General features: G+C 48.0%; 4 protein-coding genes across 6 annotated transcripts in view; all 4 read left to right on the top strand.

Moving 5' to 3' along the window:
- The first annotated feature begins 301 nt into the window (after positions 1–301).
- Positions 302–6,348, top strand: LOC121444186 (keratin, type II cytoskeletal 3-like). Its single transcript, XM_041645983.1, is given in 11 exon segments — positions 302–768; positions 770–818; positions 1,796–1,892; positions 1,895–2,000; positions 2,842–2,902; positions 3,214–3,306; positions 3,526–3,528; positions 3,582–3,746; positions 4,135–4,260; positions 4,527–4,747; positions 6,321–6,348. Coding segments are annotated over 11 exon segments (1,416 nt in total).
- A 16,096-nt stretch (positions 6,349–22,444) lies between these two features.
- On the top strand, positions 22,445–29,944 carry LOC121444223 (keratin, type II cytoskeletal 2 oral-like). 3 transcript variants are annotated; one of them, XM_041646002.1, is made up of 10 exons: positions 22,445–22,981; positions 23,885–24,105; positions 25,209–25,269; positions 25,641–25,736; positions 26,190–26,354; positions 26,458–26,583; positions 27,160–27,380; positions 29,141–29,175; positions 29,598–29,618; positions 29,679–29,944. In XM_041646002.1, the coding sequence occupies exons 1-10, from the start codon at positions 22,445–22,447 to the stop codon at positions 29,942–29,944; spliced, it is 1,749 nt and encodes a 582-aa protein (XP_041501936.1). The 3 variants fall into 3 exon arrangements, with proteins under 3 accessions (XP_041501936.1, XP_041501937.1, XP_041501935.1); XM_041646003.1 differs by having other exon boundaries at positions 22,445–22,694; positions 22,770–22,981; positions 29,598–29,944; XM_041646001.1 differs by having other exon boundaries at positions 29,598–29,944.
- An 18,441-nt stretch (positions 29,945–48,385) lies between these two features.
- On the top strand, positions 48,386–59,012 carry Krt77 (keratin 77). Its single transcript, XM_041646045.1, has 9 exons — positions 48,386–48,931; positions 52,437–52,651; positions 53,580–53,640; positions 54,004–54,099; positions 54,939–55,103; positions 56,345–56,470; positions 56,581–56,801; positions 57,147–57,181; positions 57,555–59,012. Exons 1-9 carry the CDS (start codon positions 48,386–48,388, stop codon positions 57,833–57,835), a joined length of 1,746 nt encoding a protein of 581 aa, XP_041501979.1. The 3' UTR covers positions 57,836–59,012.
- A 7,445-nt stretch (positions 59,013–66,457) lies between these two features.
- The window catches only part of Krt1 (keratin 1), a 5,141-nt gene continuing 1,855 nt past the window's right edge, over positions 66,458–69,743 (top strand). Inside the window, exons 1-6 of the mRNA XM_041645999.1 lie at positions 66,458–67,042; positions 67,954–68,168; positions 68,486–68,546; positions 68,933–69,028; positions 69,176–69,340; positions 69,470–69,595. Coding sequence (XP_041501933.1) covers positions 66,458–67,042; positions 67,954–68,168; positions 68,486–68,546; positions 68,933–69,028; positions 69,176–69,340; positions 69,470–69,595 — 1,248 coding nt within the window. The remainder of the gene's footprint in view (positions 67,043–67,953; positions 68,169–68,485; positions 68,547–68,932; positions 69,029–69,175; positions 69,341–69,469; positions 69,596–69,743) is intronic.

Consider the following 69,743-nt stretch of genomic DNA (forward strand, 5'->3'; position numbering starts at 1 on the left):
CACGACATTCACTTAGCTTCAAGGCTGCTTTGTGGCTGGAAACACAAGCTTTTAGGATGAATTATCTGTGCATGGGGGTGGAGCCCTGCCAGGAAAGCCTGCTACTTGGACATTCACTTAGCTTCAAGGTGTGCTTTGTGGCTGGGAACACAAGCTTTTGGGATGAATTTTCTGTCCCTTCCTTGGTCAGATGCATATAAAGGGACTCACTCTCTCCAGACCTTTATTCCTCTGCTTTCTTCTGCCCAATCTTAGTGTCCCTGATTGCTCTGCATATTTGTCTGTCACCAGCTTCCTCACCATGATCAGGCAAGTCTATAAGACACCTTATGGTGGGAGCCAGGGCTTCTCCTGCTGGTCAGCTGTGGAATTTGGCAGCACCAGGAAGAACTATATAGCTTGCTCTGGGGCAGCCAGTGTAAAGGCTTATGGGACTCAGAGTGGAGGATCTGCTTTTGGGAGCAGAATGTTATTCGGCATGGGTAGTGGCAGGCCAGTCTCTGTCAGTGTGGCAGCTGGTGGCTCTCAGACTGGTAGCTTCGGTGGCCTTCTGGGAAGCTATGACACTGGCTCTGGGGATGGCTTTGGTGGTGGCAGAGGAATGGGAGGTGGCATCGGGAGACCTGGTGACTTTGGACTGGCTGGTGTTTTTGGTAGACCTAGAATCTTTGGCCCTGGGATAATTCAGGAAGTGACCATCAACAAGAGCCTCCTGCAGCCCCTCAATGTGGAGACCAACACCCAGACTGTGAAAATGAAGGTCAAAGAGTGAACTCATCAAGGCCCTCAACGAGAAGCTCGCCTGCTTCCTTGACAAGGTAATGCAATTCTGACTCCCATTCCTAGAGACTTTGAGATTTTTATTTAGACACGGTTTAAATGTGTCTGCATGGACCAGGCTCGAGGGTGAGGGCCTAGGCAGAGCCTAGGAAGGAAGATAGGAGGGAAGATATTCAGGACTGACGCTTTTGCTGCTTTAGTCAGGTAGGATGTGCACAGGTGTGGCAAGACCCAAACAACACCCTGTGCTGCTTGTCTGAACTTCTGCTCAAGTCTCCCTCCCGGAGCCTTGTGTAGGTCTGGGTCTGCCGAACCCAAGTCTAGGGCATCATTGGCCAAGAAGGCTCTGACCTGGAACCAAAGCACTGGGAATTTAAATCACCCTTTGAGGCTTTTCATGATGTCCTTTCTCTCCGAATTGCTGTGCCCACCAAGTGTCTGATGTCCAGGAAGATTTAGAGAGTTCGAAGTTGACCCCTAGTCTCGGGAGGCTGCGGGAAGTTTGTGCACCTCGACTCAACCTAGCATAGAAGGTTGTGACCCACTTTGTGGCTCACTCTAGCCTGGTATAGCTTACTTGGGGCCGTTTCCGCTCTAAGCTGAAGAGAAGTGACATTGTGCTGATGGATATGTCAACTAGGGGATGTTCTTAGTGGCTTGTAGCCTGGAGGGCTGCGGTGGCCCTGGATTCTGTGATAAAAACACTGCTGCAGAGTGGTTTTGCAGAGTGCACTGTATTTTGGGGAGTCAGGATCATGTTAAAGTTCCCAGAAAATCAAGGGGTTCCCTTTACATGTCCTTATCTTGTGTGTGGGGACTCTTCCTCTGTGATTTTTCAAACTGTGTTTTACTCAATGCCCTGGGTGATGACCTACCTGGCCACAGTTTGTACAGCTGTAGGAAGAGCCCAGCTTCACATCTGCCTTGGAGCAGGCGGACCTGGAACCTGTACTAACTAATGAAGGTCTCCACGGCTCTGCAGCGCTGCCTATCATTGCTGCCCTCTGTCCTGTAGGCACGTTTCGTGGAACGACAGAACAAGACCCTGGAGGCCACATGGAAGCAGCTCCAGCAGCAGGGCCCCAGTTCCCTCCCAAGCCTTGACTCTCGCTTCTTAGCAGCTCTCTGCAAGGTGACTTGGATGACATCACTTTGGAGAGAGGCCACCTGGATGCAGAGCTGTGGAATCTGCAGGGCACAGTGGCAGACTACACAAAGAAGTGAGTGACAAGTGGAGCAAGAAGATAGCAGGGGCCACCCCTCCCAGAGTCTTGGTACTGCCCGAGTTCTTTCCGACTGCTGTGCAGCAATGTCTTCCTTTCATGTGCACGGGGGGCGGGGGGTGTCATGAGGTCGCTGGCACCTTCTTTCTCCAAGCATAGACAGAGTCTAGACAGAGAACTCGTTGCAAGAGAGATAGGCTTATTAGAGAGGAAGCACTTCCTCACGAGCCAGGTTGAGGAGGCTCCTAGTTCTAGGATGTGAAAGATTCTGAGGAAGCTCGAGGGATGGCAATTTGTAGACCTGGAGGTTTGGAATGGAGGCTTTCCTGGAATGCAGAACTTTCAGAGCTAAAACCAGGACAGTTTTTCCGGGCAGACTGGTGTGACTGGGTCCCTTCACTAACTCAGAGGCAGTGAAGAGGAGGCCCTCACCCGAAAGGTCAGGCTGGTGGGGACAGAGAGCGGTGGTGTTGGAGATGGCTCTGCCATAAAACACTTGCCATGCCAACATGAGGGCTGGAGCTTGGATCCCCAGAAGCCACATAAAAGCCAGTGACATGTGTCTATAATACCAGTGATCTTGTGGTGACATGGGAGGTGGAGACAGGTGGACCCCTGGAAACCTGTGGGTCAGCTTACCTGGGATACACAACTGCAAACCAAAAGAGAATCTGTGTCATACAAGGTATAGAGGGTCAAAAGATGGGTCAAGGCTGTTCTCTGACCTCCATGTGTGCTGTGGCTTCCACCACGTATTATAATATGTATACCCCCCCCCAAACAAACCAAAACCATCCCAAACAAAATAAACCCAGCAAGTCCACTTTTATGTTTACAGATATGAGAAAGAAATCAATAAAAGAAAAGCTGCTGAGAATGACTCCGCGGCTCTGAAGAAGGTAGGGACGACAGAGCACTTCCTGGTTTATTCACACAGGGTCCCAGCTGGAAGGCAAGGTCCATTGCTCTCCTGTCAGGCTCAGCAGCCAGGAGCTTCTTCTGAAGGCCCTTAGGAACCAGTCCACTGGTCCTGAACTCTTGACTGTCCTCATCCCATTCCTGTGAGATAGGAGGCACCCTTTATGTGGAGCCCGCTTATGAATGAGAACCGTCTGTGTTGGCACAGCCAGGTCTCCCCACCCTCTCCAAGCCCAATTGTTGCAATCTCAGTTTGGGGGTAATAAGGCCTTTGTGTTCCTGTTTTTCTCAGAGTGTGGAATCTGCCCACATGACCGAGATGAAGCTTCAGGCCAATGTGGATACTCTAAGAAAAGAAATCAGTTTTCTGAGGAATCTCTTTGAGGTGAGGATGCAGGAGAGAGAGAGAGAGGTGATGCTTTCAGATGTGAACCTGGTACTTTTGGTGCTCGGCCTGGGAGACTGTGGATGAGCCTAGAGGTGAAGCCCCTTGTAGCTGCTCAGCAGGATGGACTGCAGACTGTGGCTCTCTGAATGTCTGGGGCAGGCTGGGCCACACATGCATTCTGAGCTAAGGGTCAGGGAATGGGATTGTTGTTAGGAGGCAGTTGTCGTGGCCCTGAGGCCCCGAAACTGAATGAGCCCCTTCTGTGTTGGCAGGACTTATCCCAGTTCCAGGACCATGCCAATGACACATCTATGGTCCTCTCCATGGACAACAACCACAGCCTGGACTTGCGTAGCATCATTTCTGGGATCCGTATCCAGTTTGAAGAGATTGCCCAGAGGGACAAGGTAGAGGCTGAGCTGCTGTACCAGACCAAGGTGGGTATCAGTTACCTCTCATGGGCTTCACTAGGAGTCAAGGAAGCTCTGGCCTGTGAGACAGCTGTGGAGGGGTCCCTAGATAAATCTGTATTTGTCTGTCTTCTGGAGTTTGATGGTTGCTTGTTGCACAAAGTTTAACACTGTCTCCTCCCAGGCTCTATGGGACCATTTCTAGTTTACTCACGGAAGAATCATCTAATACAATAGCCAAGATGTCTTCTTCTTTGCCGCCTTCGGGATGCCTCTGCTTGGTTCATTAAAATTTTATTGAATATTATTTTAATAAAAGCTTACTGGCACCTCTAAGTTTGGTGGGTGGCATGGGGTATAGAAACTGGTTAGGCACAGATGTGTTTAGCGTTCCTTCTTCCCTTCTGCTGCCTAGTTGGGGGAGCTCCAGAGCACAGCTGGCAGGCGTCAAGAGGAATTGAGGAGCATCAACGACCAGATGGAAGACTTCAGTAGGATCATCCAGAGGCTTCAGGCAGAGGTGGAGAATGCCAAAAAGCAGGTGGGATGGTTTGGATGCTATTGCCTGGAAAGTCCCTCCAAGAAGGGACTTTCGAAGATAGATGGCTCTCTGGGAAGCTCAAAGACTAAGTTCATCTAAAAGGTTGGCTAACAGTGAGAAAATGTTTCCATGGATAGAGAAGATAAAGATAACCAGGGGAAGGGTATCCTTCCCCAACTTTAATATGGGCTAGTCCATTCTAAGTTGCAGAGAGCCTGGAACTACCCTATTGGGCTCATTCTACCCACTCCCCTCACTGACCCCAGAACGAAAAGCTGGTGACATCCATCACAGAAACTGAGCAGCATGGGGAGACAGCCCTCAGGGATGCCAACACCAAGCTTCAAGACTCACAGGTTGCCCTGAAGAAGGGCAAAGATGACCTTGTCAGGCTGCGGAGAGACTAGCAGAAACTGTTGGATGTCACGATAACCTTGGATACAGAGATCGCTGCCTACCGCCAGCTGCTGAAGGGTGCTGAGTACAGGTGAGCTTCTAATATTCCTGATCTGTGTCATAGCCTGAGGACTACACAAGTAACCAAGTGAGTAGCAGCAGAGGCCTGCCACAAAGAACTCATCCCTTGGCCCTTGTCTCTCCAGTCCACTCCCTCCATGGTAGCCCAGGGGTATATGCAACCAGAGTACACAGCTTTTTTTGCTGCGACACACAGCTGTGTGGATGAAGCTGCCCGGGGCCATTGAGTTCAGTTATAGTAACTAGCTATCACCTTGACCATGGCCTTGCTGCAGACTACTTTGTGATGGACCCATCTTTTTGCTTTCTCAAACAGAATGTCCGGAGGGTACCAGAGTGCTGTCAGCATCTGTGAGTAGCCCAAGTTATCACAAGAAAGCCTGGTTCTAAAACATCTGTACTAATACATGAAGTAGAAACTAACTTAGAACAGTTCCTGTCTTGTTAGGGTTACTACTGCTATGATAAGACACCATGACTAAAGAGAGTTGAGGAGGGAAGGGTTGATCTGGCTTACCCACATCCACAGTCCATCACGGAAGGAAACCAGGGCAGGAACTCAAGCCTGGCAGGAACCTGAGGCAGCAGCTGATGCAGAGGCCATGGAAAGGAGCTGTTTACTGGCTTGCTCCCCATAGCTTGCTCAGCCTGCTTTCTTATAGAACTAAGGACCACCAGGTCAGGGATGGCCGCACCCACCATGGGCTGGGCCCTTCCTCATGAGTCACTGATTAAGAACACGCCCCACGGGCTTGCTTGCAGCCTGATCTTGTGGAGGCTATTTCTCAGTTGAGACTCCCTCCTCTCAGATGACTCTAGCTCGTGTCAAGTTGACTTTTATAAAACTGTCCTGCCTAGTTGCTATGGAAGTTACAGGGACATTCTGGGGATGGAAGGCCAGTGGACTAGTTCTTCTCTTTGTTCTGGGCTCCTCCTATATATAGTTATGATTTTTTTTTTAGTATTTATGTATTTTATGTGTGTCTGTGAGTGCACATGCCTGATTGAGAGTCAGAGAACAGCTTGTGGGAGTCATGTCTTCTGCATCACGAGGTGTCTCAGGCTGTCAGGCTCGCCAGGAAGACCCCTTTCTTCCTGAGCCATCTTATAGCCTTCAGGCCACTTTCAAATGGCCAGTGGGGAAAATTTCTGATGCTGGGTGACCTTCACAGGTGTCATTAAGGATTGACTATATTGGGCTGGGGATGTGGCTCAGAGGTAGAACCCAGCATGGACGCGGCCCTGGGTTAATCCCGAGCAGCACAAAAGAAGAGAGCTGATGGCAGGGTGTGATGATATACATGCCTTCAAGCCCAGCACTTGAGAGGCAGAGAGTTCAAGGCCAGCCAGGGCTACGTAGTGAGATCCTGACTCAAAAAACAGACAGACAGACAGACAGAACAGACAGACAGTAGAGTTGATGGCATATACAAGGAATCATTTTGTTATTTGAATTGACTTGATGTGTGGTGTCTCCCAGTTAATGTTCATGATCACTGCCGATCTTCCTGGGTCTGGTGGCTCATGTATAACTCAGTGGAGTGGATGCCAGGGTGCTGACTGCTGTCCTGTTTTCCCCACAGCTGCAGTCAACAGCAACAGCAGCAGTAGTGCCTTGGCCTTGTCAAGTGGTGGTTACGGAAGTGTCTTTGGTATTGGACAAGGCACAGGAAGTGATGTTCACCTGGCAAGCAGTAATGGCAGTAGATTTGGCAGTGTGTTTGGTAGCAGTGGTTTTAATGGTGGCAGCAGCTTTGGCCACGCCTCCAGGGGTAGTCGTGGAGTCTGTGGTGGAGGACTCAGCTCAGGCAGCAATGGAGGTGGCAGTGTCGATCTCTCTCAGCCCTCCAGGCTCTACTCCAAATAAAGAGCTTGCCAGCAGTGCGGCCACCCCAGAGCACCTCTCTTCATCTGCTCCCCCCACAAATCAGCATCCCCCAGCAGTCCACCCTCTTTCCTGGAAGGCTGGAAGCCCTGGCTCTTCCATTAGATCCTGGTGGAAGCCCATGTGAAGATTACAAATGTCCCTCTCCCTGGTGCCATTCTGTGCCTGTGATTGTTCTGCTGTGACCGCATCTGCCGTCCTCTGATTCCCTACAGTATCTTCCCCACCTTGGTGGAAGTGATGGATATTATACACAGTCCCCGGCGCAGCCGTTCTGTTGTCAATAAAGAACATTGTGACTTACACCAGCTCTGTGAGCATTCTCTGCACCCTGTTCCCCAGGAACCTATTCACTGAGTGTAACCAAATGGACAGGCTGGCTAATTTATCCTTGGAGCATGTGGGGAGGGCTTGTGGGCCTCTCTTGCTTCTAGGAGGGAGGCTGGAGCACCTAGACATCCAGTTTCTCCTGGTGCTTTCAACTGTGGGAACTAGCAAGGCCTTGGAAACAGAGTGTTTCTTCGTAGGGTGCTGATCCTCACTGAATCTGACATCCTAAAAGTTTGTCCCCCAAAAAGGTGCACAGAGAAAATTGCTAGAACCCCAGGGCTGCAGATGTCTTCAGCTGAAAGCTCCATCATGCACACAGCACATTGGCACACTCTGGGATAAAGGTTTTTTGTTTGTTTGTTTGTTTGTTTGTTTGTTTTTCCAAGACAGGATTTCTCTGTGACTTTGGTTGTCCTGGAACTCGCTCTGTAGACTAGGCTGGCCTCAAACTCACAGAGATTCACCTGCCTCCAGGATTAAAGGCCTGCAAAACCACCACCTGGTGATAAAGGGTTTCTTGACTGGGAAAGGTCTCTCTTAGGAGAACATGCTGGAGGTTCAGAGAAGTCCTGTGGTGAAGGAAGCATGGTGAAAGATTCTCTTCAGCTCAGGAATCCCACAGCCCCTTCCTGGAAGGGACTTAGGAGAAGGGTTCCAAAGTCCTGACTCTTTTTCTTAAATGGAGGGGTGGAACAACTCCCTTAGGCTCTTGGGGTATCTTGAGTCCGGGCTCCTACTTCCCCACACTGTCTCTGAGTGAGATTTCACTGGTTCCATCTGGCCATGGCCTGCTGCCTGGGCACCGAGAGCACACACAAACAATGGACAGAAACCTTTACTTAAGACGGGCCAGGGGACTGATATTTCCTCCTTAGGCTGAAGGAGAGAGCTTCTCAGAAATGGAAAGTTGTAGTCAAACAAAGGAAACCTGCAGATAAGGGCTGGAGAGAGTCAACTTCGGTGCCACAACAGCGACCTTCTAGAAAGGCTCACACCTCGTTTTGAGTCGGGACAGGTGAGACATCTCAGTGTCTGACGTAGAAAAGCGGGCTGGCCCTGTGGGATCATGCCAGACTGATGACGGCTGCTTCATCCAGGACAAGGTCGTCATCAGTAGATCCCTTGCTTCCTACAGCTAATACTCATACAGTGTTTGTTATGTCAGACGCCGGGGAAATTCTAGGGACGAGTTGGTAAGCAATAGTGAAATATAGCCCTCTCTGATTTTAAGTAGTTTAAGAACAAAAACATAGACAGCCACAAGTGAGATAATTTTAGGTTGTGGTTAATATGTGGAGAAAAGGTGCTAGGTTCCAGCTGAAGAAATGACAGGACTGATAATGGATTGAATGGGAGAGCAGTGAGCTGTCGCCAGGCAAGGGTGGGAGGTTGGGATGGGTATGAAGAGATCTCCTGGACAAACAGGCTGAGCTGTTCATGAGACGTCTAGATGAGGTGTCTGACGGTAGCTGGAGATGGGTGTTCTGAGGGAGCCCCACCAGATCAGAGAGGCTCCTTGGTATTTGGATGACAAGGGTAGTTTTGAAAACCCTAGGGACTTATGGCTCATCCAGAAGGAAAAAAAGGGGGCTCGGGTGAGATATACCAAGCCTGATACTGAGAGTCAGATTGAAGAGGACCATCAGCCAGGTTACAAAGTGGTCCAGGTTTTCTAAAATGAGATGTTAGGGGGAGCTAAAGAGGCTCCAGGAAAAACTCAGAGCAGGCCTAGCCCTCCTCGGGGTACTGTCCACAGTGAGTCTCATCCCGGGAGAGTGGCTGCTGCCCGTTGCTGCTCCTCACTGGACTCTAGCCTATGCCCCTGCCCTCACTGGACTCTAGCCTATGCCCCTGCCTTGCTCATCTTAGGAAGCCCTGTGGCACCTGTACCACCTGGAACTGTGACCGGGCAAGGGTCTGGGGATTAAAAAACACACAGAGACACGGGTCACTCTTGAATGCCAATTTTATTATGTTCGAGGGCAGCTTATATAGTCCTCTCCTTGACTAATGGCCACACCCTAGCTCTCGGGATTTTTCAGCTGTAAGTCCTCCAGAAACCACTTCCTTGTTATCAGGAATTCATGAGGGTCTCGTGCTCAGAGAAGTTGCAAGCATAGGAAAACAAGTTGTTTACTCCAGCAGAGTAAAGGGGTGATAGAAAATTCAGGGTCTGAGGGTCTGCAGTCCCCAACAAAGCCCCACTTTCTAGGTAGACCTCTAGGGGTGGCATAGGAAGCCCATGAGGAGTTTATGGCAGATAGGGCTATTTCTTAGAGTTGTCATTGTCCCAGGGGAGCAGAGCAGGAAGATGTACCAAGACCAAAGGAGTAAGCACTATGATTAACTGTATAGTCTCTACCTAGCCCTGCCTATCTCTAATCTAGGCTGATGGCACTTGCAGGGGCCTGCCAGACTCTGCTCAACGCTTGCATGGTTACCGCTCTATGCTGGCTGTCCATGGGCTCTTTGGTGCTGGACTTCAGCTTGCTCTCTTGTGCTTGATCAGCCTTTTCATTCTTCAAGTAGGTCGTCCCAAAGCACACTTTTGCGGTAGGGGGAGTTTACAGCATCTGGGAAGTATGGATAACTTGATGCTTGAACTCTTATTAGGGACTTGGAGCCACTGGACAGTGGTCACAAATCTCTTTGGCTCTCTGGGATTCCTGAGCTCTCTGTTTTGTACCCCGCCTCTCATCCTTATCTGTGGAGTGGCATATCCTCTTGTGGTGACAAGAGAGATCAGTTTCTACCCAGGACTCCCTCTGTCTGCCAGCTTCCCCTCACCACTCCTCCCTGACACCGAGGTGTTTGTAGACTCCTGCTGGGCTGCAGGCCCCAGGTCATAGTGAATGCCTACAGTGTGGGTGATAGCCACAGCCACAAGGGAACTGGGGCTGTCTCCCAAAAGGACCCGGAAGCAGTGCGGTGCCCTCTGTGTATGCTCTCAGGAAGGGGTGGATGTCAAGTTGGGGGTAATTTGGAGTAGATCTCCACATCCCTGTTTGGCTCAGTAGGTAGGATTTCTGTCAACTGGTCCCCAGAAATCTCATCTGGTGGTATTTAGGTCACTCCTCTCTGCCCGCTCAGCCCTTCAGTCCAAGTGCATCCTCTGTCGACAAAGGCCACACGTGGGGACACTTTCAGATTCAGATCTGAAATCTTTTTGTGTATTTTATATGTTTTTTTGTGTATCTCCCTTACATGCTTTCCAACACACACATACACACACACTGGCTAAGGGCAAGCTAGTCACCTGGACTACAGGCTGGAGGAGAAGTTGCTTCTCCTAGGAAGCCATGGTTGAGCAGCTGGTACACTTGACAGCATGTCCCAGCTAAATGGTGACATCTCCAGCGATGGGGCAGGCTCTGCAAGTCAATAAAGCCGTGGCTTGCGAGACATGTGATGCAGCTCCCCTCTCCAACAAGGGGCAGTGTCCAGGACATCTGTGGCTGTTATAAATGATATCTCAGAGGCTGAGGTGTTACTAAGCATCCCACAGCTTACAGGTCTGCCCCTGTAGAGGTCACATGAGACGCCAATGGCTCCATTGCTGGGGAGCCTGCACAAGACAACAGCTCACCTCAGCCCCGTGTTGAGCTGGAGGACAATGCTGCAGCCGAGCTGAAGAGACCCTTCTGGGCTGGAGAGCAGTCTGTTGTTTGTTTGTTTGTGTATATACACATGTCTTTATCTTGGCTGAATCCTGCTTGTATGGCCCTTGCAGCCGGAAACTTTACTATGTAATCCAGGCTGACCTCAACATCACTGCAGAGCCCAGGGACCCCTAAATTTTCAGGCAATCTTCCTGCCTCTACTCCTGATTGTTGGGACTGCAGGTATGAGCAATCACATTCCAGCTCATGAGAACTTTGTTGTAAAGTGGAAATTCCTATTATAATTTAAATAATTTTCGTATTTAATAATTGTTTAATAATTAGTTTGAGATACATCTGTCACCTGTTATCTAACATCTATCTATCTATCTATCTATCTATCTATCTATCTATCATCATCATCTGTGTGCACCTGCATGACTTTATGTGTAACACGTGTGTACAGGCCAGAAGAGGGTATTGGATCCCTTGGAAATGGATTTCTAGGTAGTTGTGAGCTGCCTGACTTGGAACTGAACCTAGGTCCTCTGCAAGAGCTTCAAGTGGTGTAACTGCTGAGCCGTCTCTCCAGGCCTTGGAAGTACTCTTATTTTTTTTTTTTTTTAAATTCTGGACAAAGTCATATGAAATAAACCACACAACTGCAAAGCCCAATGTGAGGACCTTTTCCCTTTTAAAGTCGTATTTATTTCATTTATGTGTACACATGTGTCTGTGTGAGTGTATTCCATATGTGTGTGGGTTTCATGGAGGCCAGAGGAAAACACTGGATTGCCTGGAACCACAGTTACAGCTGGTTGATGTGGGTGCTGAAACTGAAGTTGGCACTCAACCCCTAGGTCACCTCCCCAGCCTCAATCCCGTGCAAATGAGCTGTCGGGGCCATGGACGGCTACAAAGCACAGTTTTATGCCAGCATGCCTTTTACCAAGAACTTGGTCTCTACCCGCAGTCATTTCCACTCCTTGGAGAACTCCAGACATGTGGGGACATGTCTGTCTGTCTGTCTACACCCTCACACGTGCTGTTGCCATTTCCGTCATGTGCTACGCTACTTCTCTTGCCTGTCTCCACACCAGAGTGGAGGGTGCTTGGAGGGGCCTGGCTCACCTCAAACCCCTCACCGACCAGTACAGAACTTGATAGGCAAGCCCTAAGGACTCTCCCAGGCCAGTGAGATGCTGAAAGGGTCGGTGGACTCTTCAAATTGTCCTGTTGTCCGGATATGTGCTGAAAACAGCAGATGATCTGGTTGGCCTTTGTGGGTGGCAGACATTCCTGCTGTCACCTCACTTAGTCCCTATGGGTGTCACAGGAGGCAGGTGGTAATTACCTCATTCTTTACACTGGGGCTTAGGGGGACAGCAACGTGACTGATGGGAAGTGGCAGAGCTGGGCCCTAAATCCTACCCTTGTAACTGCTCTGCTATGTTGCTAAACAGGCTGGCTGAGTCCTTCTGGGGTCGCCTGGTGTGTTCTGTGGTTCTGGAATGTGAGGCTAACATATCTTAGAAGTGTTGAGTAGCCATAAATCTCTAGCAGGAGATTAACACAGGCACACAGGCATCGGGGATGGGGATAGGTGGGTGGGCTCGGGTGGGTAGTGGGCACGTTTGTGCATCTCTCTCTCTCTCTCTCTCTCTCTCTCTCTCTCTCTCTCTCTGTGTGTGTGTGTGTGTGTGTGTGTGTACACCTTGATAAGGGATGGCTTTCATTCTGACAGAGGCATTCATGAGGGTTAAACCATTTTAATGAGCACAGGCTGATGCTTCAAGACAAATCTAGTCATCATATTCTACAACTGCATTCTTTAGGTGCCCACCTTTTGACCCAGAGAGGATGTGTTTTGACTTGCTGAAGTCCACACAGACATAAAAAGATTCTGTGGATTCATATCTGGCCTCGGAACTAGATAGTTTGGTCAAATTCTTGGGTTAGCAAGCTAATTAACCTCATATCTTTTTCTGTAAAATGAAATTAAAATTATGACCTTGCAGAGTTTTGTGATAAATAGAAATTATCTTGTAAATAACCAAAGGCAATAATAATTTGTATGCAGCAGGCACTCGCTCCATTTATATATTCTTTTAAAAATACTTATTTTTATTTTATGTGTATGAGTGTTTTTTGCCTGTACACATATAAATGTACCATGCGTGTCTAGAGCTCTTGGTCAGATGCAGCACTGGACCCTGGGCACTGGAGGCACAGGCGGTTGTGAGCTACACATGGGTGCTGGGAACTGAACCTGGGTCTTCTGCAAGAGCAACAAATGCTCTTAACTGCAGAGCCATTTCTCCAGCCTCAGTTATATATTTTTTCACAGACACATGGTAAAAATAAAGATTTGGTTTTCCTTTCCTTTTGTGACAGAGATTCATGTAGCCTAGATTGCTCTGAAATCACCATACATCTGAGGATTACTAGAACTCTGTATTTTCTTGCTCACTACCTCCCCAGTGCTGGGGTCACAGGTCACAGGTGTGTGACACCATAAGATTTTAGGCAGTGATGGGATTCAATTCAGGCAAACATTCTATGAGTTACAAGTCCAGTTCCAGGAGTAAAGATTCAAAAAGAAAAATTATTTTTACTAAGACATTATCCTCTTGCCTCTGGAATGTGTGCAGTGCTCAATACACCCATACTCAGGTAACTTGTGAGGGAAGGAAGCTGGTTCGCTGGGCATGGAAGCAACTCAAGAAGACGATGTCCCCTCTCCCAACAAAGTTTATCCTCAGGGTTAGGGACATCTATTAGGTGTTAATTACAATTGGTATAGGATTGGGTTTGGGGTGGAATTATGTAGGCTCTTTAAAAAAAAGAGGAAATTGGATGGGATAATAGGTAGATTAGTGTGAGCTTACTCATACCACTAATAATAGTGAGTAACAGAGTGAATAGTGAGCTATTATTTATAGACAATTTATTTTGGTATAGATTCTTGTATATTGACACAAATTTAAATTGTTTGTTATATTGAATATGCTCCTATTTCTGTTCAAAATATTTGTACATCTATGCAAAGTTATTTTGTCATATTGTATGTATGCTTGTTTCAACATCTGCTTAAGATATTTTGTATTTTGGTGCAATCTTAGGATATATTTATCATATTGCAATATATATTTCTACCTCTGATCCAGATACTTACACATTGTTTACATTTTGAGGTCATTGTCCTCATTTGCTGCACAATTGTTTAAAGATTGTTTAATATTCGAATATAAAGCCTTAGTCTTTAAGCTACATAGGTACTAAAAATTATTGGTCAATAGTCATCCATGTTTGTTATACTTAGAGTTAGACTAATCAAGTTCTTTAGATACATAGAGATTGTATTCTTCATACATAGAACTTCAAAGAACTGAGAAATACAGCATTCAAATAAAATTAATTTAGGGTTCTGTTGACGTGAGACATGATTGCTCCTGGCAGCACTGATCTATTCCCAAAAAAATGTTGGGCACCAAAAGACACTCCACTTGGAGCTTGTTTTCTTCTTGGCAAAACTGGCCTTTGGGCAAAGAACTGCCCATGCCTCGACCACTGACAAAATGCACAGTGTCTGGAGTGGACAAGTGGAATACAAGAAAAAAAAAGACTGCCAAACCTTGCCAAGACAGGGTAAGACAGTTTTAAAATTTTTCCTGTCTCTGATAATAGTCTGTCAGTTACTCTAGGCCTTAGCTAAAGTTGGTTGCTCCAATGTTGCAAATGAGACTTTAGGTGATTACCCAGGTAGCAGGTTGTATCTGCCATTTATTGCACCTTTTGGAAGTTGCTTGATTGAGCTTCCTGTTTACTCAAATAATATTGTTTCCCTTCTCATGTCTTTAATGGGGTTAAAGACTAGATAGTCAAAGTTACATTCCTCTCATGACTTAGCCAAGCCATTTCTTTTTTTTCAGTTAAAACATCTTTATTTTTGCAATTATTCATTCCATAAAAAAGCAATAGAAATGCAAATATTGACAAGTTTACAACTGAATACATGAACAGGGTATCTGTACACATTATCATTTACAGCAATATTACATGGTAAATTTACTGATCATAAAAAAAATTCTTCCTCAACTCTCAGAGCACATGCTAAGATCCTACATCACACTAGTGCTTTTCCAAGTTCCAAATTAACACTATATAACTTACATAAAGCCCACTAATATAACAGCTTAACATTTATGTTCAGAGCACTATGAGAGAAAACTACATTCACATTGATAAAAGACCAGAAAATAAGTTTTTACAAAGTCACTGGAGCTGCCTGACTGAGAGAATACTTCATCACTTACCTATAAAGACAGCTGACTCGAGATTGGTCCCATAAACACAAGGTTAAAATTTACTGTCAACCCATCAAAAAGTGGCAACTTAAGTCTCAAGTTCTTGTGGAAAACAAGTATCCCATTGTCTAACTTGGGGACGGGGGAGATAATAGGGTTCAGTCTTCACCAAATTTAGCTTCATTTACAATTTAAAACATGTGTAACACTCACCATACATAAAAATATGGCAATAAAAACATTTTATCATGAGAAAATAAACTCTTTAACAGAGAAAACAAATACAAATGCTCAGAGTTCATGAAATGGCTCAGCCGTTAAAGGCTAGGCTCACAACCATAAATAGCCAAGCCATTTCTAATACAAGACTTAGACTCCTTAGATAGTATAACTATTAAAACATTTAACGTATGTTTCTTGCTTGATATTGTTTATTTTGGTTGTAATTCTAATTTTATACTTGATATTTGTTCTTGTTGTATATAGTTTTGTATTAGACTTTTTATTTTAAACAAAGGGGGAGGTGCTGTGGGAACTCCTTCAGCCAATAGCCTTTAAGATACTGGTCCACTCTGAGCTTGGTCAAATGTGCTATATCTAGATGTAAAGATGTTTGTAGCACTTTGGCTGCTGGATTCGGTTCCTGTTCCCTGCTTATGGAGAGGACTGTGATCTGTGAGTCTACCCCTAAATAAAGAACCCTTTGTTATACTCCGTTCTGGGCTAGTGTGGGACTGCTTTATTATAACTGACAACATGGAAGAATATTGCTCCCACGATAGACACCATGATTTCTTGCAACTTATTGCAAAAATCATCTTAGAGTTGAAGGTGTTTCTCTCTCTCTCTCTCTCTCTCTCTCTCTCTCTCTCTCTCTCTCTCTCCTTGAAATAGGTATCTAGGTATCCAGGCACTGCTGTGTAGCCCCAGGCTTTCCTAGAACAATTTGTAGTTTAGGGAGACTTTGAACCCCTGATTCTTCGTCTTTGTCTTCCCAGTGCTAGGATTATAGGCACATTCTACCATGTCCAACTCATAGATTTCAGTGTTTCATTGACCCTAAACTGAGCTGCTTTCAGAATTCTTCTTTACTCTTTGGACTGACAACTGACCGTTTCTAGGAAGGCCTATAATTATAATCACAATGCCTGCCATATATTTTGAGCACCCGCCCTGTGTAAAGGTTTTTTGCTATTGCCTTTAACAGTCCCACTGTAATTTTAGGAGGATGTGATGCCAACTCCTATTCAATAGATGGTAAATTGAGATCTGGGGGCAAAATAATTTGCCATGTGCCACACAAACAGAAGCTAGCAAGGCTGGGACTTGAACTCAGACCTTTCTACTCCCAAGACTTCCATGTTTCCCATTTCTTTGAGATATAAGAAAAAATATGGAGGAAATGCAATCAGTTGAATTCCAGAAAATGCAGCATGCTTATAGCTTTTGAAAAGACCCAACAAAATGTATCATTGGGGAGAAAAAAACAAGAATAGAGCCAGTCCTAAGAGATTCAATCCATTTTCCATGCCCCAGGTCTTTCTGCCTGCTTTTTAAGTCCAGGCCTTGGTGGCTGTAAGCTTCCTACCCTGTCTTAAAGCAAGCTTTTCTGTCCTGGGACACAGTCAGTGTTGTTGACCTCATTCCCTTACCTGGCATTTGTTGTGGGATATTTGATCATGCTGTGTGAAGATGTGTCTCTGTCCTTCCTTGCCTGCCTATTGCACCTTCTGATTGGTTTAATTATGAACTGAATGGCCAACCATTAGGCAGGAGAGGATAGGCAAGACTTCTGGGGAGAGAGAGGAACTTGGAGGAAGAATCAAAGAGGTGGAATTTACCAGTGAGACACAGAGGAAGTAGGATGTACAATAAGGAGGAGAGGTAATGAGCCAAGTGACAGAACATAGATGAATATGGAAAGATTAATAAGTTTTAAGAGCTACTTGGGAACAAGCCTAAGCTAAGGTCAAGTTTTCAAACTTAATAAGAAGTCTCTGTGTCATTATTTGGGAGCTGGCAGTCTAAAGAAAGTCTGACTATATTTGGTGCCCCATATTGGCTGCCAAAATGTTGTTTTTCCTCAGGCACAGTGGCTGTACCTGGATCTATTGCTCTTCAGTCAGCCATGTGGCTCTGCTGCTACTGGCATGTTTCTCAGGCAGTGGCCTGGTGAGACTTTTATGTCCCACTGGATCTGCCTCCTGATGCTGCCACCAAGTGTAGTTTTCAACTAAATCTCTATTGTTCCATTTATCAGCAAGACTCAGTAGCTAGAGACTGGGGTGAAAACCTGATAGCTGAGAGCTTGAGGAGCAACTAGCTGACCTTCCCTCTTCACTGGTGTCTCAGAAAGGGGGCATCCTTCTGCTCCACCAAACCAAAAATCCCTCCCTACTACTTCCTGTGCATCTCTTTAGCCATCTTCCAGACTCCCTCTTTTTATGATTACTTTCTGTCAACTAGTTGCTGGCCCCACCTCCTGATGCAAGGCTGAGTTTACTTAACACAAACACAAACTCAGAGTTTAAAGTGTGATAGGATATTCCACAACAGGCATTGGTCTTGCCAACCTTATCCATCTTGGATGGGTGTTGACTAGTGCTTCCCCAAGAATACTATACTAATGTGACTCATGACTAAGCTCTGATTAAATAAAGGTTGGAGGATTGTTTCCCAGTGAACCTCTAAGGGTGTCTTAATAGGTGAATGGGCTAATAGGCATTATTGTAATTCCAAGGAACTACAGAATTTTCATTTCCTAAATTTGTCTGACCATAAAACCTCTTAACAAAGGCCATGGTAGGGAATCAAATTCCGTCCTCGACAAGCCCTTGGAGAGATCTAAGAATCAGACAGAGGTTGGGTGTGATCAAGTGTGAGACCATAATTAATCTAAATTATAAGTGCCGCCAGCTGAGACTTAGTAATAAAGTGATTGATTGTGCTTAGGCACGTGCTTCTTCATCAAGCTCCACTTGATCCTGAGCTTGCTCTGTGTTTGCATAGACACGTGCTTCTTCATCAAGCTTTAGACTAACCTGAGCTTGATCTGTGTTTGCATAGATACATGCCTCTTCATCAAGCTCTACTTGAACCTGAGCTTGCTCTGTGTTAGCTTTCTTTTTTACTAGTTGTTGGTTAAATATTTTCAGTAGTGATAGTTTTTGTTTCAATGTGGTATCAAGGAGAGAAAAAATGTTAATTTTTATTCAGAGGTAGTATTCCCAGAGTGACAGTTTCATTCATCCCTCCTTGCCTCCCTCTCTCCTTCCTACCCTCCTATCCCCCCCCCTCTGCCCTTTTCCTTCTCCTCCTCTAGAACAAAACAGTGACTCTTCTGAAATGGATCCATGGTTCTACACATGTATAAAAATAACACTTTCCCCCTTCAGCAGGCCCTGGGGTGGAAAGGGCTGCCTGCTCACCTGGACCTAGAGCTGATGACTCCCATCTTCCACTTTATTCCTCCACCCACAATTATCCTGGCACCTCTTAAGCCTCTTCATTGCTGGGGAATACCAGAGAACAATCTGGTTAAAGTAACTACCCGGGAACAATTCCCCGTCTTTTGTGGGTGGAGAGTAAAAGTCCAGAGTGCTGGGCTGCATAACAATCTTCCTACAGAAGATTTCGGCACATGAGGGATTAGAACTCAGGCTGGCGGCAGTAGCCAAGCCGTGCAGGCACTCCTTTACCAGATCCTCCAGCAAACAAAGTGTGGCAACTCTGGATAGTCTTGGCAACTTCCTCGAGCTGTTGGAAAAACAATCCCAACTTGCCAGGCAAGGTGGTAATGCACTGGCCAGCTCAAGAAGCACGAACCGGGAGATCCCAGGTCAACACAGGCCCTTGTGATCTGCCCAGTGTCTCCCTTTGCTGACACTTATTGCTTTGGTGCCGGATCCCAGGGAGGGGGAGGGAATCGGGGCTCACCTGGGGCTTCTGGGGAAGCTGGCTTAGTTTTCCTTCCAGGCAGGGCACTAGATCTTCTCCTTTCAATGTCAATAAAACCTCACTGGAGGGGCAGGGCTTGGCATCCAGCGGGTGGGCGAAGTGTCTCAAAGGGGAGCTAACACAGTCCCCTTGTGTTTCCAGGGTGACTGTGCAGGTGCAGGAAACTGAGGCAGGAGGATGGTAACTGCAGAGGCTGCCTGGGCTGCAGAGTGAATTCAGTAACCTGGGGCAATTGGATGAGACACTGTCCCAAAATTCTCAATGATCTTAGTTCAGTTGTCTGTAGAAGCCTTGGTTCTGTTTCCAGCCCCCACCCTTAAATCCAAACATTTATTGCTGGAAACTATGTATTATCAACTGCAAAACAATCTCTCCACTGGGATAGATGTTTCCTTTTATAAATAAGGAAAGAAATGTCCAAGGCCATTATGGTGTGAGAGGTTGAGGGAGGATTTGAACTCAGCTCCCATAGACTTTCTTCCGATTAGGTGGCATTTTATCCTTTCCAAGGTATTTTTTTTAATTTTTTTTTTTTTTTTTGGTTTTTCGAGACAGGGTTTCTCTGTGGTTTTGGAGCCTGTCCTGGAACTAGCTCTTGTAGACCAGGCTGGTCTCGAACTCACAGAGATCCGCCTGTCTCTGCCTCCCAAGTGCTGGGATTAAAGGCGTGCGCCACCACCGCCCGGGTCCAAGGTATTTTTAGTTCTGTTACATGCTGTGGGACTCACCACAAATCCGCAAGGCAGACAAGTGTTTGACAGATTAGTACAAACTTCCAGTGTTGAGTCACGGTCCAAGGTTACCCAGGCCGCCAACTGCTTCTGGTGCTGGTCTCTTCCATCCCAGTAGGCCTTCATTTTACAGTTGACGAAACTGGACCACAAAGGCAAATGTCCTTAGATCAAGGAGCCAACAAGAGATGAAGTGGGACCCAGCCAGGCAGATGGTCGCAGGTGAACTGGGGATATCAGGAGTGAGGGTTGTGGTCAGGTCCCTTGACGTCGGTCCTTCTGCCTCCGACCCATCCTTTTCTCATTCTCAGACCAGCTGGGATGGAATCCTGCAGATAATCCAGACAGCCCCTGGATGGTGAGCCTAGAGTCTGACCCCCTGCGGCTGCCACACCATCTGGGAAGCATGGCTGCACCGTGTGTGTGATGTGGGTGTGGAGGTGGGAGATAGCAGAGTGCCTGGAAGTTAGAACAGCCTTTCCTCTGTGTAGCTGTCCTGCCATCAAGGGTCCTCTGTCCCCGACCCCTGACCCTGATGGAACTAGATCTGAGTCTAGACTTTTAAGCTGAAGGTTGCCACCTGATATGGGCTTCAGTGACTAAATATAGGGGTCACGAAAAATTTGGCAATAAAAGGTTTCTGAAAGCATAATGATGAAAAAATTTGTTTAAAACCAAACACTAAATAAGTCTGAGCTGTTCCTGGCAGCGTCCCCTGTGTGGTGTGGACTTCACTACAGTCTAACTTCTCACCATTCACCATGCATGCCATTGTATCACACAACACCAGGGCATACACCATGCATGCGATCACGTCACACAGCACCAGGGCATACACCGTGCATGCCATCGCGTCACACAGCGCCAGGGCATACACCGTGCATGCGACCATGTCACACAGCACCAGGGCATACACCGTGCATGCCATCGCGTCACACGGCACCAGGGCACTTTGGTTCAGCTTTGAGACCCTGTGCGTCTCAGTTTGGTGTCCCTCTACTCACAGGGTCTGCCTTTGTGGAGACTTAACTGTTACGGAAGACAAAGACTTCCCCACCGTTGCTCCTCAGCCTGCACATGTGAAATCTTTGGGTTGTATTGTGATAAAATGTTTGATTTTAAAAATTCATGTTTGAATTGTTGACTTGAGCTTCATGAAGTCTCTTTTGTCAACTTTTGAATTGTGATGAGGGCAGAAATGCCAACAGTCTCTGAAATGGTTATATATATGTATATATGTCTGCCATTTTGTGTTCTTATGTGAGGTGGCAGTCCCAGCATTGATGATTATAAAAATTGAAATACCAGTCAATTCTGAAAATGTTGAAGATGTTTTCTGTTTAACTCTTCATAAATATGTACATATACTCACTTGTATATATAAATAAGCTCATTCATCTCACTAGTATCAAATCTACTCTAATCTTTAACACATGGTAAAATTATATATATACTAAGTAATTGTCTAAAAATCAATTTCTTTATGATTTATTGCTAAAAGTTTGATGTGTATATCTATTGTATGTATCGTATTGTATATATCGGGTCATGTAAAAATGTCTCCAGCCAAAAGCAGCCTGCAAGTAGAAAAAGTGCAGGACGTTGCAGCCTTGATGAGGGTCTCCGAAGTGCAAACGTTGCAGCCTTGATGAGGGTCTCCGAAGTGGTAGACATTGCAGCCTTGATGAGGGTCTCCGAAGTAGTCTGGGTCTGAAGTCTTTTCAGGGGTGTTTGTTACACAGACAGACACCAAACTTCCTCTTCTCATTCTCGCCCAAAGACTGCGTGATCTTGGACTGCAAGTCCTTAGTCAGCTGATCTTTTTGTGGTGTGCTCACCCTGGTGTGCCAGGGGCTGGGAGGCAGAGTGGCAGTAGTCAAGTCCTTCCATGGGAGAGCTCAGAGCCTAGAGGGTGCTGGTATCTGAGCAGCTGGGGACGAGACAGGTTGGCAGAGGGGAAGATCCTGTTGCCTGGACCTTCATGGCTACTAAGTGCACATAGTCTTATCCCAGGAGGAGTGAGGTCGAGTAGTCTCTGTATTCTGTCCTGTCCTGCTTCTCCATCCAGGAACCACCAGCTATTGGTCTAGGATGGGGGCAGGGCTGCTCTGAGACCTTAGGATGGGGGCAGGGCTGCTCTGAGACCTTCTTCTCTCCCTAGCCTCGCACTTTTTGCCTCCGAACCTTAGGCTTCCATTCCCAAGGGACCAGACACTGGCTCTATTTTCATTCCCTTTTCACAACCGCCATCTTTCTCCTTAAACTCTGGGTCTGCTCAGATGGAAGCCTCTGACCACAGAGGGAGTGATGCGTTTCTTCCTGCCAGGCCCCCTCTAAGTGCTTTTGGAACAGGATACAGGCGACATGCCATGGGAAGACAGTGTCTAGCAATGAGAAAAACAGCTTGGGCACCATGGGAGTGCCACAGGAACTGGCTCACAACAAATCATCCATTGAATTTAGCTCTGGCACCCCGTTCCCTGGGAGAGGCTGACAGGGTTATGGAGGTCAAGGGCTCCTAATCCCTTGGGGTCTAGGGCCAGGTCACTCTGATGTGATGGGTTCTGCTGAACTCTCTAAAACTCTGAAGAAAATTACTTGTCAGGAGGGAGGAGCGAGCTGCCTTCTGTCAACTGGGGCAAGTTTGGGTGATTAAGCTAAGAAAGCAAAGCCATTTTGGCCCAGGGGATTAACTTTGAGGTGTGCTGGGAACCAAGAAGTAACTTATTGCCTGTGAGGCAAACCAAACCTGAAATGACTCCTCAGTAATTGCTTGCCTTTCCGTCTGCCAAGCCGAGCAGCCTGGGATATAAAGGAGAGCTTCTGCTGTCATCCCCATCCTCTCCACAGACCTTTGCTCTGCTAAGTGGTTGCCAGCTCACCGCCACACTCCTCGCCATGAGCAAACAAGCCTGCAAGAAGTCCTTCGGCCAGGGCTTCTCTGGCCACTCGGCTGTGGTATCCGGCAGCAGCAGGAGGAGCTGTGTGGCACGCACTGGGGCAGCCAGCGGAGGAGCTTGTGGGTTCCGGAGCGGAGCAGTTAGCTTTGGCAGTCAGAGCCTCTATAACCTGGGTGGCAGCAGAAGTATCTCTATTAGTGTGGTGGCTGGTGGCTCCCAGACTGGTGGCCTCGGTGGAGGGCGTAGCAGCTCTGGCAGTGGCTATGGAGGTGGCTATGGAGGTGGCTTTGGTGGCAGTAGAGGGATAGGAGGTGGCTTTGGAGGAGCTTCTGGATTTGGAGGAGCTAGTGGCTTTGGTAGGCCAGGTGGCTTTGGCCCCAGTGGCTGCCCTGGAGGGATCCAGGAAGTGACCATCAACCAGAGCCTCCTGCAGCCCCTCAATGTGGAGATCGACCCCCAGATTGGGCAAGTGAAGGCCCAGGAGCGTGAACAGATCAAGACCCTCAACAACAAGTTTGCCTCCTTCATTGACAAGGTGAGCCGAGAGCCCAGAGGCAGTGTGTGGGGGAGTGTTTGTGGAACTAGAAGATGGTACACAAAGCTGCCAGCAGGAAGCCTGGCACTCGGGCTGGCTACCTTATGCTTCCAGGACAGCGAGCACACGTTTCTTGTTCTTTGTGTCCTCATTCCAGCGGTGGAAGGAGGGAAGGACTCCTGGTTTTATTTTCCCTCTAGTGACGAGATGAGGACCAGCATGGTGAGGGATCAAGTATGTTTTTAGTGCTGAAGAATTTGCCACAAGTCCAGAACAGTTACCTTCTTTTGGGCAGTCAATTGCCTGATACTAGCTAGCAGCTAACTAACTCTGTACAAACCTGGGGACTGCTTCTCATATCCTCAGCAGCACCATATCTGCCTAGTGAGAATGTGCTTCTGCCAATGGTAAGCTGGACTGTCAATGATGGGGCAGAGCACGGCATGCTGGGTCCAAGGCAGAGATGAGCCTTGGTCAGCTGCACGATGAATTTCTGAGGATCCATTGGCTGTTTTTACTACCTTCATGGAGAAGAGAGAAGCTGATAGTGAAATCTACATAAAAATCACTGTAGCCGTGCTGGCCTCCTTTGGCTGTATTTTGAAGGGTCCCGAGAGACTGAGAGTCGTCATGGGTTTGGCTCTTTGCTTTGCTATTCCGTGTGCATCTCACTTATGGTGATTTAATGGTGCTCAGGTGGCTGTAGAAATTAAGGGACACAGGATATATGAGAAGAGGTTTGCAAATCATTCTACAAACACCTGCTCTCCCCTTTATACCCCACATCTTCTCCAAATTCTGAAACACAGAGGTCACTGTGGGTTAAGGAGTTGGGTCTCTTCCCCATCTTCCTTAACCTTTGGGGTGGACTGAGGGGCTCTTTCCTTTCTTCTCTTGATGCAGGTGCGCTTCTTGGAGCAGCAGAACAAGATCCTGGAAACCAAGTGGGAGCTGCTCCGGCAGCAGACCACAGGTGCCGGCTCAGGGCCCCAGAGCCTGGAACCTTTATTTGAATCCTACATCAGCTGCTTGCGCAAGCAGTTGGATTCCCTCCTCGGGGAGAAGGGAAGCCTGGACGGAGAACTGAGGAGCATGCAAGACCTGATGGAAGACTTCAAAAAGAGGTCAGGGTCCCCGTGGAGGAGCTTCCTCACTCGGGATTCAAACACCTTCAGTCAACACTCTTTGCTGGGTTTGTGGAGTGAAGTCCGTTCAGGTTGAAGCTGGTAGAGTAGGAACTCATGCTTGTGGGACTGATCCTTACACAGTTTCAGTTTCTGGCAGGTTCCCCTCCTACATCCTACATGGGGGTTCTCATGGGGGAGCGGCATCTGTACATAGGAGTCACCTAGGAAGGTCATGAAAAGGGCATATCCCTGTGTTCCAGTTGCTGCTATTCTGAAACAGTGGGTGTGGGCAGTGCTGGGTCTGAGAGATCCCGAGCCCCAGTCCAGGGCTGGATTGTGCAAATTCATTCTAGTCTTTTCTATATTTGGTCTTCTGCATTTGGAACTTCACTCTGCCTCCTTCTTAAGGTTCCAAATTTGAGTTCCCACCTGAGATCTGTGAGAAGTGAACAGGGCCTCCCAGGTGGGAGGGAGCTCTAGGCATCACTAGGAGTTAGGGCTCACATAGAGGGGTACACTTGCTTCTGGGAGCCCCTGCTCTTTCACCATTAACTCACTGAAGTTGTTCAAAGAGCTCAGGCACACAGGTGGGCTCTTGATCCACTCCCAGGGGCTTCACATTGAACTTGGAGAGGGCAAGGCAGCCCTTGAGCCCTGAGAAGTCTCCAGACAGTATGTGATTTTCCGGTCTTGGCAAAATGATGATGTAGCACCCTTGTTAAAAAGTTCTGAAGAATTTCAGGACGATGGTAGCAGAGCTTTGCCAGCAGAGTGAGGAAACTGTGGCTCCGTGTGATCATACAGGGCATGTGCCCACAACGCACGAGTCTTGTCTCTGGGTGGAAAGGTCCTGTAGGAGCACAGAGGTCCTTGCCTTTCCCACTTTCGTGTTTTATGTATATGGGGGTTTTGTCTGCATGGACATCTGCACACCAGAAGAGGGCACTGGATCACGTGACTCTACAGTTACAGATGGTTTGAGCCACCGTGTTGGTGTTGGGAATTGAACTCAGGACCTCAGGAAGAGCAACCAGTGTGCTTAACTGCTAAGGCATCTCTCCAGTTCTGAAATGTCTCAACCTGTGGTTCTTCCTGTCCAGGTATGAAGAGGAAGTCAACAGGCGCACTGCCGCCGAGAATGAGTTTGTGGGGGTGAAGAAGGTGAGTGAGTGTTGAAGTGGACCCAGAATCCCTGTGTCTCCCACAGAGGGAGCAGAGCACTCCTGTGGATGGGGCTCACTTCTTTTCACATCCTTTGGAAACGTTTAAAGGGAGCTGTTCAGTTTAAACCCAACTGTAACTGACAAGCTAGTTAGTAATGTTACTAATAATGAACATCTCTTGCGGAGCATTAATAATCAAGAATATTTTTTAGCCCACACACGTATTGTACTTTGTTTCTGTTCCCTTTAAAAGGTAAAGTGAGAAGTTAGATCTAGAAGGGCTAGGGGAGGGACAAGTGCGAGAGAGGCGGGCACAGAGAGAGGCTTGAGTAGAAGGGGACAGAGGCCATTCTCTGGTTTCTCTTTCAGGATGTGGACGGTGCTTACTTGAGCAAGGTGGAGCTGCAGGCTAAAGTGAACAGTCTGACAGACGAAATTGATTTCCTGAGGACCCTCTATGACATGGTGATTCTTCAGTTTGCTGCTTAGAGACTGGACTGGCCACCAGCAGTTTCACAAACACAATTCTAGGGGCAGGTCTAGAGGCAGCCCACCCTCAAAGCCAGCCACGAGGCTCCCGACTCAGCCCTGGTCTACCCTGGAAATGCCCACATTTGTTCCTCCTGCCTTCAGGGTCAGGGCCCCTCTTCCCCGAGCTTCACAGCCCCGGATCAGTCAGCTCCTAACACCCCTCCGCCCTGTGCTCCAAGGAGAAGCCGCCCTTGGTTTCCAGGTTGATACATTTTTGCAACTTGCCCTTTTTAGCTTTGTTGCTGGCATCCTGTAGGCTCCAGACAGACTTGAAATAAAAGCTTTATTTTTTTTCTACTACCCCATTATTTAGCATTAGAGGGCATCTCTGCTAGTAGAGAAGTCCTAGTACCAACTGGGACCTGTAACCATCCATGTTCCCCATAGGAGCTGTCCCAGATGCAGAGCCATGTGAGTGACACATCTGTGGTCCTGTCCATGGACAACAACCGCTTCCTGGACCTGGACAGCATCATCTCTGAGGTCAAGGCGCAGTATGAGGACATTGCCCAGAGGAGTAAGGCTGAGGCTGAGGCGCTGTACCAGACCAAGGTGGGACCCTTCCCTTCACCCCTAAGGTCATTAAATTCTGATCAGTCTCATGAAAAATCTGATGACACTTTGCAAAGCCCTGCTGATCCATCTCCTCCGTCAGCTTGGGGAACTGCAGACCACAGCCGGCAGGCACGGGGATGACCTGAGGACCACCAAGAGCGAGATCATGGATCTCAACAGGATGATCCAGAGACTCCAGGCGGAGATTGAGAACGTCAAGAAGCAGGTGTGGCAGCAGCGGAGCTCTTCTGCCCGGTTTTCTTCATTCTTTGGTGAAGTCACAGCCCAGGGAGCCTATGCTGTCCAGCTATTTCCCCTGGAGGCTGAGCTCCTTGGAATCCCAGAACCCAGCAGGAGGGAGGGTTGTAATTCTGATGGCATAGCTAATCTGATCACTGCAGTGATGGCCTTAAAGCAGTCTGATGGCCGGCTGGAAGACTGTTGTTGTTGTTTTTTAAGTCACACTTTGTACAACCCCAATGGCTACTTTGTATCATTGGAATGAAGTGGTCAGAGAAGGGAATTTTTTTTTTAGCAGTCTTGCAAAAGAGATCTAAGGCTTACCAGATTGCTGTTACCTTTGCCAGCTCAGGGAAGCAGATGTGTTTCTTTTCATGAGTCTCGAGTTGATTTCAGTGGGCCCAGGATGAATTAGTCAAACTGCAATATTATCCTGACTTGTGAGCTCATGCCACTGGGAAGGGAAGGAGGAGTGAGGATGGGTGAAAAGATCCTGTCTTAAGGACAGTCAGGTGTTTGTTTAGTCCTATGCTAATTTAATTTTTTATTCTCTCTTCCCCAGAACACCAACCTGCAGACATCCATTGCAGAAGCTGAACAGCGCGGTGAGGTGGCCCTCAAGGATGCTGATGCCAAATTCCAAGACTTGCAGGCTGCCCTGCAGAAGGCCAAGGATGACCTGGCCCGGCTGCTGCGTGACTACCAGGAGCTCATGAATGTCAAGTTGGCCCTGGATGTGGAGATCGCCACCTACCGCAAGCTGCTGGAGGGGGAGGAGAGCAGGTGAGGGGTCAGCATTCTCCAAGCAGGTCCTCCCCCTTCCTCCCGTGCCGAGACAGGGTTTCTTCGTAGTTTTGGAGCCTATCCTGAAACTAGCCGTTGTAGACCAGGCTGGCCTCGAACTCACAGAGATCCGCCTGCCTCTGCCTCCCAAGTGCTGGGATTAAAAGAGTGTGCCACCACCGCCCGGCAGCAAGCAGGGTTTATAGTGACCTCAGGTAGTCAAGAAAGGGGGAAAATGCTAATAAAAGGAGAGGACAAGTTGGACAGAAACCAGGGGTCTCCTGCGCAGCAGAGGAAGTGCAGAATCTCACTATCTATGTGCAGTATCTCACTATCTATGTGCAGTATCTCACTATCTATGTGCAGTATCTCACTATCTAAGTGCAGTATCTCACTATCTAAGTGCAGTATCTCACTACCATGTGCTTCTATTCATCCATGTGCTTCTATTCATCAATGTGGTCGGAAAAGCACATTGAAGCTGTGACAGAAGTCACAGACCAGGGCCACCCCCTGGAACTTTCCCAGATGCAACAATCACCAGCCTCCCTCGATTCCTTTGTCCCTTCCTCCCTTATACCTTCCTTCCTTCTCTCCCTCTCCCCACCCCACTGTTCTTGTTTTCTTCTATTGAGATGGGGGTCAAACTATGTAGCTTCAGCTGATCTTGAACTTATGATTCTTTTGCCCTAGGCTCCTGAGTGCTGGGTTTACTGGCTATGCTTCAGTGCCTGGCTTCTTCCAGCATTTGAAATGTAGTGAAACTGAGGAGCTGAGTTTTACATTTAATTGAAATTAATTTACATAGCTTCATGTGGCTAGTGACTACCATGTTGGAAATTCAGTGCCAACAGTCCTGTGATCCCCATTGCTGAAGCTGAGTCTATATGGCGAAGTGCCCGATGCATACAATATCCCTGAAAAATAACACCGTACAGTGGCAGGTGAAGGCTTAGAAAGTGGACACCACAGGTAAAGACAGTGTCAAGAACTGAGGGGGCATTCTGTTGAGTCCTGTCTCATGCATCTTCATTCAGAGCCTTTGCTCTCAGTCGGTCCCCAGTCTGATGGAGGAAGGAGAGCCCAAGGTGGGAATTCTGACGAGTTTCCGTCGGAAACAGTGGAAAGGAGTTAGGTGTCATGAGAGTCATGTGATGAGAAGGGAGTGGCCAGCGTCAACAGGCCTCTGTGGTTAGGGCCACACAAATGCTCCATGTCTGCTCAGGGCTCTATGAACAAGCATCAGGCCCACAGATGGGCATTGTGAGCAGAACAATTTCAAATGCTCCCAGTGCACACCAGGGGTCAGTGTCTCATGATTTCTCCATCAACTGCTGCCCCAAACCCCATGCCACCCTGAGCCTCACTGGGGAAGGCTTCCTGGAAGAGAAACTTGGGTAAATAAAGGCAGGGCTGGAGAAGAGGGGAAGGACATGCCCAGACAGAGAAGTTCGTCTTAGCAGCAGGGGAGAGGTCAGAGTGGCCAATCAAGCAAGGGGTGGCAGTTTGCCCGGAACAGCTCTTTAGGGTGGGAAGATGGGGAGATAGAGTGTGGTTGGCAGAGGTCCTGTGAGCCATAACTGGAATCAGCCCCTTTCTGTGGGGGAGAGGGAGATGGGAACAGCCTGGACTCGCCTTTCCCTTCCCAGGGCTTGGCCCTTGGGAGGGCAGATGTGAAGATGTGGTCTGTGAGGTTATGGACCCAGTTCTTTGGCTGTTGGCTCACGGAAGAAGTGATTCTCATTGCCTCTGTCTTTCAGGATGTCTGGAGAATGTCAGAGTGACGTGAGCATTTGTAAGTAACACATTCAAGAAACTTCCATGGGGCTAATGATGGTTCAGGGCGGCGATCTCTTGCTATGCAAGCATGAGGATCTGAGTTTGAATTCACTTAAAACTTAGGCATAGCTGTGCATGCCTGTACCGTGGTACTGGGATTGGGAGGGTGGATCCTGGGAAGTGGATGGTCACCTCTCCTTGCTAGAATGATAAGCTTCAGGCTCACTGAGAGATCCCATCTCAAGGGAATAAGTTGGAGATAGACATCTTTCTTTGGTCTCTGCATGTGGCTACATAGGCACCCGCATTTGTCCCAATGCGTTCAAGGCATCCCTGTGACATGAGCCATCTCTCAGCTGTAACCATGTGCTGTACCCTTCATGTGAGCTGTGATCCAGCTCCCCAGGCTTTTCTCCTAAACTGTCTATTCCTCTGTAGCGGTGGTCAGCAATGTTACCAGCATGAGCAGCAGCTCTGGAGGCTTCAGAGGGGTCAGCAGCAGCAGCGGTGGCTCCAGAGGTGGCAGCAGCAGCGGTGGCTTCAGAGGGGCCAGTAGCAGCAGCTATGGAGGAGACAGCAGTGGCAGCAGCAGCAGAGGCAGCAGGGAGAGCACTGGGAGCAGCCTTGGCAGTGAAGGCAGCATCTCTGTAAGACAGCGAGGAATGGGCTTTAACACTGGTGGCACCCAGGCCTCCGCTGGCGGCAGCTACAAGTCTTCCAGAGGAGGTGGCAGCAGTGTCCACTTTTCCCAGACCACCAGCTCCAGCCAGCAGCGCTCCAAGTGATCCTCAGATGCAAAACATTCTCACAGTCTGCTCTCTCGCCTCAGCCTGCAACAGTGTTGCTCCCCTGCCTCAGCCTGCAGCTGCACCCATCCCCCATCTACTTGGCACCAATAGGTGCACAGTGCAACCCTGCTTTCACTCAAGTTCCTTGGAGAAGGAGTTCAACTCATCTTTGAGTCTTCTCCTAGGCCAGGGTAACCCAGCTACTATTCTGGCCTGGAGAAGACCCTGTGATGGGCCCCAAATTTGGACGGTAACACCTTCACCTTCACCTTCCTTAGCCTTCTAGTCTAGCTTGGTCCATTTTGGCTGTCTACTGCTTGCGGATCAAGCTTTCAAAAATGTTAGTTTTCATGAAGCTCTTTGTATACCGGGAACATCTGTTCCCTTGATCTCCTGAGCTTCATGTCTTTGCTTCCCTTTCTGAATAAATTGTACTGTGCTTCAGAAACTGGTGTTTGCTTTTTATTCAAGGATTCATAGAATAGACCAGATCCAAAAGTAGAGCAAAATTAGGTCTTCTAGAAGACTAGTAACAGTATAAAGGATACTGAGTTGATATGCCTTCATCCTTACTCCTCTGCTTGAGTTCTTGTGACAGGCCTACCCAGAAGCACTCCCTGTACTAAAGAGGGGACTCACCCTTGGGAAGTTCATTTAATCATTTCCAGCCTCTAAGCAGGCACCATGCTCCAGCTTGTACACTCCTGACATGCACACTCCTGGCTTGCACACTCCTGGCTTACACTCTCCTAGCTTGCAAGTTCCTAGCTTGCACATGCCTGGCTTGCACGCTCCTGGTTTGTATGCTCCTGGCTTACATTCTCCTGGCTTGTATGCTCCTTGCTTGCACTATCCTGGCTGGCACATTCCTAGATTACACTCTCCTGGCTTGCACACTCCTGGCTTGCACACGTAGGGAGATTTGGGCATCATCACTCATCCTGTGGTGGGTTTTTTGGTGATGCAGCTGCTTCTGAGTCACCCATGTTTCTGTAAGAAACCCTGATAAGCTCACTGACTCTACAAACTAGAGTTGAGTAGCATAGTTTCTTTACACTGTTATCAGTCCCCTATCTGACATGACTAGATACTGGTTCATGTGTCTCCAGGAAAAGTCATAGAACAACATACACGCACACATGCATAGCACATATAAATATGAACATGCACATACATATAGATTTCATTGAATAGGGGCTTATAATATGTACTGCTTTTTACCCTGATAGTCACTTAGTCTATTGTGCCATTACTACTTCCCATTGAGACAGCCAACAACTACAGCAAATCCTACCACATCCTTGGCACTGCACCAGGACCAAGGAAGGAGAGAATGCAGCTTCTGTCTTTATGGAATTTACTCTTTAGAGTAAAAGAAATTTGCCAAATAACATCTTTATGTGATAATTCTTTCTCTCTCCACCCCCTCTTATTTAAAGCATTTTCCCATCGGCAGGTCCCAAGAGTTAAGTCTCCAGGGTATAATCTGGGACCTTTGCTGTGATCAACCCAGTCACATGACATTTGAACTCTCTTATTCCAACTGTGGTGGTTTGAAAGAAAATGGCTCTCAGAGGGAATGACATTATTAGGAGGTGTGGCCTTGTTGGAGGAAGTGTGTCACTGTGGGAGCTGGCTTTAAGATCTTTTTGTGCTCAAGATTTCCTCAGTGTGACTATCAGTCAACTTCCTGATGCCTTCTGGTCAAGATGTTGCCAATACCATGTCTGCTGGCAACCACCATGCTCCCTGCTATGACGATAATGACTTGAAACTCTGAAACTGTAAGTGAGCCCCCTCAGTTAATGTTTCCTTTGTAAGAGTTGCTGTAGTCATAGTGTCTCTTCATAGCAATAGAAACCCTGACTTCATCAATTCCTTCATGTTGATCCTAAGCGCATTGTCTAGACAAGCCTGCACCTCAGAAAGTGTGTCCTAGGAGCCTGGCCTGAGCAATGAGGGAGCCAAAAGATGACTGGCACCTTGAATGGGATTGGAAGGGAGGCTCACTCTCTTCTGGAAGGATCTAGTGACCTGGAGAGAATGGGGAACACTCTGGAGTCCTTGAAAACTTTACTGGTAAAGGATCAGGGATGATAGGTAACTCACTATGTGGGGAGAAGAATTTGTAAGGAAATGGTGGAAGCAGGGGTTTACAAATGTCTGAGAAAGCAGTGGACATCTGTATGAGACATCCAGAGAAGGCAATTGTTATCTTTAATCCACCTATTGCATTGTCTTCCCAGCCCACCTATTTTCTCCACTCATTCAGAATGTTTTCTTCTCTTGATAACCTAGCTTGAATTCCCAGTTCACTGATGTCATGAGTTATCTTAACTTATCCTTGCTGAACAGAGATGCTGCCTTCCCTGCCTCCAGACGGCTCCGTTCACCTCTTCTCATCTACCTGCTATTATTAAGTTTGTGTTCCCGAGTTCTGTTCTCACTCCCACTGTTCCAATCATCCATGGATGCTTCAAGTCAGGCATCATATTTACTAAATTGGGATTACTATAGCTAAGGCCAAATAGTTCTCACTTGAATGCCCATAAACTCAATTCATTGCCATTTTGCAAGATGCAGGGTCTTAGCTGGTCATTTATTCAAAATGTACATAGACCACTAAGATTTGAGACATTTCTTCTAACAGTTTTGCCTGGCTTTCCAAAGTCATTGGTGCTCAGACAGAATTAGACATGGTTTTTAATTCATTGCTGAGTCAGCCAGATTTTCCTCTACACATGTAGCCAAATCTCTGAGTCTTTTGCTTGGGATTCCTGTTTCTTCCTCCACACCTACTTACCTATCTACCCACCTACCTGCCTACGCATGCATGCACACATGCACACAAAGACAACACACTCCTGCTTCTCCTTCCACACCTACCTGCCTACGCATGCATGCACACAGCATACAAACACACACACACACACACACACACACACACTCCTGCTTCTCCTTCCACACCTACCTTCCTATGCATGCATGCACACAGCATACAAACACACACACACTCCTGCTTCTCCTTCCACACCTACCTGCCTACGCATGCGTGCACACATGCACACAAACACAACACACTCCTGCTTCTCCTTCCACACCCACCTGCCTACGCATGCATACACACAGCATACAAATGCACACATGCACACAAACACACACACTCCTGCTTTTTATGTTTTGAATCACGAAGCATAAATAACCTTTGCCTGCAAATTTTGGAGAAGAAAAACTGCACTGACAAGAGGGTACTCCACATGGGGGGTGCTCTCAGATGACGCTTCTGTTGTAGTTCATAAGGATGGCACAACTGGACAAGTGCTAATATGTGCTGAGTGCTTACTGTGCATCCAGACTGTCCTTAAAACAGCTGGGTTTTGCAGCCATTCTGAGTAGATCTTATTATCTTCAACTCATCACTAGAAAAAAAAAGCACATGTCCTAAACAACTTCACCAAGATTGGGTAACTATGAAGAGGGGAGCCAGGACTGAACTCTGCCAACCTCAGAGTTAATTCAATACAAAGATGCAGAGACAAGAGGTTTTGTACATGATTCTCACCTTGTGACTCATGATGTCAAATGAGTGTTCTAAGGTCTTTTTGACTATTCTAGTCTTTAAATTTTTAAAAAGAAATCACATTCATGTATTCAGGGGGTATACACATGTGCCACAGTTATATCACAGCTTGTGGGAGTCAGTTCCCTCCTACCATGTGGGTTTGACCTTAGTGGTCCGGCTGGGTCCCATGTGCCTATGGGGCCATCTCGCTGGCTTTCTCCTCTGGTCTTCCCATGAACTGGCCAAGTGTTCTCAGTGCAGCCACAGTACCAGCACATGTCTTGGCAGTGGTCAATAGGTGTGAAGTAAATGTGGCTGTGCTCTTCTGGGGGGTGTGGCACAGCTCATGGGGAACATTCAGCTTGGTGGTGGAGTGTGTGGGCTGCCCTAGGTTCTTATTTCACTCTTGTCATGAACCCTTATGCATAACCTGAACATTATAACTGACATGGTGGTCCCAGTGGTTTTGTTAGATCATTGCTGTCCTGAACAGTAAGATCTGGGGAGGAAGGAAGCTATTTCCAATCCACTGTTGAATCCCTGGCTCCCAAGCCTCTGACGCCAGGCTGCATCCTCACTGCTTGAGGCAGGGTTGGGTACAATGATAATAATGGTAATAGCTTCACTATGTTTGTTTTCTAGTGGCCCAGGGTCCTACAGAATTCCATAGTTTTAGCATGCGGGGTGGGGGCTGGAGAGAGGGCTACATTGAGGGAAGCGCTGCTGTTCTGTCCATGGTGCTGAAACGGATCCTGCGTAAGCTCTCTCTCTCTCTCTCTCTCTCTCTCTCTCTCTCTCTCCTACCTCTCTCCCCCTCTCTCTCCCTCTCTCCCTCTCCCTCCCTCCCTCTTTCCCTCCCTCCCTCTCCCCCTCTCTCTTTCTCTTTCATGCGTGTGTGCATGCATGCATGTGTGTGTGTGTGAGTTGTCTTTCAGAACTTCCTCCATCTCAACTCCAATCCCTGCTACTTTTACTGTTGTTGCATCTGGGCTAGGATATTTCTTGTCTAAAAATTAAATGAACTTTTGATTCAAATCACAACTCTAAAATAGGCCTAGAATACATCCCACTTTTTTTTCTATAACAGCAAGACATGAAATCATGTGTCCTTTGAAGTTGTTAAGGGGAAGGCTTGCACGTCTTTGTGTTTTCCCCTCTGCCTTGATTCCTGGAGAGTGTCTGTACCTGCTGATTGCAATGTGTACTTCCTCTTCTCATATGGATTATTATTTCTAATTTAATTCTTTTATATGGGATGAGAGGGATGTGAAAAACCCAGGAAACTGATCTTCTCTTTAAGGATATATTAGTGATGAGTGACATTACAAACCTCAAGCTCCCAGAGATAGTAAACCAGCAAATTAAAACCTTTACAAATTATAGCTATTTATTTACATGTATGAGTGCATGGGGGTGCCACAGGGTGCAAGTGGAAGTCAGAGACCAGCTTACAGGAGTAGGTTCTTTCCTCCCACTATGTGGGTTCTAGGGATTGAACTCAGCTTATCTGACTTGGTGTAAGCATCTTTATCCTCTGAGCCATACTGCAGTCCTGAGTAAGTGATTTTAAAATGTCCACAATATTATTCATTAATCTGATGTTGAAATTATGTCTTTCTTAAAGGGGTGTTTCAAAGACTAAATTAAATAATAAACATAAAAATCACCTTATAAAATGAGAGATGACCTGGGTATAGTGGCACACACCTTCAATCCCAGCACTCAGGAGGCAGAGGCAGGCAGATCTCTGTGAGTTCAAAACTATCCTGATCTACAGGGTAAATTCCAGGATAGAAGGGGCTAAGTAATGAAACCCTGTCTCAACCTCTCCCCAAACAGATCTTAAAATGAGAGATGATCTTATATATGTTTGCAAATTTAGTTTATTGGCCTTAATATATACTCTTTAAATAAAGGGGCTCTGCCAGATAATATCCTGTGCAGTCAGCAAGCACCTGTTGACCAACAGACCAGTTAAACAGTGCACACACTGGCAGGGCTTGGCACAGCTTGTCGTTGAACTCAGTGCGAGATTTGAACACCATTATTTCCAGGGTTACTGTTATGAATTCATTTCTGAAGAATTATCTAGAAATAACTTCGGAAACCATCAAGAGGAACCTAATTTTAAACACTTATATTTCCTCTAAAACACTCTCCACAATGACAGCCATTCTCCTGCAGTGGGGCACTCCCATACAGTCTTATAAGTGTCATTCATGAGTCTAAGTTCTCCTTCAGAGGTCCTAGGAAGACACAACCTGAGCCCCTTGTGTGTAAGTCTCTAAATGTGAACGTGGTTTTCCCTTTGCTACGTTTTATTTTTCAAGGCACCACTTCTATTTCCCTTGGGGTGCCCCTGACTTCTTCAGTTTTTCCCCACAAAATCTTCTGGCTATCCCAGGAACGGGGTGAGCACAGGCCTTTTCTTTGAGCATCTCTAGCCTGGCCTGGGCCTTTGGCAACCCCTCCCTGTGGTGACTCACCCTGAGCTGGCACCACTGTCCTCGTCATTGCAATGTTATACCTCTCGTGCTGAGCTGCACAGCTTTGTTTGCAAGCATGTGGAGGATTTTTGATTAATCTCTGTTAAGTCTTTCTTTGTACTAGTTCAAGCTCCAAAGCACCAAATTGCTTTAAGATTCTGCTCCAACCATATGTCTGACTTGGTACTTGTATTACTCTAGTCAGTAGACATTCCTCTTCCTGCCAAACCTACCCACCCTGGTCGGCCTCCATCTCATGTTTTCTCACATCTCATCAAACTTGACTCTTCCATTTCTCCGCATCAACAGCAAGGGTGTTAGGCCCAGAAGCAATGTCAGGCTCATTGCTGTCCTCAGATGCCCAGCTGCAGAGAGCAGAGGGCCTGTGGGGAGTGTGAATCCAGACATGGAAGGATAGCTTCTCATACCCCACCACTCACTGTTGGGCTGCTTTCCAGAGACCCCAAGGTCCCCCCTCCCCCACCACAAATGAAGCCAGTTGGAATCTCCCTAAAGTCACTTCCCAGAGGGGTATTCTTATCTCTACAAAGGGATCACAGTCCCTCTGCTCCTAGCCCTGCCTTCAGCTCTGTCTCTTTCTCTTCCAGTCTAATCAGCTAATCCTCTAATCAGCTGCCGGGTGCTTTACAGGTCTTCCTCTGCCTGTTTCTGTTCGTCTCTGTGTTTCTTCCAGTTCTACCTTATAGGGATGATGGTAGAGGAAGCAGGGCAAGTAAAGGAGAAACATTCATCCCAGGCAGACAGGTGAGGGGGGATAAGAACTCTGCACACCCAGGAATGTGGAGTCCAGTGGGATAGCCCTGGTTTCTCATCTGACCTCTTCACTTGGGTGACACCTTCCTGGGACTGGGGTGTTGCAGCTGCTGTATTGCAGCCTTGCAGGACCTCCAGCTCCTCTTAATTCAGACCTGTGAAGTCTGACCAGCTGGACCAATAGTTGCACCTTCACAGGAAAAGAGGGACCCGCAGACTTGGCCTCTTGCTTTCGTTTGGTCCTTATCACCTTTTGCTACTCTGCCCTGGCTCAGGCATCAGAAATGTTCTTTGAAGATTCATGGACTGTGCCTTTGTCCTCCCTTCCACATGTTCCACAGGATCCCAGGAGCCCAGCCAAAATTATCTGCTGGACCTGAAGACAGGCTCACAGCCTTGCCAAATTTAGATTTGTGCAGATGATGCCAGGATTCACCCCCTGTGATTTTCTTTATTTCTGAGGACTTCTGAGAAGATGTAAGTAATAAAGACTCAAATATTTGTGAACTGGCTTCTGCCATGGGATCCTGTTCGGCCCACCACCCCAAAGCCACACTGACTCAAGGATTTACCCTGCCCAGGAGTGGCCCACCTTTGGTCCATTGCTTAATGCTTAGAAGATGCTAATCTCACTGTATCTTTTTTTAAAATCATTGTTTTCTCTGCTCTCTTGCTTGGTCTGCCGTCCCAGTTAACTTTCTGTTGCTATAACACAACACTGACCAAATCAACTTGTGGAGGAAAGGGTTTATCTGACTTAACATTTCTATGTCACAGCCTTTTATTGAGGGGAACCAAGGCGAGAACTGGGAACTGAAGCAGAGACTAGGAAGGAGTGCTGTTTATTGGTTTGCTCTTCACTTACTGCTCAGCTTGGTACTTTGGACAATCCAGGACAATCTTCCCAAGGTGGCACTACCCACAGTGGTCTGGGCTTTCCCACATCACTTTTTAACCAAGAAAATGCCTCTGAGACAAGCCTGCAGGGCAGTCTGACGGAGATGATGCCTCACTTGAAGTCTGTCTTTTCAGACGACTCTAGTCTGTGGTAAGTTCACATGGCCAATACTCCTTCAACAACATTGTGGTTGTCTCTGAAGGTTATTTTGGTCTTTAAAAATTACATGTAAGATACATTATTTAGTATTTGATGCCTTTGGTTCATCATAATCTTTCTGAGAGCCATCAGAATTCTGAATGTATTTGTCTTGCAGTGCTGGAGATCAAACCCAGAGCCTCATTCATGCTTGGTAAGCATTTTCTGCAAAGCCATATATATACTCAGTGTCGTAAAGAAAATATTTTATTGTGTGATTCTTTTGCCCAGCCTGTGGTTTGCACCTCCTGTCTTCTTCTCCCCTTCTCTCCTCTCCACTCCCCTTCCCTCCTCTTCTCTCCTTTCCTCTCCCCTCCCCATCTCTTCTCTCCCTCTCCTCTCCCCTTCTCTCCCCTTCACTCCCCTCCCCTCCCCTCCCCTCCCCTCCCCTCCTCTCCTCTCCTCTCCTCTCCTCTCCTCTCCTCTCCTCTCCTCTCCTCACACTCCCCAAATGAGCCATTTTACCAATTCCCCCTAGAAGGAAATAAATACCTAGAGAGTAAACGCGCCTCTGCATGTTTATCTACTCTGAACAGGATCAGGATACTGGAGTGTCGAGGCAATTGGTTGCTGAGATGGAATCTCCCTGCTGGCTGCATCTATTTCAAACTTAATTCACTATTCATGCTTTTGTCAGCTTCACATAGGGTCGCAGAGTGAAATATTTTGTCTGGGAGCCACAAAAGGCTGTGCATTTCATAGATGGCAGGTTGCCCATTTGTCAGACTAGATAAATGAAGGGGTTTTAAAAGCTGAGGATGCCCCATGAATGTCAAGATACTTCCCTTTATAGGAAGATGTCTGTAAGTGTACTTATCACTCAGGGTTCTCTACAGTAATAGAATTTATAGAATTAATATTGTTCTACACAGAAAGGGGGTTTATTAGAATGACTTACAGGCTGTCGTCTAACTAATATAACGTTTGCCTATGAATGGAAGGTCTAAGAATCCAGTAATGTTCAGTCCACAAGGCTATTTGGTCTTCAGTAAATGCAGGAATCTCAAAGAAGCAGGTTCTAATGTCAGTGAAGGAATTCTTGCTAGCAAGAGGGAGAGCAAGCAGGCGGAGAGCAAGCTTCCTTCTTCCATGTGCTTTATAGAGGCTGGCAGCAGGAGGTGTGGTCTGGATCAACATCTGGATCATAAATGGGCTTTCCCACATCACATGATTTACTTAAGACAAAGACTTCCCTCTGAGGTGTGCCCAACCAATTGGGTTTCAGTTGATTCCAGATGTGGTCAAGCCGACAACCCAGAACAGGCATATGCTGGTGACACTCCAGGACTCCCCTGTGTTAGCAGGGTGCCTGCGTCTGCTCTGCAGATCACAAAGGGCTGCCGTGCACCTGAGCCCCTTCACAGTTCAACTGCTCGCAGCAGGGCCTAGGGGATCTGCCCTGCCCTGCCCCGCGCTTTGCACACACTGCTCCACCAGCTTCCTGTACCTCTGCCCACAGGGCATCTCCTTCACCTCTCTTTCTGAGACAGGCAGATAGTGCAGGACCACCCTTCACGTTCCCCTTTTGAAGGCACTGGGCCACACAAGGAACCAAGGGCACTATTTAGATTTTTGAGTGAAGTTCATTTGCACATCTGCAGAAAACAGCCTTCTGTTGCATGCTCCCCGCCCCCCAGGTCTGCCCTCCATTCTGCTTCCCCAGACCTGATTCCCTCAGCATCAGGGGTGCCACACTAGAAGTGACCCAAGGCCTCTTTGAAGCTGAGTCCCCAAATTGTAAGCAGAAGAGTCCTCTCTTTAGGAGATGGGCTCCGTGGGGTGGGGAGCAGAGGACTCAAAAGGGACTACACACTGACATTCCATTTCCCCACCTCCCATCTTGTCTGAGCTCTAAGGTCCTAGCAGGTCTAGAGTGAACCCCTTGCTCAAGCTCTTAGTGGTGTCTCTTGGCAGCCACGACTTCATTCTTAGATCAGGAGGAAGGATGGGAAAAGATTCAGGACCCTGGTTGATGGAGTTTAGAAGGGGGTAAAGAGCATAGAACACTGATGAAGAACAATGGATGTGGGAGCGCCACCCAGCCTCTATGGCTACCTAGTGTGGCTGTGCTGGGATTAAAGGTGTGTGCCACCACTGCCTGGCCTCTATGGCTGGCTAGTGTGGCTGCTTTGCATTCTGAACTTCAGGCAAGCTTTACGTATACAAATGAAACCCCACTACAGTCCTCTTTCTGGAGAACACTAGGCTTTGCCTTTGGGACTGGAGTCATCAAAGTCAGTCTTTGCTGCGGAAGGGAAACGAAGGCAAATGTTAGAGGTGACCGACGTGGCATACTGCATAACAGTTCAAAGAGAACTTTTCTCACATGTGGCCTTATTGATAACCCTAGGGGGAACCTATCATTATTAAATTTTATTGATGAGAAGTCTGGGTAGTTGTAATATGAGCCGAGAGTTGGGCTTGGGATGCAGCATGCGTTGTCCTTATCAGAGCTTGAGAGAGGGTGCCTGTGACCTCTGTGACCTCTGGGGCCTCTGGGGCCTGGTCAGGAGTCTGTCTAGCTGCCTGGATTTGCCTCTTTGATTCCCTCCCACAAGTTCTCTTCCCATGAACATGAGTCTTGAAGAACATTGAACTATGACTTTTACTTCTCAGCTGTGCTCATTTCCACCGACCCAGAGAGCCTCTTCTCATGACTCTCTGTCCACCACAAATCCAAAGCCCACCCAGTCCCATCTGATTGCTAAGTGCCCCCTGCTTTCATGTTTAGCTTTGAATGTGGGCTAGACACTTTTGATAGTTGGAGGCATCCACATAGCAGTTGTGAAATAATAGGATGCTTGGGGGTAAGATCTGGCAGAAGGGCAGACGCCACATTCATGGAGGAGATTGTTCTTGGGGAAAGGTTAGCCAAGAGTCATTTGCTCTGTGTTAGTCAATGTTCTGATGCTGTGAAGAGACACTGACCACGGCAGCTCTTACAAAAGAGAACAGCTAACTGGGCTTGCTTACATTCAGATGTTTGCTCCACCACCAACGTGATGGAAAGCGTGGACACTCAGGGAGACATTGTCCTGGAGAGACAGCTCAGAGTTCTGCATCCCAATCTGCAGGCAGCAGGAAGAGAGAGACACTGGGCATGGTTTGAGCTTTTGAAACCCCCAAAGCCCACCCCCAGTGACAGCTTTACCAAGGCCACACCTCCTACTCTCTCTCATGTAGTGCCCTCCCTAATGACCAGGCATTCAAATCTCAGCCTGCAGGGCCATTCCCTCTCAAACCTCCACACTCTGCTTTTCCGTTCTCCACTTTAGTGGAACATGAGGGGGACTGTGGACACTGTTTTGAGGTCGACATCTGCTATAGGACGCTGGAGAATTCTGCTCTCTGATGATTGGTGAATGAGCAACCACAGAAATGGGTTCCCGAGGCTGAATCACTGCATTCTTACCGACTTGTGTGACTCGGCTATTGCAGGCTTCGGTATCTTTCTGTAAACTAGGACTCGATCCACCTACCTTGTACCCACGCTGCTCTGCACTTCCATGCCCCTGCAGGGCGGCCACTTCATTCATGCATGCATGTAGCATGCAGGAGTCATGCTTTGCTTCAACATCAATGCGCTTGTGCTATCTCTAGGTGGTAGAATTTTTTTTCTTCATTATGATCTTCTGGTATGTGGCCGTATCTTTTGAATATGTGGTCCATGACTGGCTGAAACATCATGATGTGGCACATGACTGGTTCTGGACAGAACACAGGTTCAGTGCAGGGCTGGTAAGGCCCATGGCAAACAAGGGACAAACAGGGAGAACAACGGAAGACCGACATGAAGGAGCACACTTGTGAGTACCTTCTTTGTAAAGTCTCTTCCTCACCAGCAAAAAGATGGACGAGGGAAGTTAGATAAACAGAAATAGAGGCCACACCTTGGTAGAGCACAGAAACTCCCCACCAAGTCAACAACATACTGCTAGGAGACAGCCCAGTGCTCCCGAGCTAAAACCATGGGAGACCGTGTCTCCAACAGGGGATAGCCTGTTACAGTGAGAGAGGAATGTGGGGCCTGTTCCACTGCTGCCTGCACTCAGAGGCACGATGGCCCCACCTGTGCCAGGGCTCCTTCTCTTCACGCTCTTGCCAACACTCCTATCTTATCTGTTGATGGTTGCCATACTAACAGGGGTGAGGCTTATCTCGCTGTGACTGTCATTTACATTACATTTCTCTCATGGTTGGTGGTGTTGGCTCCTTGCCCACTGGTGGTGGGAATGTAAGGTAGCCTAGATTAGCCTCATGGAAAACAGGATGGAAGTTCAGAAAAAAATTAAAAATAGAACTACCATACGGTTCAGCAATTCACTTCTGGGCATATTTATTTAAAAAGGAGATGAAATTGGGCTTCTTTTGAAGACGTGAGTGTGCCTCATTGTCCGTAGACAAATGGATAGATAAAAACTTGCTGGGGCCAGAGAGGTGACTTAGGGGTTAAGAACTCTTGTTGTTCTTCCAGAGACCCCAACTTCTGTTCCCAGCACCCATGTTGGGCGGCCTGTAAGTCCAATCCAGAGGCTAAAGAAGATTTGAGCTGGTTATGATGAGACATATCTGTGAATACCAGCTCTTGGGAATTGAAGGAGGCAGGATCAAAAGATTGAGGTCATCTTCAGCTTTACAGAAGGTTTGAAGCTTGCCTGGACTACCTGACATCTTGTCTCAAAACACTAAGAAGCAACAAAATCAAGCAAAAACAAACCAGGGAATATGGCACATACAATATGCAATAGAATGCTAATGAGCTGACAGGAGAAAGAAACCCCATCAGCTATGACAACCTGGAGAGGATCCCTGGGGAACTATGCTAAGTGACAGACACATACATGATCTCATGTATGTGCAAAATGGAAAAATCATATTCATAGAAACAAGAGGGTGGTGTAAGTGTCCTGTGAGTGGAGACATGGAGAGAGGGTGGTGTAAGGGCTCCCAACTTAAGTGGTTAATGCAGCTTGGGGCTGGGACCCTGAGTGGAATGATGGAGTCTTTTTTCTTGCTCAGAAGATTGTCTCTGTCCCCCTACTGAGAGACAGGATCTCATCATGTACCCCAGGCTGACCTGGAACTTGTAATCCTCCTGTGTTGCTCTTTACTGCTTTGCACAAGCAGCCCTCACTTATTTCAGAAACTAGGGAATTAGAGCAAAGCATATCAAAGACTTTTACATGGTTTACAGTATAAAGGAGCTTACATTTTTGGAAATGATGCTGCCCTAATTTCCTATGAGAAGTTGGATGGAAAACCCAGTGTAGTTGACAGAGGGTTGCTTTGTCTAGTAACTGTTACGTGACAGTCATGCCTGGCTATGTCCTAAGAGCATCTCACTAATTAACTGCCCCAGCTTTCCCAATCTCATGAGGTAGGCAGTGCCTGGGCATCACAAATGGGGAAACGGAAGTGTGGAGAAGTTAGTGAATGTAATTCCTATGAAGTAGAGTCAAGACTCAGACTCCAGAAGCCGAGTTCTAAAAGCTAATCCCACAAAGCAGAAGGAACACAGCAAAACTCTGCCTTTGGAGTCAGTCTGCCCAAGTGAAATCTGGGGTCAGGGGGCTACAGGCACTATGTCTGGCTGCTTGCTCACCTCAAATCATCAGTAAAATGTGGTTGCATGGCTTGGGATGGGGCTCAGTTAGTAAGGCACCTTCTTAGCATACCTGAAGCCCCCAGCTCATCTCCAGCACCTCTTCTGCCAGGCACAGTGGTACAAACCTGTAATCACAGCACTTGGGAGGTGGAGGCAAGGTCTCCGAAACTCAAGGTCATCCTTAGTTACACAGAGAGTAATAGGCCAGCCTGGGTTACAAGAAACTTTGTCCTCTGCAAAAAAAGGGGGGTGGCGACACTGGAGATGGCTTAGTGGGTAAAATGCGTGTGTAAGCATGAGGACCCACATTCAGATCCCCAGGATCCCCAGAAAAACCAGAGGGCGGTGAGGTGAGTCTGCAGCCCTGGTGATGTGTGTGGAGACTGCAGTTGTAGTGTAGGAGGTACCGAGACAGGCGGATCTGAGGAGAATCTGGCTGGACAATCCAGCAGAAGCAGCAAGCTCCAGGTTCAGGGAGAGACTCTGTCTCAGAATATAAGATGAGGTGACAGAGGGAGACACTGACACCAACCTCTGGCCTCTACGTGTGCATGAACCCTTGCCCCAAGAGTCTATGAGGCTTAAATGCCATCCATGTAGCTTCTTCATTGTAAGACCCCAATAAAAGTTCATAACCATTGTTCCAGGGATGCTTATTCTTTAAATAAAGGAAAGAAGAATAGTTAATTCCTTGTGTTTATATTGCTATCATCTCTTTAACATGGAAAGGAGACATATGAGCCTGGAATTAACTGAATTTTTCCTATCTCCTGCCCCAGAGATTTGGGATTCTGGTCCCTACCCCACTTCCAACTATCCCCACAATCTTGAGTACATCCTGACTCCCTTTTGATCCAATATACAGAAGTGTCCTCTGCTCAGACAGCTGTGATTCATGACCTGGGCCTTGACTATTTCTCTTGGAATTCGGCTTGGGTCCAGCCTACAACCTTGTTTTCTTTTAGGCCCACACATGCCCAGCTGTTCCCTTTGATCAGGGACAAGAGACAGTGCCAGCTTTAGTGAAGGGTGTTTAAAAAGTCAGCTCTCTAGTACTTTGGATGGAAGAGCCTTAACATGCCCGGAACAACATTGTCTCTGGAACCTTCTGCACGGGACTCTGCAGAGATGTGCTGTGGCCTCATGGGGGTTTCCAGGGCTCAGAGCATCTGATAGGTTTGACAAGGTAGAAGGAAGTTGCTTTCTCCTTCATTTCCAGGCAGGTCCTGGGATTCTAGTCAAAGAGGGTAACAAAGGTGAGGCCCTGGGTACTTTGGGACATTAGGTGATGGCCCAATAGCCATCCTCACCCAGAAATCAGAAGTCCCCAGTGATGTGAAATGACACCAGCCAACTGACTGGTGACCTCTATTGCAAGTTCGGTTCTGACACTTGAACAGGGAGAAGCTCCTGCTGGGTGGATAACTAAGGATGGAGCTTCTGCTCTGTCCAGCAGCCGCTCTCTCCCCATCTTTACCACCCCATGGTGTCTTATCTGCAGGTTACAGGTTCCAAAGTTCCAGTCACAAGGCTGACACAAACTCCGTACATACCTGCCCCATAGCCCCAGAGCTTCACCCTCGGGGTGGGGGTTGGGGATTGAGATGCTTCCTCAGGTCTTTCTCTGCCACACCCCTGCCACATCCTTGTCCAGCCCCTGGGAGATGCTGGATGAGACAGGGAGCATCTGTGGGGATGCTTCATGGGTCACACCAGCAGATCCTCTGGAACCCTGCCCCCTGTGGCTGCTGAGACTGTGATTCTGTGACTGATAGCTGCTCGGGCCTCACCCTCTTGGCAGCCTGGGTTTCAGTATTTGGGAGTCAGGTGGGGCAAGCTGACTCCCCACTTGTTTTTTAAGGAGAGTTCTTGCTGATGATAGCAGGCAGTGAGTGATGGGAGGGGGAGCCAGTAGTCAGTAAACAGGGCAACCACAGAGCCAGGAACCAGGGAGGCTGGCTCAATGTGGGGCCAGGCTCTTCCTTCTTCAAATATCTCTGTGTTAGCCTTTACTTTCACTCAGTGGCAGGACTCTGCCACTAGTCTCTACCAGCAATCTGGTGGGCACTTTTTAGGCTGTGTTTGGTTCTGATGCTAAGGACCTGTTTATTTAGCTGGGTGTGAAGATGGAGGTGACGAGAGATGGATATAAGCCAACAGTACAGACAAGCTCTGCAGAGGTTGAGAGGGGCTCCCAAGGTCTTTAGCCTTGGGGGAAGCTTCCTGAAGGTGTTAGAGGAAGGAGCCCCATTCACAGGGCCAACTGATAGCTGCTCCTTTGTATTTGAGCATAACCCTCCTTAGAGTCTCCTGCACTGCTTTGTTACTCTCTTTGTTTCAGAAGTCTGAAACTGAGATTTGATGATGCACATGTCCAAACCAAGGGGCTGGGAAGGCACAAAGTCTTGCTTTAAAGCCAAGTTTCAAGATGCTCATCTCAAGAATTCCTTCATCAACCACTGTTGCCATGCCCGCTGTCCCACCATAACTCTTCTGACCTCTTCCTCTCTCTTCTTCTTTCGTTGCTTCTGCCTCTGCTTGACTCAGAACCCTGGCCTTTTGGCAACTTTCCATTGCATCTGGCTCTCCAGAGTTTCATTTTCAACTCTTTCTCTGGCCTTTTTGCTTTCTCCTTATCTTTGAACATGCGGGCCTGGCTCCATTGTCCTATCTAAAGTCCCTTGAGGTTAAGTTGGGAATAATGGCCGTGTATAGATAGAAAAAGACTAGGGTGGCCATCTGTTTTGACTTGTATAGCATCGTCCAAGCTTGAGTTGGAATCATGGATGACGTGGATGGTTGTTGCTCACCGGGATGGGTTCGTGGGAGGGAGAGAGCAGCAACCATACATACTTCTAGGGTGTTGTAGTGTACTCTGCTGGGCTTCAATTCATGGATCTGGAAAGACGGTAGCATCCAAGGCTCTGGAGCAAATGACTTGTCTGAGATGGCAACATCCAGGAGCTGAACTTTTGTCTCCACATCTCAGGCTCACTCTCTTTCCCCTCCACAGCGATCCCTGGAGGTGACCCATTAAACAGTTCCCACGCCCGGAACACTGTGGAGAGTGATAAGGCCCTCAGGACACTTCCAGCTGCAGGCTTTTCCCTCTGAACAGTCTCTTGCTTTTTCAGACCAGCCGATCATCCCAGCCTTGATTGGGATTTCTGCCCAAAGCTGGAGCACTTGGGAGTCAGCCCCAACTATTGCAAGAAAAAAAAATCATTTATTGCATGAACACATAGAAAAATGACATTTAAAATCCTGGGAGAAAGTGTCCCATGATCTGCCTGAGTGATTCACGCTCCTTGTGACTTTTGAGCCCCCCAGGTCTCCATAACATTTATTATATCATGACCTTTTCTGGTCCTGCTACACTTCCTTGAGGGTTTAAATAATTGTGTCCCTGTGGAGAAATTACCCAATCTTGTTTGCTGAAACTGGGCATTTATTCTTTCTCTTCATGTTTAAGACATTTTCATACATTTGGATGCAGTCCACCAGATATTTGTATCCAGAAGCAGAAACACACTTTGTCAGATGACACGAATACACTCCCTGAATTTCTCGCCAGGCCTCCTACTGGGGACAGTCCTCAGAGAATGTACGCAGGCCACGATTCGCTCACTGCAGTTCTTTAATAAATACAGAATTTGAGAGTAACCCTTGAGGAACTTACTGTTATTATTGCCACTTTTTACTAGGAGGGCAATTTTATGCTGAGCAAATACAAAATAATAATACTAAACCTAAATTAAGGCTTTTCAAAAAACTGTGATGTTCATAGCAGCATTGTTTGTCATAGCCAGAATTTGGAAACAACCTAAATGCCCCTCGATCGAAGAATGGATATGGAAAATGTGGTACATTTATACAATGAAGTACTACACAGCAGAAAAAAATAATAACATCTTGAAATTTGCAGGAAAAATGGATGGAGCTAGAAAACATATTGAGTGAGGTAACCCAGACCCAGAAAGATAATTATCACATGTACTCACTCATAAGTGATTTTTAGACATAAAGCAAAGAAAAACCAGGCTATAATTCACAATCTCAGAGAACCTAGACAACAATGAGGACCCTAAGAGAGGCATACATGGATCTAATCTACATGGAACATAGAAAAAGACAAGACCTCCTGAGCAAATTGGGACCATGGGGACCATGAGAGAGGGTAGAAGGGGAGGGGAGAGGAAGGGAGGGGAGTGGAGAAAAATATATTATTAAAAACAATAAAATAAAAAACTGTGGTCTTTACATATCCCTTAAACTTTTTTTTTTACAAAAATATTGCCAGTGTCAGTTTAGAAATATTAGAAGAGAAGAAAATAGTTTGGGATAGTTTGCCTTTGAGTCTAGGAGATATTACAGGGAGATGCTCACAAAATATTTTGTTGACACACGAAAACGATGGAAAACAAAACCAGCTTTTGCGGACAGGGACAGCCCTGTTCAAGCAAGTGTCTCCACTTTCGTCCCAGCTGTGGTCCCAAGGTCACTAGACATTCTGTAGTTTTATCCCAGATCTCTCAGGCACACCCCAAAACAAACAACTCAGCGTGTTTCGTAGGAAAAGATCAGTGTGAGATTTGAGGAGAAACTCCACTGGAGTTTCCAACACTGAGATCCTGAGAGATTGCTGCCCTTCGATATCTCCATAGTAAGAGATAAACGATAAATGATCAAGTTGGGGGAGTTTGTCTGCAGTGTAATTTCAGCAACAGATAGGTGTGAAGTTTTTAAGCAGATGGAGCTGGCAAATATTCCCCTCCCAGGCACCCAGCCCAGCAGGTGTGTGTATATATAGGGACTGAGCCAAAGCCTTTGCAAGGGAGACACAGCTCCTTCCCTCTTGCTTTCTGCCTCCTTCCAGTTGGGCCCTTGCTTTCCACCTCTGGTTGCCCTAGCAACCATGAGTCACAGGTTTAGCTCTCAGTCTGCTTTTAGCTCGAGAAGCAGGAGGGCCTACAGCAGCAGGTCCTCCTCGGGCTTTGGCGGTGGGCGACAGGTTGTGGGATCTGTGTGCCAGTCACGCGGGAGGTGCAGCGGCGGTGGTTATGGAGGGGGGTTTAGCTCCCGGAGTCTCTACAATCTGGGCGGTAGTAAAAGCATCTTTGGGAGCCTAGTAGGGAGAAGCGCCAGTGGTTTTTGCCCTGGGGGAGGAGCAGGAGGATTTGGAGCAGGAAGAAGTTTTGGGGGTGGTGGCTTTGGAGGCGGTGGCTATGGTGGTGGCAGATTTGGAGGTGGCTTTGGGGGTGCTGGATTTGGTGCTGGATTTGGTGGGTTTGGCGGATTCGGTCCGTCTTTTCCTCCTGGGGGTATCCATGAGGTGACTATTAACCAGAGCCTCCTGGAACCCCTACACCTGGAGGTAGACCCTGAAATTCAAAGAGTCAAGAACCAGGAGCGTGAGCAGATCAAGACTCTCAACAACAAGTTTGCCTCCTTCATCGACAAGGTAAGTACCTTAGGGGTAGATAGAGTCCTTGGTCAGCATCCAAGTGGCCGAGAGGGCCTCATGCTCTGCCATAGTGCTGATCCTGCGGAGATGCTTCATTTTGTTGGTGGCAGTCCCTCCATTCAGTGTGGTCTGGGACCCCAAGAAAGCCTTTGACTGAGGCTATTACATAGATAACATTTAATGTAGGCTTCTCAGCTCTGCATTTTATCTTTCCCTTTCAGTAGGAAAGCAGATAAGAGGTGTGGTGATACCCAACAGGTACACACGATAACAATCTCGCCCTCGGTCACCATTACCCACGTTCCGTTCATCTGGGTTCCTAGACACCTGTTCACTCATTTAATCACCCGCCTCAGCATCCATCCTACGTACCATCCATACGCATGTATCTGTCCACCCACCCACCAACTAAACCACACCATCCATTCATGCACCCATCCATCCATCCATCCATCCACCCACCCATGCATCCGTCTGCTTATCCACATACATCATCCATTTATCTACTCATCCACCCAATCTATTCATCCACTTATCCTCTTAGGCACACACATTCACCCATCACCCATCCATCTATTCACATCCATTCATCTCCCTTCTTCTATCTATCTTTATCTATTTGTCTGCCCACCTATCTATATCTATCTACTTATTTACACCATGTATTCATACATCCATCTAATATGTCCACCCATCCACTCACATCATCCATCCATCCATCCATCCATCCATCCGTTTACCCATCCATTTGTATTCATTCACCTAAATATCCACTCACCCACCCATCATCTATCATCCACAATAAATATCACCTACCCATGCTTCTACCCAACACTCATGCCTGCACCCATTCCCTGCTATGCACTCAAAGGCTTATCAAGCCACCCATTCACCTGCCTGTCTGTCAGTCTACCTGTCCATTTGTCCCACTCCTATTCATTTCACAAATATTTTATTAGGTTTACTGCATGCCACCATACACAGAAGCTACAGGGAGCCCCCAAGCTGAATGGCAGAGAACTGGGACAGTTTATAGGAGATGTGTTAGTATGTGTGGCAGCCTTTGGGTCATGGTAGCCTGAAGGTGCCATGAGTTATGCCATGGTGGACACTGGAAGTGCTTCACTGAGAGATCCCAGGTCTCACCTCGGTCTTGAAAGTGAAAGGAGAGCCAAGCACAGCAGAAAGAATGTCCATGTAGCAAGGAAGCGTGACAAGTGTGATCCCTTCCAGAGAATGTCAAATGTCAAGATTTCTGGGAAAGTGACAGGAAGGAGAGAGGTGGTGATATAATAGAGGGACAGACAGCAGCAACAACTGGGAAGCTGTCATGGGCTTCAGTAAATGTTCTGGTGGCAGGTCTCTCCAGAAGCTAACGGGGCATTCTGTCTGAGTTGTCCTTTGTAAGTCACCTGAGGCTAACCGAGAGCCACTGTGAAGCCCTTTACCCCAGTTCACTGATTAGGTTTGCCTCATGCTCAGGTCTCTGAGGAGAGGTTGGCAGACAGTAAAAATCTTCCTTTTGATACTTGCAGAGGGAGGTACAATGACCACTCTCTGCTATCAGGGCAAGTGTTGGAGCTGAAGTGGTTTGTGAGCAGGAGGAGGGCATGGAGTAGGGCCATGGACAGCCCCAGGGTGTTCACTCTGGAAGTGAAACCAATTTGGACACCATGGTGCCTGAGTACAGGCAGAGGCCAGAAGGTTTGCCTGGAGCAAGGACTTAATAGTGAGGGAGATGCTGCCAGGAGGCCAAGGTTGCCGAAGGGGGAACAGGGAAAACTGGCATCAACAAAGGACCACAGATTTCTGGGAATTAATTTGGGATTTTCATTGGATCAAGGCTCCTGCCATCAACAGAGGCTTGTTTAGTTTTACAGCAGGGTACCAAGGTGCAGAAGATGGCTTCCTGTTCTCCTTTGGAGCTGGCCTTGATGACCATCAGCCAGGTGGCCTCCAGCCTGAACAAAAACAAGCTTTTTATTACTGTAATTTCTCATGGTGGCCTCTGGTTTCCCATCTGCACAGCCTGGCCTATTCTCAACAGCACAGTAGAGCCATCCCTTGAAAGGACAGAACCTCTCCTTCATAAGTCCTCCCTTGGCATAAAAGTCACAGTCTGAGAAGCCCATACCCACTCTGCCACTGTCACCAAACATTCAGCTGTAATGGAGTAACTGACCTTCCCCCTCTCTGGAGTGTCGCCACAGAACAGAAATAGTGGCAGGAATTCCTCATGGGGTTACAAGCTGCACTGACATGGGACATCTGAGAACTGCTTGCCCCAATCTGTTGCTGTGATACAGCCAAGCCAAGCCTGAGAGATAATGTTCTCTGCACACATTCTTCCGATTAGAAGCAGAATCCAAGGAGAGCTGGCAAGAGCTGGCCCCTCAGACAGGCACAGTCTCAGGGGCTTGGGAATTCTGGGTGACTTATAGCGCTCCATCTTAGGACAGTGTCTGCAAAGGGCTGTTCTGCTTCCACAGAGCAGTGGTTACCCTCCCTTTCATAGAGATTTCTCTCTTAATGTGTATATATGAATGGATATGTTTATAAACTTACTTATGTAGGAATGTGTTTGTGTACAAGTGAGTATGTAAATGTGTGCACATGAATGTGAATATATGTGATTATACCTGTCTGTATAACTATGAATATTTATGCATGTAAAATATATATACAGATGTATGATGCACACACACATATATGAAATGTGTGAGAATTTGTGTGCACACGCACACACACACAGTCCTTGAGGGAAGCACACAGTTGGCACAGCTGTCTTTATCAATGCATGACACGAGAAGCTCCACCTGTGGGCAACTGGCAGGGAACAGTGAAAACTGAGTTTTGTGACATGAAGGACAAAGGACTTTTGATCCATGCTGTCAGCCCCCACTCTGTGTCCAATCTTTGTTCCCACAGTTTGAGGGGAGGGAGTGATGAACAGGACCATGCTGATGCTCTATTTCCTGGGCAAGCAAAGGAAGTAGTAATCTAGGCATTTTTTGAAATATGTCAGCCCAAAGCTCTTACTTGGGACGTGTAAATGCATTGTGGGACTTTAAAAAGTGGAAGCACTTATTTAATAGTTCTACCTGGGCTATAATAGCATTTAAATGAGGTTACTGTCTTGGAAACCACAGATTCAGGGGGCACCCACCCAAGCATGCCCGGGATACTAAAAGACTGCTCCTTCTGCCTTCCTGTTCTCAGTCATGAGCCACACTCCAGTCATAAAGACAAAGGAAATGACAATTGCTCATTTTGGCATGGATAAATTGAGTGTGGGCTGAAAGCTCTGTTGTGTCAGGGTGTGCATCTCAATGTAACTGGCTGGAGGTGACATAAGAAACTGTTTACCTCCCCTGATGGCCTGAAGGCCCATCTTGAACTTCCGAGGAGGTTTGAGTGGGCTGCAAGGCCATGGATAGCTCTTCCCATGGAGAAGGCTGTTCCAACTCATGGTCTGGGGTATTTTGGGGACCTTGGTTTTTAGGTGCGCTTCCTGGAGCAACAGAACCAGGTGCTACAGACAAAATGGGAGCTGCTGCAGCAGGTGAACACCACGACTCGAACCAGCAGCCTGGAGCCCATCTTCGAGAGTTACATCAGCCAACTGCAGAGGCAGGTGGATTTTCTGAACTCTGAGCGGTCGCGCCAAAACTTGGAGATCAGGAGCATGCAGGATGTCGTGGAGGACTACAAGAGCAAGTAAGGATCCAGGTGGGGGAGGGGCCAAGGGGCAAGTCAGGGTCCTTTTGCTGCAGTAGAACCAGGGGGCTCATGTGGTTCTGCAGTGTATAACTGCAGGGGGTGACGTTTTACATGTGACAGTCCTGGTGGGATGTCAGTGGCAGCTAGCTGACAGTTACACTGAGCAGGGAAGGGCAGGGGATGAGTGAGCCCTGCCTACAAGTTCATCTCTTTGTCTGGAGCATCCCCCCTTGTTGAGTACTGGATGGAATAGCTCTGTGGTTCTTAAACTTAAGCTTGCCTCGTGTTGTGTCTGAATCTATGTCCCACTCCAGTGGTTCTGATCCAGTGAGTCTGGGATGCAGTCAGAGTATGTGTGATGCCAATGCTGGTGGAATGGGGACCACACTGAGACGCACTGGTTGAGATGAAATGATACTTAATAGTTAACACCGGCAAGGGTAGGGGTGACTTCATGAGCGACTGTTAGTCCTAAGGGGCCTTTTCTACAGTTTCCCACCTCAAAGGCCATGCTCACTGTGTTGGGTTACTGGAGAATCACATATGTCTGAGTCCCCAGGGAAAAATAAAACTCACAGTTGGGGGCAGAACTATAGTTGAAACATTTTTCTCTTAAAAGATTTGGTCAAAGTGGTTATTACTTTATGGTTTTATTGAAAAAACTTGAGGTAAACATTTATAACATTGTAACATCAGAACAAATGGATATTTGGGGATATTCTGTGTCTCCGAGTTTTTCATGTTGTGTACTGTCCTTACTGTTGGCCAGGAGGATTTGGAGTTACTCCCAGTCATCCGTCAGCAGTGCTGGAGCAGGGCTGAGCTCAGGATGGTGGGGGCTTGGGAAAGTCTTGGTTTTCTGCTGGGAGGCCGACCCTCAGAGGGCCGAGGTTGGCCCTCAGCCTGCTTCTTGCCTCCACCACAGGTATGAGGATGAAATCAACAAGCGGACCAATGCTGAGAACGACTTTGTTGTTATGAAGAAGGTAATGGAAAGGGGGTCCCCAGGGAGCTGAGGATTGGGTAGGAGAGAAGCCCTGGGAATCCTCTGTGCTGTGGATAGGGTGACCCTTGGGCCAGCATGGGCACGTGCTCTGCCCAACTGCAGGGCATTTACAGAGAAAGGAAGCCAGACGGACTCTGCTTTGGGATCTGGAGAGCTGATGTGGCTGAGGCATGGTGGAGGTTGTTGTGCCTCTTTCTAGGTCCCTGATTTGAGTGAAGTGATAACATTTTTAGCCAGGAACTAAACCCAGAGAGAGAGAGCATTTGACAGTGACCCGAGGCCAGACATGAGGCTGGTGGCATGTAATGCTTGGGTAATGAAGTCAAACATTTTCATCACTCAGGATGTGGATGCTGCTTTCATGGGCAAATCAGACCTGCAGTCCAAAGTGGACACGCTGTATGGGGAAGTCAACTTCCTGAAATATCTATTTGATACGGTGAGTCAGTCCTGGGGAGAAGCCCCTTTCTTTTCCCACACCTCATAAAAGCTGGAGAAGGCTCATCTCACCAGGAATGCAGCTCTTCATGTTGGGACAGCCATTCCCTGAACTTCAAGGTTCTGGTTGGGGCAGTGGGGATGTGGGTGGGCAGCGAGAATCTCGAGTAGGTGAGGGTGAAGTGGTTTCCTGCTTTATGGTCTCCTGGGACACGAGAGTAACAAGCAGGTCTTCACGCTCTGTGGGAAGGCCATCAGGCTCCGGGAGAACCCTGTAGAAAATGATAGGATGGGTTTTGTGGAAAAAGCAAACTGGAGGCGGAGCCGGAGTTTGTTCCCCAGATCCACCTATGACCTGTGTCTAACGTGCGGATTCATGCTCCCAGCTGAGTGCTGCATCAGAAGCTCTGCTTGTGGAGTTGCCCATTCAACAGAAGAGTGCATGAACTGAGATTCAGTTATTTGCTTCGTCAAGCTGCTAGTCAGGTGACTCCAGACTGGAGTCCCTTCTGCTGTCGTTGAGAGCTCTTATGGCTACAAGGAGCAGCTGTGTCTTTCAAAGACATGTGTCAAAAAACTGGTGAAGCCAGGGCAAGGCTGGGGCAGTGAGTACAGAAGGCATGATGGAGAGGGGGTCACGGAGTTGCTTCCTCCTGCCGAGATGCCTGGGCCCCATCACTTGAGTTGAGACACTTAAGACCTTCCATTTGTGTTTCATTGCTTATAAGAGGCCCTTCTAGCTCAGATTCCGGCTTCCCCAGGAAGCCTTGAGGGAGAAGCTGAGGGGCGACTGAGGCTCTAGGGGAGGGTGGAAGGAGTGAACTATGCTCTGCTTCGCAGGAGCTGTCCCAGATGCAGACACACATCAGTGACACCAATGTCATCTTGTCGATGGACAACAATCGCTCGCTGGACCTGGACAGCATCATCGATGCAGTGCGAGTCCAATATGAGCTGATCGCACAGAAGAGCAAGGATGAGGCCGAGGCACTGTACCAGACCAAGGTGATCTTGGGCTCTGAGTTTGCACCCCCAAATAAACAGAAACTCTCCAAACTGATATTGCCTCCTCACTTTAACGTGTAACATGCCAATGGTAAAGACTTCCGATAATCGGCTAAGGATTCTCTTCGCACTACCCTGAGTGCGTGTGGTTAGTTCCTGCCTGTTGTGGTTATTCATTTTTAGTTCATACTCATAGGTGCCACACTGCCTAATTCTCCTAAGCCTTGCAATACTAGCTGCCATTAACCATAACTAGACTCAGGAGTGCAAATTACAAACGTGTTTTTTAACCACCACCACGTTTGTTGTTTTTATTTTTCATAATACTATCTTTTTTGTTTTCTATTTTATATATTACTTAGAAATGGCTTTCTGTAACTCTAAACATTCTACAACTTTCTTAACAGTATGGGAACTTATTAGGTGAACACTTGTTACCATGCCATTGGACATATTTTCTGTTACCTCCTGGGTATGAATGCATGTTTCTGAATGGTCAAGGCTCTAGTTGGAGGAACAAAGGCAGGCAGCTCAGCCATTCTGAGTAAGCAGGATGTGGTTGTCTGCTTTGTAGATTTTGAAGTTGACTCTAGGGTCGCCGACCTCTGTCCCACAATCTGGAAGCAGATGTTGTGGGATACAGTGGATCTTGTCACTGACCTGGGGAAGGGGAATTGTGTCAGAACACACATTTTCTCGTTAGCTCTTCAAGAGGACGCCCTGTGTGTAGTCTGGTTGATGAAGCAATGCTGGCACAGGAGAGAGAAAATAATGACTGTGGGTTTTTTGAGGACTTCTGAGGCCAGCAGTTCCTGCCTGCTAGGAGAATCACTCCGGAAATGGGACAAGGAATATGGGGGTGGGACAGAGTGAGAGGGTCCAGTGTGGGTAAGGATGGTGTGAAGGCTTAGGTGTGCGAAAAAGGTGGTGATGGGCATTAAGAAACAGGGTTGTCTGAATGGAAGAGGAGAAGAACGCCCAGAGACTGGTGGAAATCAGGGAGGAGGGAGGTTTATTATAGTGGGGTGTGTGTGTGTGCGTGTGTGCGTATGTGTGTGTGTGTGTGTGTGTGTGTGTGTGTGTGTGTATGCACGTACTGTGCCTGCACATGTCTTTTTGTTCCTCAGCTGAGGGAGGTTTGGGGTGGATGACCTTACTCCAAGAAAGAGCGGCCCAGAGCTTTCTCTGGGAGACCATAGAAAACCGCAGGTGCTGACCATGGTGCTGCCTCTGACCTATAGTACCAGGAACTGCAGATCACAGCCGGGAAACATGGAGATGACCTGAAGAACAGCAAGATGGAGATCTCAGAGCTCAACCGCAACATCCAGAGGCTGCAGGCGGAGATCAACAGCGTCAAGAAGCAGGTGGGGCGCGTGCTCATGGTGGGCTCACCAGATATGCCACCTCCCATAAGGTCAAGGTCAGATTCTAGGGGCTCAATACCTCTGTGGTACTCCACTTGTCTCTGATACAGATCGAACAGATGCACGGATCCATTTCTGATGCAGAGGAGAGAGGAGAAAGGGCTCTCCAGGATGCAAAGCAAAAGCTGCAAGACATGGACGAGGCTCTCCAACAGTCTAAGGAGGAGCTGGCCAGGCTGCTGAGAGACTACCAGGCAATGCTGGGGGCCAAGCTGTCCTTGGATGTGGAGATCGCCACCTACCGCCAGCTGCTGGAGGGCGAGGAGAGCAGGTGGGTGTACTGCAGCCATGTGCCTTGGGCCAAAGATATGAATGTACCCATGGACCAATGAGAATGAAGAAAGGCTTTTCCAGGTGTTCCCAGAAATATTGGTGGTTCAAGGTGAGCGGAAAGATGCAAGTTAGGGTGTATAGGTTAGAAGGGTAGGGGGGAAGCCATTGTTACCCACCCCTTCTCCCAAGCACCAAGCTCCTGTACTCCAGCCTAAGATAGGTGCGGCCAGGTGTGACCCACAAATGCTTTAAGACTTCATGAAAGAGCTCGGGGACAGTTCTACTCTACCCCTACATCAGCATCTCTGCTCCTATGGCTGATGGCCCTGCTTTCATTTCACAGGATGTCGGGGGAGCTACAGAGTCAAGTGAGCATCTGTAAGTAGCATCGTCCGTCCGGGATGGAGGCTGGATGGGCTGGGCCGGGTTGGCTTTGTTTTCTAGTCTCTTACAAGGAACACCATAGTGAGCAAGGCCTGCTTTTCTTGATTGGGGTACTTGACAGCTTTGGTTAACGATCATTAGGAGATGCATCCAATAAAAGCTGAGCACTGAGGCCTTTTCTCTAAACAGGGGTGGCACACTTAAACGAAGGCCTACATCCTTTGGAAGTACGCAGTGACTTCCAATGAGTCTGTTTTCAAAGAGGAGGTCACTAGGGATGACGGGCTGCAGGCGCTCACGGCGGGTGCCGCTGGGTCCCCCTGACGAATCCTTCTGACACTTGTGCGTCTGTCCCTCCCTGATACAGCTGTGCAGAGCAGTCAGGTGACTGTAGGCGGCGGCAGCTACGGTGGCGGCAGCGGCGGGGGTTCAGGCGGTTACGGCGGTGGATACGGCAGTAGCTCCCGCGGGGGCAGCGGCGGTTACGGAGGAGGAGCAGGCTCCCGCGGGGGCGGCGGGAGCTACGGCTCGAGCAGCAAAAGCAGCAGCAAATACAGCGGCGGCGGCGGCGGCCGGAGCGGCGGCTCCTCCCGCACTCAGATAGTGCAGACCTCCACCCACAGTTCGCGCAGGCGCGTGGTGGAGTAGCGGGAAAGCGGCTTCAGTACCTCTCCTGCCGCCCTCCCCCCGACGCCCTCCCGGGCTCTCTCACCTACCTTTTCCCAACGGGTCTCAGCAAGCTTCCAGGTCACTTCGCTCTAGGTGGGGAAGCAGGTCAGATTTACCGCCTCTTTATTTCGTTAAAGACACATGCTCACTCCGGCACCACTCCGCTGTCCCTCCACTGTCCTGATACCCAGGGGCCTTGCCCAACAACGAAGAAAAAGAGCTTGGAGAAAAACTTCACTAGGGGCCTCAGACCCAGGTCCCTTTTTCTCAAACTGGGTAGCTCAGTAAATAATAACCCCTCACCCACAGCGGCCTTCTGAAATCTCCCCTCAAAGAAACCTATTGCAATGCAAGTTTGTTTAGCCAGGGGCACATCTGAGACAAGGGCCATGGGGAGGGGGCTTGCTCTGTAGCCTTATGCTCCCTCACCATGATGGCAAGGGTGGGTTTGTTGTTCAGATTCGGTACCTGTAGGTCATGCCCGTGCTGATCTATTTTGTCTCCTGGGTTAACAGCCCCAAGTAGGGATCGTTCAGTGAGCATGGGAACTGGAGCCCTTGTCCAAGGAATGGCTGTTCTCAGCAGTGGGTGTGGGTGGTATGGGATTGACAATTACGGTCTGTTTCTGTCCCTCCCCCTTCCAGCAGCCCCTGTATTTGGAGCCAGCTCCTTCCAGAACTCTGTTCCAAAAGGACGTGCTGAGAATTGCCCAAACATTGGGCACCGGTAGGACAGCCTGGCCCTGAGGAATGAGAGATGTTGCCTTGGGTTGGGGAGAGATCCAACCTTAAGCCAGTCTGGAAATGGCCCGGGTTTTAGCAGGCAACCCAATGCTCTCTCTCAGAACTCCTAAGTCCCTTCTGAACTCTGATTCTAAGTTGTCAGACTTGAACTCCTAATTTAAAATTTAATTTACAGTTCTCTGAAAAAAATCCTTGAACTGTGCCGAGGAGGCAGGAAGAAAAAAGCACAACCTATGAAGAGCCACTAGAGAGGGAATTGGCTTTGCTTCTAAGTTCTGGAGACCCCTTCACTGGCTTGCTGAGCCTGTAATTTTGTCTGGAAGGGCTTCTCTGTAGGGATCCCTGGGGAATGCTGTGACTTCATTGCCTGTTGGAAGCTGAACTTTGAAGGGCTTGGCAGTTCTGCTTTTTTCTACAATAAAATTTTCTGTGATCTCAGTATATTGTGTGATCAGGAGACGAGTTGTTATTTCTTCAGTTCTTTGAAATTAATTCAAATTTGGGAAGGTAAGGCTTATTTTTTTTCTTGTGTGAATATAGGTATATATGTATACAGGCACGTGTGTGTGTGTGTGTGTGTGTGTGTGTATGCAGGTATGGGCATATGCCCATGGAGCCAGAGGGTATCAGCTGTTTGTCTTCAGGTGTGGTCTGTCTTCTTTTCTGGGTCAGGGGGATAAGTTCTCTTATTGGCTCATGACTTGCCAAGCCAATTAGGCTAGTCTGGTGGAACCGTCAATGACAGCCATACACACCAATCTCTGCCTAATCTGGTGCTAAGATTGCAAGTGTGTGTCACTATGCCAGGCTTTTATATCGTGGCTTCTGGAAGAGCAACTCAGGCCCTCACGCTTGCTAGGTGGGCACGTTCCTGTGGTGCCATCACTGCCCCCAAGGAGTATCGTCTTCTATACTTTTTTATTGGACAAGCAGTGCACCATCTTGAGAAGCCTCCCAAGCTCTCAACACTTACCAAGCATTCAAAAGCCAGCTGCACAGTGCTCAACATTTGTACAGTTCCTATGATGGCTTGTTGTGAGTTGCAATCATACTGGAGCGAATTATTGTACCGCAGGCAGTGGCCCATTCCCTGAGCGGAGGCCCATTCCCTGAGCAGGGACAAGGGTCAGGGCAATTTTAAGAGATTCTTCAAGGGAAACAAGATGCAGATGTTTTTAAAATGGGGTCAATCACTCCATACCTGCCTCCTATGTGGAATTTCAGAGTCAGTGTGAGGGAGTCTCATAAGATTTGTGAGCTGGCTTCTCGTTTAGTGAAGGAATATAGATAGAATTCAGATACGGGATGCACTCGGTTTTGACCACAGACTATATTGGTAAGATGTATTCCCACACCTGACAGTGTATCTTGGCAGCAGGCCTGTTGGAAGCAGATTAGGGAAGGGAGAGATGAGCAGAGGAATTGTTCTAACAGAAGAAGAGAAAGAGGATATGGAAACAAGGTTCTATATTTAAAGTAAAAAGCCCAAAGCCTGGGGAGTAGCCAAGGGAGAGGTGGGGAGACAGCAGTGAGAATAAACATGATTGACAGCGTTTACCTGTCACAGAGAACGCGTTAGTCAACAGGGCGTGGTGACAGCGGAGACAGCTATGGGAACCAGGAAGAGGAGAACCAGGAAGAGTCCTGTTCAGGCTCTTCTGTTGGGAGACCACTCTGGGAGCTATGAAAGCCAAGACTGGTAACAGACAGGAGTCTATGCAGAGAACAGTGACCAGGGCAGTAGTGGTGGGCATAAGGAGCCTGGTCCTTGTGGAATGGCTGGAGGTTCCAGAGAGAAGCCTGGGGCAGGGGAAGAAGAGCTTATTAACTACGGAGATTTGAAGAGCCTGCCTAGACAAGGAGGCTTGGCCCCGCTGATGACCCACCTGGACAGGTGGGAACTCCAGTAGATTTGATCTCGTGTGAGACACCAGCCATGTGGCTGTGATGAAGCTGTCAGGTTGAGGGAAGTCACAAAGGATGGTGGGGCTATGTGTATGGAAGCATGTCACAGTTTGCTGTATGTGTGCATGTGGGAGGGCCGGAGGAAAGCAAGGGATCCCACTCTGTATGTTGAGTGGCAAGAATAAGGTCAGACACCAGGGAAGGCCAAGCACCAGCCAGGACTGTAAAACAACCCGAGCTTCTGGCAGCACTAGACACGGTCGAGGGTGTGGACTGGGATCACACATATGTTTGTGATGCTCGAAGGGAATCCAAGGTGACTCTGGGAAAAAGCGTCAGTTTGGGGCTAGTCACAGGCCATCTTTCCCATCCTTCTGGGCGGGAGTTGGGATTGTCCCAGAAAACGTCCAAAGACTTGACTATCTGAGTCAGAGAGGAATGCAAATCATGGACCAGGAGGAGAGAACTAAATGCCCCAGTTCTGGGATTGTGGGCAGGGAGATACTCCAGAGCAGGGGCATAGGAAATACGGGGAGAGAGAGAGGAGGCAAGCAAAGAACCTAGAATCTAGAGCCTGTAGGCTTATGTTCTGGGCAATGGGGAGTTCTCTAGGCCTGAACAACAGAGACGGGCACTGGGAGACGGCAGAAGACTCTAGAGAAGGTTCTCTGGTGTGTGGTCAATGAGCAGTCTCACGAGGGCCAAATACCACCATACCCAGATTATCCCAGTGAGAATAACAAGCAATTCTATAAATGCCTTGCTTTTATTATCTCATATGGTTTCCACTGTCGCTGTGACAGGACCTAGGAGGCCCCAGTGCTGGCTTGGTGGGGTATTCTATATGCTGAGATAGTGCTTTTCCGTAAGACAGTCAGAAGGAGAGCATGGCTGGCCCATCATCCATCACCCATCAGATACTGGCTAGTGTGGATCCCAGGGAAGCTGTGCCAGCGGCTCCTCCCCCTGGGAGGCGTGGCAGGGCGGGCCACAATAGAAGTCTAAATTTAATTCCACCAGCTTTCCAGCTGCAGAGATTTTTATCTAGGACACAGTGAACAGGAAGAACAGCCATTGGCTCACCACCTCTCTCACTCCCTCTAACTCCATCTGACCTTGGATGAGATGTGCCTGTCTAGGCTGGGAAAGTTCTTGGTCTGAGGAGGAGTCTTGAGAATGCCACCTGACTGCCTAGCCCTTTGGCCCAGGAAGCATCTTCAAATTAAAAAGCCAGGTGCTCCAGCAGTCCCTCTTCAAGAGCACTGCTGTCCCCATGGCTTTGTTGTTGTTGTTTTTTTTTTTTTTATCAGCTTTTCGATCCATTCAGGAAAGTATGTCTTCAAGTTGATCACTGCTCTGTTGCTGGGTTGGGCTGGGAACTTGGGCTTCTGGGAAGTTCTCCAGAATGAACGATCATTTCCAAATGTCTCAATGCTAACCTTGGAAGGCTTTTGGGGGCTCCAAGTTCCAGTCTGGCTTCCAGTCTGTTGCCCCCCTCTGCCCCCTGCACCGTGGCATTTTGCTCCACTCCACAGAACAGGCATCCTATGGTTTTAGCCAGTGTTCCATGCATGTAGCCCTGCCTCCCTTCTGCTGTAGGTGCTGGCTGCTAGCCTGGTTTTTATGAGATGCAGCACCATCTTCCCTATGACAGACTCGTGGTCTTCCCAAGCCCTGGGGAGTTTCAAGACATTAAACCTTAGGGTTTTGACAATTTTTAGCAAGGGACTTGTACTAAAATCTCCCCCGTGATTATATCAGCTTTCGGGCCCTTCCAAATGCAAGGCCTACTGACTTTCTTCTCTCTAGCTACCCCCTACACTCTGTAGTTTCCTTGGAAGGTAATTTAGTCTCAATTTTACAAATGAGGAAACAGTCTCAGAGAGGATTGGTGACCCGCCTAAAGTCAAACAGCTGGATATGTGCTACCAGGAGTGTGGCAGTGGCCTCCTCCACCCCCACCCCAGTACAGAGCGACACAGCATCCACTGTGGCCTCTGGTGGCTTCCCCACTGCCCAGCAGTGACTCCTGGGGGCTGTCCTCTTTGCTGCCTGCCTTCAATGAGTCTTCTCCTAGCTCTGCCCCTTTCCATCTTGCATTAAAAAGCCTTGGCCCCTCCTCAGCCATTTGTCAGCTTTCAACATCTCACCCCGCCTCCCCATTGTCTGTGACTCCCTGCACTCCTCCCAGGCTTCAGCTTTCCCACTCCCCTGAAATTTCTGTCTCCCACAGCCCGGCAGAGTCCCTCAGGGCTGGGTGGCTTGTCATTGCATGTTTCTCTTAATTCTTTTCTTGGTCCCATCCCTCAAAAAGCTCTCAAAATATCACCACACCTGCCCCTGCTGTGCCCCAAAACTTGTCTTGGCAGCGGTGTGGGGGTGTGGGGTAGGGGGTGGGGGTGGAGGATGGAGAAAGGCCTGTGCAGATGTTCTGGAAGGCCCTCAGCTTGTGCTATTGCTGGGGCCCATAAAGCAGGCCGAGAAGAACCTAAGACCTGGAGGATTAGCACTGGTGAGCGAGCACACAGGCACACACTTGCAAAAGAGCCAGCACACCAGCATATGCTCGGCTAAGGCAGTAACCTAGTTCAGGGGAAAGAGCCCAACAGAATAGCAGCGTGTTAATCAAGGAAACCTCCCTGGAGGAGGTGAGGTCTGGGCTGACCACCAACCAGCTAAGTAGTTGGTTATTACAGACAGACTGAAATGAGAGTCTAGAGCAGCTAATCAGGATGCGAGGTGTGTGTGTGTACATGTGTGTGTGTGTGCGTGCATGTGTGAGCGCGTGCGTGTGCGTGTGTGCGTGTGTGTGTATGTGTGCGCGCGTGTGTGTGGTCCTAAAGCCTGTCTTCGGGATGGGCTTTGCAACAAGTAGACAGGATACCGGAAAGCCTTATCAGAAAAAGAAGTAATGAACTGGAAAAATGAGACCCAGAGGAAGGGGGAAGAAAAGGGCTGGACAAAGCACAGAGAGGAAGGGTCACTGCTTGAGGTTGAATGGAGAAGGGACACGTGAAGCAGGTAACAGCCTGGCCAAGGTCAAGAGGCTTGGCTCTGGAGGCGAACAAGTCTTGCTTGTCAGTTACCATCTGGTGACCCAGGGTACACACTTCAACCTCTATGAACCTATTATCTTTTCCTTAAAGTGGGGCCAGTACCTCTCAGTACCAGCTACATGAGATACAACACTTAAGAGTGTTTGGACCTCTAGAAGTCTGGTCTGTGTCCCCTCTTCATTCATGTGTTCTCGGAGCGTGGGGCTTATGCCTTTGTTTCACAGGTGTTTTTTTAAAGTATCCTGCATCGGAGGACGTCCTAGGAATTAGCTGTGGCTTGCTGGCAGTGCTGCAGTTCCTACCCTCGAGGGTTAAAAATGAGCCGTGGAGAGGGAACAGGGGTTTGATTCAGAAACTGGAGCATTCCTAGGAACTGACTTTACAATCTCGGCTCTGCCATGTTCTCACTTCTGTGGTAGGCAGGCTTGATGGCACAGTCTCTGAGCACCAGAAGCTGGGAATGGCCCCCAGGTCCACTTGCTTTCTCTGTACTTCTTCAGGTTAGGAGGAAGGTCAGCAGAAAACCCAGGGTCTGCTTCCACCCGTGTCTTGTCTTAGCTGGAATGTGTTAACCCTCTCGATACCTCAGCTTTCAGCTTCATACTGTGGGTTCAATGGCCTCGTGGGAAATAAACTTTGGTATGTGTCCTGTGGGAGCCATGGGAACTTCAGTTGAGGGTGCTTTTGTGTCTTCTCAGGGTCCCTGCTGGAATGTGTTTGCATAGCTATAAACTGGTTTTCTTTCTGTTGGTTGCTTAGGGAAGCAGGGCTCACTAGAAAGATCTGTCATTGGCTCTCACACACATTCACATACACGAGCATGCAGACAGATATGCACACCCCTCCAAAATGCTAGAAGGAATCGATTGTGCCGAATGATATGTCTCATAAGGGAGTATGCTGGACTAAAAGAGTTTTGATTGCCTGTCAGAGACGCTTAGGCAACAGTTATTAGCACGCCAAGGCCACTCCAGTCCCCATTGTTCCCAAGAACCAATTACTCATTCCCTAAAGAGATGGAGAGTTTAGCAGCCCAAGGATGCAGGCTCTGGGACAGGGTTTCAGAAGACAGTGCTATGGAAACGGGAGGAGTGGGGGACAGAGGACAGGCTGGGGGGCTTCTTGGAGGAGGGCAGGCAAACATACAAGAGAAAGCTTGATGGGTTGGTTGCAGAGGGCTGGCATAATTGCCTGGTTCAGAGCTACCAGGGACTGGGGGTATGATCTTTAGAGATGCCCCTCTCCTTCAGAGCTTGCTTGTACACAGGGGAGTTCCCACACGCTCACAAGGAGCCAGAAGCCAGAGCAGCAGGCTCCTTGCTAAGGTGTCTTTCCTCCATTTGCATGTAGTGTGAAGAGCATGCCAGGCTTCTAAGAAGTTTTAAAATGATCATCTGTGTGGATTCAGGTCTTTCCAGATCTCGGTGTCACTACTGTCTGTAAATATCGATCAGCTGCTCTCCAGGAAGGCCCCTGGCTGGGTGCGACGCACATGCCCACGACGACACCCAGACAGAGCAGCGTCTCCCTCACCTCCATGCTCCTCTTCTTAGAGTGATTTGAAACAATATTTTTCCAAGTGCGAGGATCCAGGGACTCAAAAGATAAACTCATTTTTCTTTCAGAGCCCTCCATAGCAGGATAGCGTTTCATGCTGTCCAGTGATTCCCACAGCACACAGGCGAGTATGAATTCAGTTGCACGCTGACATACAAAACATGGATTAGGATCTTATACACTGTGTTTAGCTAGGTGCTCTCCGCTCACATTCCACGGGGCCACTTAGCAGCTCTGGAGATGTGGGGAAGCCTTCCAACCCGCATGCCTCAGTTTTCTCATTTAAAAATGGGTAGACTAATATCTTTCTCAAAGTTGCTATGAACATTAACTTCTGTGTACAAACCATAAAACACTTCCTGGCACATGACCCGTTTCTGACTTGTTTTTACACTGCCCCCCCAAGTCCTGCCCCCCTTAATAGCTGTTGTCGCTGACTCCAGAAACTCTGCGAACCTCGCAGGACAGATTTTCCAGATTTCTATAACTGCCCTCCCTTCCAAACCTACTGTCATGCCTCAACTTCCCCACTTTGCTTTACTGCATGTACTAGGTGCCCACTCATCTCCACAAGGCTGGCATTTGCGTGGCACCTGCTTCATTTGCTGGCCTCTTATGCCCATTTCCTGCCCTGGTTTGTCTTTGAAAAGGAACAGCTAGGAAGCTTAGGAAAGAACTCAGCGCTCGCCTCAGGAGCTTCCAGACCATCTGTCCATCGGGCCTGTTCGGGGCAGTGCCTTTTCTGTCAATCAATGCCGAGCATTTGTAGAAGCCAACTTTAGAAAACATTTGATTTCTAGCTTCCAGAGCCTTTACTCTGTTCCAGGAGGTGAGATTTGATAAATGTTGGGGTTTGAAAGGATGACCTCTGAAAAATGAGGGCTCCTTTAGGGATGCATGCTCGAGGAATTGCACCTGCTACTCTGCAGCACCCAGTGACGGGTGAGAGTACAGTCAGGCAGACTTTTGTGCGGGGTTGGGGGGGATCCTGTCCAGAACATCAAGGAGTCAATACGGGGTCCTGGTTTCTCAAAGCCACAAACACTTGAAGAGAGATCCTGTCAGATAAAATGATTTCCACACGAGTCAATCTTGTCTGCACAGCAATTTTGAGAGCCCATCCTCGGAGCTAGGTGTGTAGTGTTTATCGTATTGTTGAGGCTCGTAAAAATCTTGTATGGCTGCAGGCAAGCCAAACCCTCTGCGGGCTCTGCATCTCCGCTGACTCTGAGGACCAAGCCCAATTTCCTCACAGTATATAAGGGCATGGTGCTAGGCTCAAGGCAGAGAAGTTCTCAGCTCCTTTCTTCTCTTGTCTTTGCTCTTCTCTCTAAGCCAACATGAGTCGACAGTGTAGTAGCAGCAGGTCTACCTGCCGGCTTGGGGGCGGCAGAGGCTTCAGCTCGGGTTCTGCAGGCCTTGTCAGCTTCCAGCGCCGATCCACCAGCAGCTCTGTGCGCCGCAGTGGAGGAGGCGGTGGCGGGAGATTTTCAGGAGGCTTTTGTGGGAGTGGGGGCTCTGGTGGTGGCTTTGGAAGTAAAAGTCTGATTAACCTTGGAGGCGGCAGGAGCATCTCCATGAGTGTGGCTGGAGGTGGACACATGGGTGGTGGCATGGGTGGTGGCTTTGGGGGTGGTAGTTTTGGGGGTGGTGGTTTCGGGGGTGGTGGTTTTGGTGGCGGTGGTTTTGGTGGTGGTGGCTTTGGCAGTGGAGGTGGTTTTGGTGGTGGTGGATACGGGGGTGGTAGATTTGGGGGTGGTTTTGGGCCTGTTTGTCCCCCTGGTGGCATCCAGGAAGTCACTGTCAACCAGAGCCTCCTGCAACCTCTTAATGTGGAAGTCGACCCTGAGATTCAAAAAGTGAAGTCTCATGAGAGAGAGCAGATCAAGACACTCAACAACAAATTTGCCTCTTTCATTGACAAGGTGAGTTCACCTGCTTGGGGTTTAGGGTGAGCTAGCTTCTCTTAGGCTGTGGGACTGAGCGGCAAGATGGGGTAGGCTTTGCCTTGTGTCTGCATTTGATGACTAAAAGGACATGTAGAATGGAATTCTGGGACATGTGCTAAAAGTATGCTCAGAAATGATGCTAATGAGCAAGTTACTGGAGAAAGGGAATCCAGAGATGAACCTGTATGACCTTCTGTTCCATTTTTTATTGAGCTCTTGAACTAAGTTTGACTGAAGATTACATAGAAATAGGGCTAATGGAACTTTCTAGGGTGCAAATAAGAAACCCATAAGGGTCTTCCTGGCCGTAAAGGTGCCTGTGGAGTAGCAGAAAAGATGGAGTAGATTGGCGCCAAATACCTTGTGCTGTCAAAGGGATCTCTATCCCCTGGCAATTTCCCATGAGCATTGGATCAGGAAGGAGATTTTAAAATACACATATTCAGGTCTAGAAAAACACAAACCACTTTCGACTTTTCTGCTAATTTATCAATAATGTCAATATAAATTTAGGTACAATAAGCTTCAAATCCAATTTGTTATTTTCCTAACATACTTTTGAACTGTATATATATCCCAGCGATGCAAGTTTCTATCTGACTAAAAACAATTGGGAGGCAAACTTCCTAAGTATCATATGTCCATTTCAGAGGATGATTCCAGTAATTTGGGTGTGCTGTACTATTGTGTTATACAGTTCCTTCCTTCCAGGGCATCTCTGGATTAACTCATGGGTTGTGTTTTGCTCAGAGATTGATGTCACCTCAATGGGTTTCTCCCTAAGCCTATTGTTGTCAAATGGGAATTGAAGTTCTTTTCCCAGTGAGGCACTGGTCTTGCTCGGTGGCCCGCTCCTGCCATTGGGGTAATGGGTCTTTGGTTCCTAGGTGCGCTTCCTGGAGCAGCAGAACCAGGTGCTGCAAACCAAATGGGAGCTGCTGCAGCAGGTGGACACCTCAACCAGGACCCACAATTTAGATCCCTACTTTGAGTCATATATTAGCAACCTCAGAAGGCAAGTGGACCAACTGAAGAGTGACCAATCACGGATGGATTCAGAACTGAAGACCATGCAGGACTTGGTGGAAGATTACAGGAACAAGTAAGGGAGCCTAGACGGGTGTATGTTGACTCAATAGTTATCCAAAAGATTTCCAGAAAGCAATCTCTAATAATATGATTCATGTAACAAAGGATTTCTCTCATTTAGGGACAAATCAATTGGGCATTAAAAAACAAAAAACAAAACAGCCTCTTCATCTTCTCAGAACATGGGTAGTTTAATGATTTTAGTGCTCAGAAGAAAGGGGTGGCAAGACGGCATTACTCATTGCTTGTGAAGGGAGGCAGCCGTTGGTAGAATACAAGGTTCAAGCCTCAACCTCCTTTAATTGCCTGATCGGCCACGCTTCCCTGCAGGTACGAGGAAGAGATCAACAAGAGGACAAATGCAGAGAATGAGTTTGTGACCATCAAGAAGGTGAGCAGATTCTGTGGGGTGGAACCCATCTGGGAAACAATAAAGGTCATGGCAGAAGGAAGCCATGTTGTGGAGAATCAGGTAGCCAGCCTGCTGAATATCTGGCAGTAGAGAAATTTTCTCTCATTTCTATGGACCTATACTAGTCCAGGCCTCAGTTGCTCCTTGGTTTTCAGCACCTATATACAGTGAGAGAGGAGGCAAGTTCTCAGCAAGCCAGGGAGGCTTCCTGTGGTATGAGGAGATAGAACAGCCTAGAACTGCGATCTAACTGGAGAAAAGAGGAGCAGATCTTAAGTCCAACTCCACTTGGAGAACTCCTTCATGGCTAGAGAGGAGGCCTGCCCTGGGAAGAACGTGGCTTTATGATACCTTTGTTCCTCCAGGACGTGGATGCGGCTTATATGAGCAAAGTAGAGCTCCAGGCCAAGGTGGACAACCTGCAGCAGGAGATCGACTTCCTCACAGCGCTCTACCGTGAGGTAAACTCCTGAATTTCAAACCCTAGATGGAGGTCCTTGAGTCTTGACCCCACCGCTCTGCAGAGTGCCTTCCTTCCAACTCCCAAGCCTTCCCTCTAAGTTGGGTCTTTTGTTCTGTGAGACTCACTGAACTTTTCAATCCTTTAGGAATTGTCTCAGATGCAGACTCACATCAGTGAGACCAATGTTATCTTGTCCATGGACAACAACCGCACTTTGGACTTGGACAGCATCATCTCCGAAGTCAAGGCCCAGTATGATGACATCTGCCAGAGGAGCAAGGCAGAAGCTGAGACATTTTATCAGAGCAAGGTAAGCTTGTGCAAACTTCGTAGGTTCTCTGGAAGGTCTGGTGCGGTGTCCTGTGCCTGCTGGCATGTTTGTGTGCCCAAGCACACTGGTTTCTACCCACAACTGACTGAACTAACATGTTATCTTTAGTATGAAGAGCTGCAGGTCACAGCTGGCAGACATGGTGACAGTGTGAAAACTTCCAAGATGGAGATTTCTGAGCTGAACCGAGCCATTCAGAGACTTCGATCTGAAATTGATGGTGTCAAGAAGCAGGTACTCTCAGTTCCACAAAATGGGGTGATCCTCCAGTCATAGGGGAGACTTTTCCTGATTTTGAGGCCTGCAGTCCTTACCAAAAACTACTCTGCCTCCTCTATTCTTTTTGGGGACGATACCAGCTCCCCGCACTCAACGCAAACGT

This window comes from Microtus oregoni, unplaced genomic scaffold (assembly GCF_018167655.1).
Source record: "Microtus oregoni isolate MIOR12 unplaced genomic scaffold, Mior012 000118F_ref0000498, whole genome shotgun sequence".
Lineage (NCBI taxonomy): Eukaryota > Metazoa > Chordata > Mammalia > Rodentia > Cricetidae > Microtus > Microtus oregoni.

Bases quoted from the DNA above. Each gene is read 5' to 3' on its own strand.
- LOC121444223 (XM_041646001.1), top strand. From the start codon at position 22,445: ATGAGCAAACAAGCCTGCAAGAAGTCCTTCGGCCAGGGCTTCTCTGGC. The intron at 25,270-25,640 runs GTGAGTGAGTGT...TTTCTCTTTCAG, and splicing joins AGTTTGTGGGGGTGAAGAAG to GATGTGGACGGTGCTTACTT. The intron at 29,176-29,597 runs GTAAGTAACACA...ATTCCTCTGTAG, and splicing joins TCAGAGTGACGTGAGCATTT to CGGTGGTCAGCAATGTTACC.
- Krt77 (XM_041646045.1), top strand. From the start codon at position 48,386: ATGAGTCACAGGTTTAGCTCTCAGTCTGCTTTTAGCTCGAGAAGCAGG. The intron at 52,652-53,579 runs GTAAGGATCCAG...CCTCCACCACAG, and splicing joins GTGGAGGACTACAAGAGCAA to GTATGAGGATGAAATCAACA. The intron at 56,471-56,580 runs GTGGGGCGCGTG...TCTCTGATACAG, and splicing joins TCAACAGCGTCAAGAAGCAG to ATCGAACAGATGCACGGATC.